Below are 71662 nucleotides of genomic sequence, written 5' to 3'. Positions count from 1 at the left end.
ATATTCGTCACATTTATCTGCTTAATTCAAACAACTAATGCACTTTGACTAATCTCATCACTTGAGAATAATTAAGCAGAACACGATAGGACCAAACACCCACATTTGCCAATGCAAAAAACGAGTGTGGCAAAATTTGTCCTAAGCTAGCAACCATAAATATTACATCATTAACTTCAAAAACATCATATATTTTCCTTATTTTTTTGCTCCACAATGGATTTTGAACATTGTGTGTATCCTGGTTACCGACTTGCCATCACATTTCGAGAAGATGCTTTAGGGCTTCTCCAACCCAACACCAAATTGGTGTAAAACGCCAATTTGGTGTTGGGTTCCTTCCTCCAACCCAGCGCTATACTTAGTGCTATGTTGGAGGATTGCTAATTTGGTGCAACACTGTAGCAATAGCGTAAGATTTTTTTTTTAATTTTTTTTCCTTTTCTATAGGTTTGATTTTTTTTTTTAATCTTTTTTTCTTTTAAATTTTCATTTCTTTAAATTTAATATATTTGTTGTAATGGTTTATTTTAAGATATTTTGATTTAAAATTTCAATAATCAGATTAAATTTTTAATAAATGTACAATTTTTTTATAGATAATTACATCACTTAATTATTCTTTTATAATATTATATTAATTAATAAAATAATAATAAATTTATAAATTATAAATATTTTATGAAATAAATTTGTTAAAAACTTTATTTATGTAATAAATAACTAAATTTAGGTTTTTAATTATAAAAAAAATAATATTGTAATATAAATATTAATTAAAATCTTACATAAAAATGTTATGATACATTTTAAATAAACATAAATTTGTTTAAAAAGACTGAAATTATAAAGGCGTCCTACTACGTTTAGTAGGACGACATATTAAAACAAATAAAATTAAAATTTTTAAAATAATTCTTAAAATATATTTAGTTAAATTTTTTAATTCATTAATATTTCTAATGAATATTTATTTATAAATTATTATTTTAAATATTAATGATATTTAATTATTGTGTTTAAAAATATTTAGTGGAATAAATTAATTTATGTGAATAAAATAATAGAGAATATTCCAAGAATATTATTTTTAGTGTAGTGTTTAGAGTGAATGAGTTGGAGATGAATTTTGTATTTGGTGTAGGAATTACACTATTTTGAAATTAGTGTACACCAAGATAGCGTAATGAGTTGGAGATGACCTTAGAGACTCATATCTTTTGACAAGAGTATAGTAGCTCAATCCTACAACACACAGTCCCAACAAATTAGGAAAACCGGTCAAGAAAGACACTAATAAAACATACCACACGTTGTAGCACTTTGAAGATATGCGGTTCGCTGTGACGTTAACACAAGTCGCTTGGAATCCAAGGTAGATGCATGTTGGCAACAGTTAAAGGCAAGCCTTTCGAATTTGTGTACCCGATCAACTAAATCCCTCCTAATATCGTGAATTTCGTTGATGTATTGCATAGAAAATGATTCTTCATCATCTCGAGAAATGTTCGGAACTTCTTCAATAACATCACTCATGATCTTGGAGAAAATCTCAACCACAAAAAAAAAATATGGATCGGATATGAAAAAATAAGAGAGAAAAGGTTGATATATAGGAGAGGATCGCTTCCCATGGGAAAATATCGTACATGCATGAACGGTACAAATGGAGTTGGTGAGTGCAGGAGGTGAAAAAAGAAAGACAATTGTTTGTTAGTTGCAGGGGAGGAGACGAGCAGAGGGTTATGGAGGATTGAAAGTCTCCTCACTGGCAGTTTCTTCGCTATCATAGACCACTAGATTCCGTTTCTTTTTTAGATGTTTCTTGACTTTGAGCTTGGATTTCTTAGGAGTAGCGAGATCAGTGGACTCCTTTGAGTGAAAATTTGACAGATACTCCGAGTTCATTACTCTTAACTTATGTAGGGAAGAGGTTTTTTGAAGAGTAACTCCCAAGCCTTCAAGTAATCTGCTGATTTGAGAAAAAAAAACCTGGTGATTGCTTTGTTACAATCATCATTTGAATGAATATTTTGAATAGAATGATGCTCCAATTTATTTGGATACCCTTGACAATTGCTGTCATCACCCTAAACTTTTCAATTGCCAGTTTCGCAAAAGATTCTCCTTTCGCCAAAAGGCTTTTCGCAACTATATCAGCGAGGATTTGGAACTCCAGCTTCAAATCTCGTTTTAATGCTGAGAGTGAGATAGCCTTGTCAGAATTTGAGAAATTAGTTTGCATTTCGGTGAGATCAATGGCAGGAATGGTGTTGAAATCAATAATTCAAGTGGTTGGTAATCGAAATGATTCTACAAAGAATGCTTTATCTAATGCTACTAGGTGTCCTCCTGCTGAGAGTAGTACGTAGTTTTCCGTCATCGGCGAGAGTACATTTGTGATATAATGAGACAAGATCCTTCTGATAGTAATTCAGAGTTGTAGATTCAAGAAACGAACGAAGACCAGAGTGCTCGAGGGATTGACAAACTGCAGTGATTCCTTCATTTTTCATTCGATAGAGTGAATCAAAATCAACGAGAATAGCATTGGGAATGTATACTGCTGATGAGGTTGCCATTTGCTGTCAATTATCTAAAGAAAGTAGAGCTGTTAGATCAAGAGAATAACAGTTTAGGGTTTGGAGAGGTAAACTGATGATATAAATTATGAGGATATAAGTGACTTAAGTTAGGGCGATAAGATTTGTGACGTTGCATCAAAAATTTAAAAATAAATAGTACACGGGGCACGGGAAAAAGTACATAAATTTCCCTTTTATTTGTGAATATCATCAGAAAGAAACACATATTACACTCCGCAAAATTTTTAGAGACTAGAAATTAAGGTGTAAGATAGAGAGCAATGTTCCTTCTTTTGGTTTTGGACAGAATCCATTGAAATTTTGTGAAGCTTGCAAGGATAAGTATTTTTCCATTGAGAAGAAGATTGAAGATATGGTTTGGGAAAAAATGATGTCACTGTGGTTGAAGATTGAAGAGCTCATCACTCGATGTTTCCACCGCGAAAGGTGAAAAAGGCTGAAGAGTTAGCTGAGAGAGAGGAAAAGTATATGATCCGGGTTGATGCTGTGGATCCTAAGTTCATTTTCACCAATCAGAATGTACTCTACTTGATGCTCAGTAAGGAGTTGAGGACTCTTATGGGCATTGAGACTTCCGATGAGCTTATGGATTCTGTTGCAGCTCCTCTTAAAAAATGGATAATGGACTGGAGTGCGGAGGTGTTTGTTAGGCTGGAGAAGCACAAATAATTGTAATCTCATATCTTATTTTCCTATAAATGAAATATTATGATTTAGAGGTGCTGTTGGATTGCCTATCACCAGATTTGGTGGATGTTTCTTTGATTATTTGAGATTGGATCCAAGTTGACTTTCCAGATCCAATGTTTCTCTTTGATCTTGATCATTTATGTTTTCCTGATCATTCATTGTGTTTTCAATGTAGGAATGATCTCTTAAATTTTCTTGCTGATATCCTTCATTTTCTTTTGGTTGATTATGCTGATCTTCAACTGTTTGTTCAGTTTGGTTACTCGCAACTGCTGGATCTATGTAGCGACCCTACCCGGATCCACTACCTAATCAGAGTTTAATATAAAGCGCATGCAATAATACTAAAAGCATAAGGTGCGGATAAATTAAGGTACAAAAAATCCAATCGGCAGAATACAACCGATGATAGCGAAATTGTATAAATACTAATAATACAACCAAATCGAAAGTTCAGGGTAAACAAATCCCTACCCTCTACAATCCCTCACCCTTGGATCCTTAATCCTGCTGAGAGCCTCTTGGACCATCCAACCTCAAACCTGCCCCGCCACAAGGTACACCACAATACCCAAACACAGGGGACGTGAGCAACAACACTCAATACGAAAGCAATGATATATGCACAAATATGCTCACACAGATGATTTAAAATCTCAGGTAAAACACTTGCTCAAGGCACCAGGAATATACAGTACCGGCTAGAGAGCGACTTCGCGGGGTACTCGTATATTCTATATCAGGGCTGAGCCAACCCCATCCTGACCCGAATCCAAAACATGATACAAGTCCCATATGAAAACTGTCGTACCTGACTCGAGTCCAACATGAGATCACTGTTCCCTATGGAGACTGTCAATGACTCGCATATCTCCGGATGCAGTCACACGTAAAATCGTGCATGTGCTAATGCGATAAAACATGCTAAAACATGATAAAACATATAGCACATAATCATGCAACATACATGCAAAGATATCATGCCGGCTATCTCGATCAGTACTTACGTACCTCTAACAATTGCTGGTCAAACCTAGCTCCGCTGACCTAGACTCCAAGCCTACTAGTCCAGCTACTGCTACTACAATGCAATTACCCATGCATCAATAATAAAGCTCTAAATATTTTTAGGAAGCCAAAATTATACATGCGTCCGTCGATAGCCCTTTGCTGTCGATAGCCTCAAAACTAGGCCACAGCTCCGCTACGACGTCTAGACCGCTGCGCCACTTTCGGAATACCGATAGGACACCTAGATCTCCCTAAATCTGAGTTAGAAGGCTTAGGAATCAGAGAGAATAGAGGGAAGGGTGCACTCCAAATGAACCCTCGGCCCCTATATTTATAGACATGGAACGTTGCTTCCGTTCGGGTTCGTTGCGTCCGTTCTGCTTGACGAACGTTGCTTCCATTCCCGGACGTTGCTTCCGTTCAGCCTGATGTCACATCAAGTGCGTAAGCAGTGACACATTTCTGATCGCACAAACGTTGTGTCCGTTCTCCGGACGTTGCTTCCGTTCTGTGTCATCCTCCAGACTATTTCCGATCATTCTGAATCCATTTCTGAAGTCCGTTAATTCAACAGAAACTTCCTTAATCATGTTTTACTTAGAGGGTGTTTGGCAGAGCTTAAAAGCTCTTTCAAACAGCTTATAAGCTGTTTTAGAGCTTTTAAGCTCTGAAAATTTGTTTGGTAAAATTTTTTAAAAACAGCTTATAAGCTAAATAAGCTGTTTGACAGCTTATAAGCTGTTTTTAAAAAATTAAGGGGGGAGGTACTTTTTTTAAAAAGATTTTATTTTAATATTCCATCTCTCTAAAATATCCTTGAATATTTTAATAAATCTTCATCTTATCCTCCACTCATTAAATATTAAAAATTATTTATAAAAAAAATTACAAATCAAATAATTTTTCTAAGAGTAAAATATTAAAAAAAATTATTTTTTAATATAGGTTTATTCTAAAACTATTTTGGTATATGTATAACTCGAAACATTATTTTCATAGAATTTATACCCTTCTTGGTAATTTTGACAATAAAAGATATTATAATACCAAACATATCAACATCTTTAAGTTGTTTAAAATAAGTTTACCGAAACACTTTAACAACTTATTTTTAAAATAATTTTTAACAGCTTATAAGCTCGTAAAACAACTTTTAAGCTCTAAGAGCTTATAAGCTATTTTTAATAAGTTTAGCCAAACACTCTCTTAATCTAAACATGATCCTATGATTAATATACTCATTAATCATCAATTACGGATACGGGTCACTACATTCTCCCCCACTTAAGAAATTTCGTCCTCGAAATTAAAGTCAAAGGAAAAGTATGAAACTTAGCACGAATGTTCTTTATTACAACTAAACAAGTACAAACTCAATAAAAGAAAGTACAGAATCTCAAAACAACTCGGGGTGCTCGACTAGCATTCGGCTTTCTAACTTCCAAGTAGCTTCCTCTGTACCTCTGCGCTGCCACTGTACCATTACCAATGATATACGCTTGTTACGAAGTACCTTGTCCTTTCTGTCCAAAATCCGTAAGGGTTTCTCCACATACGACAAATCCTGATCTAACTGTACCTTAGTCGGATGCAAGATGTGTGACTGATCCGCCACATACTGTCTCAGCAAGGACACGTGAAACACATTATGGATCCTAGAAAGATCTGGTGGCAAATCTAGACGATAAGCCACGTCCCCAATTTTCTCAAGAATCTCAAAAGGACCAATAAATCTTGGTGACAACTTACCCTTGCGTCCAAACCTCATCACCTTCCGGAAAGGTGACACACGCAAGAATACATGCTCTCCCACTTCGAAGTGTAACGACCTCCGATGAGTGTTAGCGTAACTAGACTGTCGATCCTGGTCTATCTTAATCCTATTACGGATCATATCCACTGCATCGATCATCTGCTGAATCATCTGAGGACCCTCAACCTGACGCTCGTCAACCTCGTCCCAAAACAAAGGTGTACGACAATGACGTCCATAAAGAGCCTCAAATGGTGTCATGCCAATGCTGCTGTGGTAACTGTTATTATAATCAAACTACACTAATGCCAAGTGGTCATGCCACGCTGGAAAAAAATCCATCACTATCGCTCGAAGCATATCCTCGAGAGTACGAATAGTCCTCTCACTCTGCCCGTCGGTCTCCGTGTGGTAAGCTGTACTCAAACTCAGAGTAGTGCCAAGAGCCTGCTGGAAGCTACCCCAAAACCTAGAGGTAAACCTCGAATCTCTGTCGCTGACAATACTCACTGGAATCCCATGCAAACGAACAACCTCTTGCACATAGAGACGTGCCATCCGATCGAAAGTAAAGTCCCGATTGTAAGGCAAGAAATGCGCGGACTTCGACAATCGATCCACAAAAACCCAAATAGCATCGCAGTTCCTGGTTGACATCGGAAACTGGGTCACAAAATCCATCGTCACATGCTCCCACTTCCAAGCCTACTAGTCCAGCTACTGCTACTACAATGCAATTACCCATGCATCAATAATAAAGCTCTAAAAGCCTTAACTAAGCTATTGCATACTCCTAAATATTTTTAGGAAGCCAAAGCTATACCTGCGTCCGAGGATATCCCTTTGTTGTCGATAGCCTCAAAACTAGGCCACAGCTCCGCTACGACGTCTAGACCGCTGCGCCACTTCCGGAATACCGATAGGACACCTATATCTCCCTAGATCTGATTTAGAAGGCTTAGGAATCAGAGAGAAGAGAGGGAAGGGTGCACTCCAAATGAACCCTCGGCCCCTATATTTATAGACACGGAACATTGCTTTTGTTCGGGTTCGTTGCGTCCGTTCTGCCTGAATAACGTTGCTTCCATTCCCGGACGTTGCTTCCGTTCTGCCTGATGTCACATCAAGTGCGTAAGCAGTGACACATTTCTGATCGCACGAACGTTGCGTCCGTTCTTCGGACGTTGCTTCCGTTCTGTGTCATCCTCCGGACTATTTCCGATCATTTTGAATCCATTTCTGAAGTCCGTTAATTCAAAAAAAACTTCCTTAATCATGTTTTACTTAATCTAAACATGATCCTATGATTAATATACTCATTAATCATCAATTACGGATACGGTTCACTACATTCTCCCTCACTTAAGAAATTTCGTCATCGAAATTAAAGTCAAAGGAAAAGTATGAAACTTAGCACGAATGTTCTTTATTACAACTGAACAAGTACAAACTCAATAAAAAAAAGTACAGAATCTCAAAACAACTCGGGGTGATCGACTAGAATTTGGCTTTCTAACTCCCAAGTAGCTTCCTCTGTACCTCTTCGCTGCCACTGTACCATCACCAATGGTATACGCTTGTTACGAAGTACCTTGTCCTATCTGTACAAAATCCGTAAGGGTTTCTCCACATACGACAAATCCTGATCTAACTGTACCTTAGTCGGATGCAAGATATGCGACTGATCCGCCACATACTGTCTCAGCAAGGACACGTGAAACACATTATGGATCCTAGAAAGATCTGGTGGCAAAGTTAGACGATAAGCCACGTCCTCAACTTTTTCAAAAATCTCAAAAGGACCAATAAATCTTGGTGACAACTTTCCCTTGCGTCCAAACCTCATCACCTTCCGGAAATGTGACACACGCAAGAATACATGCTCTCCCACTTCGAAGTGTAACGGCCTCCGATGAGTGTTAGCATAACTAGACTGTCGATCCTGGGCTATCTTAATCCTATTACGGATCATATCCACTGCATCGATCATCAGCTGAATCATCTGAGGACCCTCAACCTGACGCTCGCCAACCTCGTCCCAAAACAAAGGTGTACGACAACGACGTCCATAAAGAGCCTTAAATGGTGTCATGCCAATGCTGCTGTGATAACTGTTATTATAAGCAAACTCCACTAATACCAAGTGGTCATGCCACGCTGGACCAAAATCCATCATTGTCGCTCGAAGAATATCCTCGAGAGTACGGATAGTCCTCTCCCTTTGCCCGTCGGTCTCCGGGTGGTAAGCTGTACTCAAACTCAGAGTAGTGCCAAGAGCCTGCTGGAAGCTACCCCAAAACCTAGAGGTAAACCTCGGATCTCTGTCGCTGACAATACTCACTGGAATCCCATGCAAACGAACAACCTCTTGCACATAGAGACGTGTCATCCGATCGAAAGTAAAGTCCCGATTGTAAGGAAAGAAATGCGCGGACTTTGACAATCTATCCACAACAACCCAAATAGCATCGCAGTTCCTGGTTGACATCGGTAAGTGGGTGACAAAATCCATCGTCACATGCTCCCACTTTCATTTCGGAATCTCTAAGCTGCGAAGTAAACCACCGGGTCGTCGAAATTCTGCCTTGAACTGCTGACATACAAGGAATCGTGATACAAACTGGTAAACGATGCGCTTCATTCCTTTCCACCAGAACCTCGTACGTAGATCCTTGTACATTTTCATGCTACCAGGATGTACAGAAAATCTACTACGGTGAGCTTGAGATAGAATCTCCTCTCGTAATGTGGAATCGTCAGGAACTACCACACGTCCAGAGAGACACAACAGACCATCATTCTGAAAATGAAAACCAGAAGTATCCCCATCCTGAGTAAAACGGGTTAACCTATGTAATGCCCCAAAAAATACCCAATTAAATAATTTATGAAGAATTGGAATTTAATTCTATTTTTCATAAATTAGAGGACTGAAATTGAAGTTTACAATGAAAAAGGACTGAATTGCAAATTTTGGGAAAGTTTAGGGGGCTAACTGCAATATCTGAAAACTTTAATAATTGATCAATTATTGATCAGATTTGTCACCTTCCACTACACCCATTTTCAGAAGAAGAACCGTGAGGGAGAGAGAAAGCCATAACCAAGGCTTTTCAAGCTTCTCAAGCCCCGATCCGAGAAAATCCAAACGGTAGAATTTTAATTCGAGCACGGTTTTGCGATCCTCGCAACAAGAGCTACGTTTCTACGTAAGTATAATTAAATTCTACCAAGTTATAATTTTGAAATGTTGTTGTATTTGAATTTTACTTGGATAAATATGTTCTCTAAATAATAGAGATGGTATATCTAAGACGGTTTGAGAAAATACCATCGTTTGAACATGTTTTTGATTTTCGAAGAATTTTCAGAATTTCTGGAATTTTTAGATGATGATTTTCAAAAATTAGAGATGATTTTGATGATGATATTGTGATGGATTTGTAGTAATATTGGTGTTGAGAATTTTAGAAATACCCGATTTTAGACGTTATGCCGTAGGGTTGAATATTGAAGAAATTGTTAAATGGTTATTTAACAAGAATGACAAGAAATTGATATGAATTTCATATTGATGTAGCTTTCAAGACTTGAGCATTCCGGACTTGGAATTGAGGTATGGATAGACAATGAAGAGCTTGGGATTGAATCCTCGAGAAGAATTGAGATTCTCGAGCCCAATGAATCACACACTTATTTGTTATATTATTTGAATTATATGAATTGATTGAATATCATGAAATTATGAATTTAATTTTATTCGATGATTATTGATATATGATTTATGCTAATGATTTGATATACGAGATGAGATGCTCAAATTGAGCAGAGATTTTGATATATTGAATTGCATCATCTCATTCATATTGAGCCAGACTTTGTTCAGATTTGATGGCAGACTTGCCTAGATTGCAACAAACGTTTGGTTCTATATTTGAGTGGCATGGAATGTAGAGCAACTTCCATGACAAGAATACTCTATATAGGAGTGCCGAAGTCCGGGGTTGAAAAGCTCAACGCCCACCCCGATTGGGAGAGTAGGTGGTGACGTTGTGTTTTCTTTTCCCTTGGGATCCCTAAGATCAAGATTCAGACTGAATCAGAGGATAGATAACCCCAGATTCTCGAGCATGCATTTATTCCATGCATTATCCATTTGAGATTACTTATGAATTTATATTGATATCATTGAAATTTTTAAATGCTCATTTGTTTCTGTCATTCATACTGGGTTTTTATACTCACCGGTTTTCCGGCTGTTGCTTTGTCTTGTGTGTGTGCATTGCAACAGGTGGTTCGGGGTCAAGCTTTAGAGGACCTTGAGGATTAAGATTTGAGAGTAGAAGTGGAGCTCGGGTCTAGCAGACAAATAATTTTTAAATAAATGTTGAAAACATGTTGAATATTTTAGCTTTCAACTTTGTTGCATGTTATGCGTGTTTGAATGATTTTCAGACATCTTTTTATTGTATGTTGTGATCTAGACTTTGAGAGGTCACCATTTTGGGGTTTTAGAGCAATAAAAGAAGAGAAAAAATAGAATAATTCGAAGCCCCAGTGCGCCCGCGCGTCCTGTGCGCATTTTTGCGCAACGGAGGCGCACCCGCGCCTCCCTAAAAAAAATTAAAAAAAAAATTAAAAAAAAATATTTCCGCGACGCGTTTTTACGTCGCCTAATGTAAGGCATGCGTCGCCAAATGTCATATTGAATATTTTTTTTATATTTGCTCCCGAGGTCTCCACATTAGGTGGTATCAGAGCATAAAGATGCCTTGAGTTGACATTAGAAGATTGAGAACGGGGTAGATCGAGTCCTCTTGATTTAATTTTCGCATGAGATTGATTCCATTACATTACTACATGAATTTCATGAGAGCATGCTTTACAACTTTAAGATTATGTGACTACTTGATACTTTGAATAAATTGTAAAGCATGTCATGATTGAACAGCGAATCAGAACGATTCCCTTTATGAGAATTTCAAGAATGAATCAGAATGATTCTAGATAAGAATTGAGTATGATTGAATTGAAAGAGCAGAAAATGAGAGATATTGAAATGATATTTTGATATCTTAATTGTTTATACATTGATATTCTATTAACAAAGAATGACTCCTCGAAGTAGGGGTGGGCAATCGGATCGGGTATTTTGGGTCCCGACCCGACCCGAACCCAATCAGATACGAAAATCGGGTTGTTCGGGTTTTTAATCGGGTTCGGGTAGTAACCGAACCCGACTAATATTAAGTCGGTTCGGTTTCGGGTAGCAAACTGCTACCCGAATTATCCGATCGGGTACCCGACTACCCGATTTTTATTACTTTATTTAAAAATATAAAAATTAAATGGGCTATTGGTTTGGACTTTTATTATGAGGCCCATTATTTTAGTACAAAATATGCATGATTTGGTGAATGAGGGAAGGACAGTGTCCTTATTCTTCCATGAGAAAAAGTTTGTATCCATTTTGATTATTTTTATTTTTTAAAAATTAATTTTTTTGTTTTTTTTAAAAAAACAGGTTACCCGAACCCGACCCGAACCGAACCCGACTTAATCGGTTACCCGAAGAGTCGGGTACCCGTTGTTATCGGTTCAGTTTCGGGTAGTATAAAATACTACCCGACTAATCGGGTACCCGACCCGAACTACCCGAAACCCGAACTACCCGACCCGTGCCCACCCCTACCTCGAAGGACAAGAAATAATCCTATTACAGAGGAAGCAACTCGGACTGAGGAAGTCCCACGAACAGTAGGAATACCTCAAACTGAACAGGACAGTGCTGCAGCCGACCCTATGGATACTACTCCAACGCCGATGAAGGTATTATTGAAAAGGTTCCAATCCTTTAAGCCACCAACCCTGAAAGGAACAGAAAATCCCATAGAATGTGAAAGTTGGCTTGAAGACATCGAACAACTGTTTGAGTCGTTGGACTATTCTGACGAACGAAGGGTCCTACTGATTTTTCATCAATTACTTGATGTAGCCAAGAGTTGGTGGGTGACAACTAAGAAAGCTTTGGAATCGAGATACCTTAATCACTTGGAGTGTGTTTAAAACTGAATTTTACCAGAGGTTCTTTCCTATTTCTTACAGAAAAGACAAAGGGGCAGAATTTTCCAGTCTGAGACAGGATGAACTGAACATCGAGGACTATGTTGCTAAGTTCTCGAGCTTGCTGAGATTTTCTCCTCATATTGCGGAGAATGAAGATGCTAAGGCCGATCAATTCATAAATGGCCTTAATCCTGATATCTTTACCTTGGTCAATGCTGAGCGACCGAGTAATTTTGCTGATGCCCTTAATAAAGCCAAGGGAGAGAAGCGGGTATCATGAAACAGAGAGGGACTTCATTCATGCTTCAGTCCTTGAGACAGACATAGCCACCCCCTCAACCACAATTCTAGCAACAGAACATATATGAAGGAGGTGGTAGCAGTGGTGTTCGAAAGGAACGATTCAAGCCCAGAGGAAAACAGTTCAAGAGACAGGGAAATAACTCATCGAGTTTTAGTGGACCGAGATAGTATAGTTCGGTTCAGAGTTTAGGCAACTCAGGTGGGTACTGTAGCAAGTGTGGTGGAAGACATCCTAGTGATCAGTGCAGAGGAGTTTCAGGTGGCTGTAATATATGCCATCAGGTAGGACACTTTGCTAAGGTGTGTCCTAAACGTCGTTCTGAGATGTCGCAAGGTATAGGTTCTTCAAGACCTACCTCAAACTTCCAACCTCAGAACAGGCCAGATCAAAACAATCAAGGAGGAAGCCATAATGTGAATCAGCTTCCTAGACAACAAGCGAGGGTTTATGCACTCACTGAGGATCAAGCTCAGATTGCACCAGATGATGTGATAGCAGGTAAATGTTTTATTTCTGGTTATCTTGCTTATGTATTGATAGATACATGTGCATCTCATACATTCATAGCCGAGAGATTTATTGAGTTGCATTCTTTACCCTCTGAGCCTTTACCTTATGAAGTTGTTATTTCTTCACCGTTGGGTAAAGGAAATTTATCTTTGAAATTTACTAGAGGTTTTAAACTACAATTTGAAGGGAACATGATAGAATTTGATGGCATAGTGCTTGATCTGTCTGATTTTGACTGTATTATTGGCATTGATGTATTGAACAAGTACAGGGCTATAGTGGATTATTTCCACAAAGTTGTCAGATTTAGACCAGAGATGACGGACGACTGGAAATTCTTTGGTAAAGGTTCTAGAGCTAAGATCCATTTGATTTCAGTATTAACTATGACACGTTTACTGCAGAGAGGTGCCGAAGGATTCTTGGTCTATGCAGTAAATGTACTGAAATCTAGCCCAGAATTAGCAAACATTCCAATCGTGAAAGAATTTGCAGATGTGTTTCCAGATGAAATTTCGGGTTTTCCTCCAACCCGTGAGATTGAATTTGGTATTGAATTGGTGCCTGTTACTTTACCTATTTCGAAGGCTCCTTACAGAATGGCACCACTTGAACTTAAAGAACTCAAAGAGCAACTCGAAGATCTATTGGCCAAGGGATACATTAGACCGAGTGTGTCACCTTGGGGTGCTCCAGTGCTATTTGTAAGAAAGAAAGATGGGTCGACGAGATTATGTATCGACTATCGACAATTGAATAAAGCCACAGTAAAGAATAAGTACCCTTTGCCCCGAATAGATGATTTAATTGATCAATTACAGGGTTTTTCCATCTATTCGAAGATTGACTTACGATCTGGATATCATCAATTGAGGGTCAGAGAGGCAGATGTGCCCAAGACCGCATTTAGAACCAGGTATGGGCATTTTGAATTCCTGGTTATGCCTTTTGGAGTGACGAATGCTCCTGCTTTATTCATGGATTTAATGAACATAATTTTTCAGAAGTATGTTGACGAGTTCGTAGTGATATTTATTGATGATATTCTGATCTATTATAAGAATGATATTGAACATACAGAGAACTTGAGAATTATCTTGCAGATTTTGAGACAAGAACAGTTATATGCTAAGCTGTCCAAGTGCGAGTTTTGGTTGGACCGAGTTGTATTTCTTGGTCATGTGGTTTCGGGAGAAGGGATTGCAGTCGATCCCAGTAAAGTCGAGGCAGTAATTAACTGGCCTAGACCTATTTCTGTTCCTGAAATACGCAGTTTTATGGGTTTAGCAGGGTATTATCGCAGATTTATTGAGGGATTTTCCAGCATTGCGAAGCCAATTACCCAATTAACCCAAAAAAATGCTCCGTATGTTTGGACAGATGCCTGTGAGAAAAGCTTTGTTGAGTTGAAGAGGAGACTGACTAGTGCTCCTGTATTGACTATTCCATCAGGTACGGGTGGTTTTGTTGTTTATTGTGATGCGTCTCACAGAGGTTTGGGTTGTGTGCTTATGTAGAGAGGCCACGTGATAGCCTATGCATCAAGATAGCTGAAGCCACACGAGACCCGATATCCCGTACATGATCTTGAACTGGCAGCCATCGTTTTTGCCTTGAAAATTTGGCGCCATTATTTGTACGGTGAGACCTTTGAAATATTTTCTGATCATAAGAGTTTGAAATATTTATTCTCTCAGGCAAAACTGAACATGAGACAGAGGCGTTGGTTAGACTTGCTAAAAGATTTTGACTGTGAGATTATGTATTATCCAGGAAAGTCTAACGCAGTTGCCGAAGCCCTGAGTAGAAATATATGCAATTTGTCTCTGTTTACGATGGGTGTGTCTAGATTGATTAAGAATTTTTGTATTTTTGGTTTGGATTTTGAAACAGATATGCAATCGATCAGAATTTTTGCAATCCAAGCAGAACCAGAATTAATGATGAGAATTAAAGAAGCACAGAAATCCGATAAGAACATCCAGAGTTCAGTTGAGAAAGTCAAATCTGGACATCAGTCAGAATATCAGGTCAGTGATGATGGAATCTTGTTTGTAAATAACCGTATTGTTGTGCCAGACATTTCAGGATTAAGACAACAAATTCTACAAGAGGCGCATTGCAGTAAATTTAGTGTACACCCAGGTGGTAGAAAAATGTATAATGACTTGAAAAGTCAATACTGGTGGAAAAATATGAAAGCAGATGTGACAGAATTTGTATCCCGATGCTTAAACTGTCAGCAAGTGAAAGCAGAAAGAAAGAGACCGGGTGGTTTATTGCACAGTTTAGCAATTCCAGAGTGGAAATGGGATCAGATCAATATGGATTTTGTCACGAGACTACCAAAATCCTCGAGAGGATGCGATGCAATCTGGGTAGTTATTGATAGACTGACTAAGTCGGCATGCTTTATTCCTTATCAGATGACACACCGACATGATCAGATGGCCAACATTTACGTCAGAGATGTAGTGATATTACACGGTGTGCCAAAATCTATCATTTCAGATCGATACCCTAGATTCACTTCGCACTTTTGGCACAGTTTGCAAGAAGCTCTGGGTACTTGTTTACACTTAAGTTCAACTTATCATCCCCAGACAGACGGACAGTCAGAGCGAACTATCTAGACTTTAGAAGATATGCTGAGAGCTGTGGTACTAGATTTTGGTACCAGCTGGCAAGATTCGTTGCCACTTGTTGAATTTTCATATAATAACAGCTATCATGCAAGCATTGAGATGGATCCTTTTGAGGCGTTATATGGTAAGAAATGTAGATCTCCATTGTTTTTGGATGATCTTTCAGAAGTACCAATGACTGGACCAGATATGATCAGGGAGATGTCAAATAAGATAAAGTTGATTCAGTCAAGAATGAGAGCAGCACAAGACAGACAATCCAAGTATGCTAATGTCAGATGCAGGCCATTGAGCTTTGAACAAGGTGACCGTGTATTTTTGAAGATATCTCCTTTTCGAGGTACAGTCAGTTTTGGAAAAAGAGGTAAATTATCACCAAGGTACATTGGGCCATATGAGATTCTAGACAGAGTTGGTGACCTAGCATACAGATTAGCTCTCCCTCCAGCTCTATCGGGTATTCATGATGTATTCCACGTGTCTATGTTAAAGAAGTATCAACCAGATCCTTCCCACGTACTTCGACCAGATGAGGCAGAACTGGATGAGACTTTGAGCTACTTTGAACGACCGATAAAGATTATGGACAGGAAAGATAAGCAGCTCAGAAATAAGTTGATTCCTTTGGTTAAAGTACAGTGGAGCAGACACGGCGTGGATGAAGCAACTTGGGAATTAGAGCAGGATATGAGACAGAAATATCCTGAGCTTTTTGTTTGAATTTATTGCAGTGTAATTTCAGTTCAATGTAATTTATTGGGATATACTTGAGATTTCGAGGACGAAATCTTATTATTATTTTTTATTTTTGCACCTGAGGTCTCCACAACCTCTGTGTCTTCAGATCAACGGCCTGCGACTCACGTATATGAGTATACAAGGCTGGTTCAGCAAGTACTGATGAAACGCAAACTCCCTGCTGTCCCTTTTTATGTCGAAAAGTAAAACCTAAGGAACAACACTCCCCTACCACTCGCGCAACTGAGCTAGTACGAAGCAAACTAACATACACTTTACGGCTAAGAGCGTCCGCAACTGGATTAGAAGTGCCTGGATGGTACTTGATCTCGTAATCATAGTCCTTCAGCAAATCCATCCAACGTCGCTGCCTCATGTTCAACTCAGCCTGAGTGAACAAGTACTTCAAACTCTTATGGTCGGTGAAGATCTCGAACTTCTCACCGTACAAATAATGACGCCATATCTTAAGAGCAAAGACAATGGCTGCAAGCTCCAAATCGTGTACAGGATAGTTCTCCTCATGAACCTTCAATCGCCTAAAGGCATAGGCAATCACATGACCTCTCTGCGATAACACACATCCCAAACCATGGAGTGAAGCATCAGCGTGAACTATAAAACCACCTGATCCAGATGGTAAAGCCAACACAGGAGCGGTAGTCAAACGGCGTCACAACTCGTGAAAACTCTCTTTGCACTCCGAATTCCAAACGAAAGGTACATCCTTTCTCGTTAGCTGGGTCAAAGGCTTAGCAATCTGAGAAAAGTTCTCCACGAATCTCCTGTAGTAACCTGCCATCCAAAGAAAACTACGAATCTCTGAAACTGTCATCGGGCGCGACCAGTTCAAAATGGCTTCCATCTTACTAGGATCAACGGAAACACCGCCTCGTGAAATCACATGACCAAGAAAGACAACTCGATCAATCCAAAATTCACATTTGCTCAACTTAGCATACAACTGCCTCTCTCTCAGTATCTGCAGTACTGTACTGAGATGGAACACGTGCTCTTCAATGCTGCGAGAATACACAAGGATATCATCGATGAACACTACCACGAACTTATCCAGAAAGTCACAAAATACTCTGTTCATCAAATCCATGAAAACTGCTAGAGCATTCGTCAATCCGAATGGCATCACTAAGAACTCATAGTGACCATACCGCGTATGAAATGCTGTCTTAGAGATATCCTCATCTCTAACCCTCAACTGGTGATATCCTGATCGAAGATCAATCTTCAAATAGACAGAAGTACCCTGGAACTGATCGAACAGATCATCTATCCGCGGAAGAGGATACTTATTCTTCACCGTCGCTTGGTTAAGCTGTCGATAGTTTATACAAAGACACATCGACCCATATTTCTTCTTAACAAAAAGGACTGGGGCTCCCCATGGCGAAACACTTGGCCGAATGTAACCCTTATCAAGAAGATCCTGAAGTTGACTCTGCAACTCTCTCATTTCAGAATGTGCTAATCGATATGGAGCTCTGGAAATCGGTGCTGTCCCTGGAACTAACTCAATGCCAAACTCGATCTCCCTTACTGTTGGTAAGCCTGGAATCTCCTCCGGAAACACATCGGGAAAATCACAAACCACTGGTATCTCCTGGATGTCCGGTCCTTCCAAGGATGCGTCAATGGCGTATATAAGGTATCCTTCCCCGCCAGACTCTAAAGCACGCCGGGCTTTCAGAGCAAAAACCACTGGCATCGGGGGTCGAGCTCCCTCACCATAGAAATACCAAGACTCGTCATCCTCAGGACGAAACTGAACAAATCGCTGATATCAATCTACCATCGCTCTGTAGGTAGTCAAGAGATCTATCCCAATGATACAATCAAAATCTTACATAGCTAAAACCATCAGGTTAGCACTAAGCTGATGTCCTTCGAAGTCTAAAACAAAACCCATCACTAGACGCTTGGCTAAAACTTCGCTACCCATAGGAGTAGAGACCACTAGCAACACGTCTAAAGGAATATACGACAATCTATACTTCTTAACAAAACGTGCTGAGATGAATGCGTGTGATGCGCCAGGATCAATCAAAACATATGCAGTAAAACCACATAAACTACAGGTACCTGCAATCATACGATCACTGTTTGCCTCCGTCTGCTCCTGGTTCAGTGCAAAGACTTGCCCCTGAACATGCGGCCGTAAGGAAGAATGACCTCGGGAAGGAGTCTGAGTAGGTTGTCGATGAGACTGTTGTGGCTGCTGGGAATACTGCTGCTGATAAGGTGGCTGCTGAAACTGAGGCGGTTGAACAGATGCCTGAGAACCTCCTAAACCACTAGCTCCCCCAATCAGCATCGGACAATCCCTCTTCATGTGACCCTCCTGTCCACACTGAAAACATGCAGTAGACGATCGACCACACTGCCCTGGAGGATGCCTGCGTCTACACTGACTACATCGGTTCGGTCTCTGACCACCAAAACGATGCACCCCACCAGATCCAGATGATGAAGAAGAAGTGCCTCCCGACTTCTTGAAAGAATGGCCCCTCGGGCCCAAAGGAATAGAACTCGCTGGCCTGGAAGAAGAGAAGAGTACTCTGTTCCTCTGAATACTGTACTCCTCTTGGTGACAACGTTCCACCAAGCCTTCATAGGTTATATCGCTGCCCACCGAAACCATCCGATGAATCTCAGGGTTCAGACCCTGAAGGAAATGATCGTACTTCGCCACAGAGCTCTCAGAAATGTGAGGACAATAAGATAGAAGATCAAAGAACTTCTGCTGGTTTTTTTCCTCAATCAACATCATCCCCTGTCGAAGACTCAGTAACTCATTGGCTTTCGTCTGTCGCAGAGCTGGAGGAAAATACAGTCGCTGAAAAGCAGTACGGAACTCAACCCACGTGGCTGCTCCCCTCGCTGCTATGAATGGTGCGAAAGTAGATCTCCACCACTTCCTCGCTCTCCCCTCAAGAATGAAGGCAAAAATCTCCATTCTATCCTGGTCTGTGCAACGGAACTCCTGAAAACACTGCTCCATCCTCTCGAGCCAATCCTCAGCCTGCTCAGGCGTCTCACCTCCTGCCAAAGGCTTCGGGCTAACCTCCTTGAATCTACGCATGCTCACTTTCTTGTGCTCCTCAGGCTGTCCTCGATGACGTCTACGATCGTTCGGATCACCCTAACGACCACCGCCTCCGCTATCATGGCTCTCATCATAATCTGCCATCTGTTACATAATAACAAATAATAACTTAATCCGCTTTACGTAATTCCCAGTTCAATGTGCTCTGATACCAATAAATGTAGCGACCCTACCCGGATCCACTACCTAATCAGAGTTTAATATAAAGCGCATGCAATAATACTAAAAGCGTAAGGTGCGGATAAATTAAGGTACAACAAATCCAATCGGCAGAATACAACCAATGATAACGAAAGTGCATAAATACTAATAATACAACCAAATCGAAGGTTCAGGGTAAACAAATCCCTACCCTCTACAATCCCTCACCCTCGGATCATTAATCCTGCTGAGAGCCTCCTGGGAGCCTCAAACCTGCCCCGCCACAAGGTACACCACAATACCCAAACACAGGGGGCATGAGCGACAACGCTCAATACGAAAGCAATGATATATGTACAAATATGCGCACACAGATGATTTAAAATCTCAGGTAAAACACTTGCTCAAGGCGCCAGGAATATATAATATTGGCTAGAGAGCGACTCCGCGGGGTACTCATATATTCTATATCAGGACTGATCCAACCCCATCCTGACCCGAATCCAAAACAGGATACAAGTCTCATATGAAAACTGTCGTACCTGACTCGAGTCCAACATGAGATCACTGTTCCCTATGGAGACTGTGAATGACTCGCATCTCTTCGGATGCAGTCACACATAAAATTGTGCATGTGCTAAGGCGGTAAAACATTCTAAAACATGATAAAACATATAGCACATACTCATGCAACATACATGCAAATATATCATGCCGGCTATCTCGGTCAGTACTTACGTACCTCTAACAATTTCTGGTCAAACCTAGCTCCGCTGACCTAGACTCCAAGCCTACTAGTCCAGCTACTGCTACTACAATGCAATTACTCATTCATCAATAATAAAGCTCTAAAAGCGTTAACTAAGCTATTGCATACTCCTAAATATTTTTAGGAAACCAAAGCTATACCTGCGTCCGTCGATAGCCCTTTGCTGTCGATAGCCTCAAAACTAGGCCACAGCTCCGCTACGACGTCTACACCACTGCGTCACTTCCGGAATACCGATAGGACACCTAGATCTCCCTAGATGTGAGTTAGAAGGCTTAGGAATCAGAGAGAAAATAGGGAAGGGTGCACTCCAAATGAACCCTCGGCCTCTATATTTATAAACACGGAACGTTGCTTCCGTTTGGGTTCGTTGCGTTCGTTCTGCCTGATGAACGCTGCTTCCATTTCCGGACGTTTCTTCCGTTCTGCCTGATGTCACATCAAGTGCGTAAGCAGTGACGCATTTCTGATCGCACGAACGTTGCGTCCGTTCTTCGGACGTTGCTTCCGTTCTGTGTCATCCTCCGAACTATTTCCGATCATTCTGAATCCATTTCTGAAGTCCGTTTATTCAACATAAACTTACTTAATCATGTTTTACTTAATCTAAACATGATCCTATGATTAATATACTCATTAATCATCAATTACGGATACGGGTCACTACAATCTATCAGTTCAGGTTCTGGAGTTTGAAGAGATCTTATTACCATAGACGAGTCATCTTCACTGTCATCTTCCAGTTGTATTTCTTGACATAGATCTGCGATTTTATGGACATTAGTTGATGTTTTTATGGACATATATTCATAAAACATGATATGTACATATTCTTCGACATTCAATGTTTTTTTTAAAGACTCTATAAGCTTTACTAACAGAGGAGTATCCAAGAAATATACCATCATCTGATTTTGAAACAAATGCAGTCAGATGATTTTTACCATTGTTGTGAATGTAACATTTACAGCCGAATATTTTGAAGAATGACACATTAGGCTGTTTAACATTCCAGATCTCATATGGTGTTTTCAAAAATTTCTTACATATCAACGATCTGTTCTGAGTATAGCAAGTAGTATTTACAGTTTCTGCCCAAAATCTTTGAGACACCTTAGAATCAACTAACATGGTTCTCACAGCTTCTTTTAGAGTATGATTTCTCCTTTCTGCAACACCATTTTACTGTGGTGTTCTTGCTACTGAAAACTCATGTTTGATTCCATAATTCTCTAAAAATGAAGACAAAGTTTGATTGACAAATTCAGTTTCCCTGTCACTTTTGTTTCTGTCAATCTTATTTGATTTCTCATTAAAAAGTCTTTTGAAAATCTTGATCAGTTGAGGAGCAATTTGGTCTTTAGATTTTAAAAACATGACCCAGATGAATCGAGAGTAGTCATCAATAATGACAAGAGTATATCTCATTTCCCCTAAACTTGTCACTGGTATATGACCAATCAATTCCATATGTAACAATTCCAAGCATCGATTGGACAATTTATAACCCTTGTTTTTAAAAGATTACCTAACTTGCTTTCCAAACTGACAAGATGAACACACTTTTGTCCTTTGAAAATTCAATTTTAGGCAGTCCTGATACTAGCTCAAGTTTACTCAGACTGACAATAGCCTTGAAGTTAAGGTGATTCAATCTCTTGTGCCATATCCAGTTGTGCTTAGAATTTGAAGCTATGAGGCAAACTGGTTTGCTAGACTAATCATTTCAACATACTTTATATGTATTTCCACACCTGTTTCTTGTTAGAATAATATCACCAGAAATATCTTTAACAAGACATGAATGTTTCTGAAATGCAACCATATGCTTATAATCACAAAGTTGACTGATACTTGTCAAATTATATTTTAAGTTCTCAACTAGTAAGACATCCTTGATGATTATGTTACCATGGATAATCTTATCCTTACCCACAGTTCTACCCTGTGAGTTGTCATCAAAGGTGATTGTGGGTCCATTTCTTTTAATGAGTTCAGACAACATTTTAGCATTTCCAGTCATATGTCTTGAGAACCCGCTGTCTAGATACCATGATTCATCCATACTTTCTTCAACACTTGTTACTTGCAGTCACAGAGTTGAATGATTTTGGTACCCATATCTATTTGGGTCCACGAGAGATTAATCCTTTTGGAATCCAAATCTGGATTACTTTGACCAGTTTACCAGTTTCAATGTTCCTATATGTGTGTGCTGAATTTTGTGCCGTAGGATGTGAACAATTATGTGCTTGTGATACAAAATGTTGTTTTCCCTGTCCCAAATTGTTGAGTTGCCGATATCGCTTCTGAACCGGACGTTGATTGTGATATTGATTCCGTTTTCCTCTCATAGGATTTGGTTGATATGTATTAGTCCCATCAGGACTTTTAACAATTTCAACCTTGATTTCCTCAGGAATGAAACCAATAGAAAATCTATTCATGTTCATTTGCTCAGTTGACTTACAATTGTTCGGGACGGGTTTATCATATATTTCAATATGTTTATTTTTCCCACATGCTTGTACAAAGTGTATATACTTCCCTTACATATTCGGTTTAGGTAAAGTACTAGATTCACCAATGTTTTCAGTTTTACCAAACCCTAGACTACTTTTGTCATTTGTGGGGTTTTGTAAACTTATCATCTCCGTCAGCATGCTTGAGGATATATTCCATGAGCTTACCAAATCATTTAATCTGTGATTTCATGAAATCGATCTTAAGTATCTCATTCTCGGTCTCAAGCTTACCAATCTCTGTTTTAAACTGATTTTCTCAACTGATTGTTCCCAGTTGGGTTCAATTGAGATGTCTTGCAGATCCTTTTTCTTTGCTTTGACTTCATCAAATGTTATGGACAATTTGTGATACTCATTTTTCATTTCATGAAGTGCTGTGATAAGTTCTTCTCTAGTGAATTTTTTAGAGTTGAAGTCGAATACCTGTTCACTTGTAGATGCTTGTTCATGATCATTGGCCATTAGGCACGTTACTTCTTCCCCATCATCATTGGAGCTAGAAGAATAGTCTGATTCATTCAATTCACTGTCAGTTTCTGCCCATTTGGATTTACTCTCCTCTGCAACCAGTGCTTCATGCTTCTTTCTAGATGCGTATTTAGCATCTTTTGAACTCTTCCTTCTTTCAAATTTCTTCTTACCTTTCTCTATTGATCTTTTATCATCTTTCTTTGGTTTGGGACAGTCTTCTATGAAGTGTCCTATTTTGCCACAGTTGAATCAGACTCTAGATTCTTCATTTGCATCTTTCTTTTGAATGCTTATTCTGTAGGATCATTCTTGATTTCTTCTGATGAACTTTCCAAAATTTTTCACAAATAGTGACATAACATCACTACTAAGTTGTTCTTCAGTTCTTTAAGTTTGAGCTGGTGTCTCTATTTTGACTGCTGCTAAAGCTTTGGTCAGTTGAGAGATAGATTGATCCTCTTCTCGAGTCTTTAATTCAAACTCATAAGCTTTTAGATCAGCAAATAGATCATAAAGTTCTAGTTTATTCAGGTCCTTTGATTCCCTCATTGTCATTGTTTTCACATCCCAATCTTTGGGAAGACCTCGAATAACTTTCAGAATAATTTCTCGGTTGGGATATGTCTTTCCCAGATCATTGAGTTCAATTACAATGTTACTGACTCGTCCATCAAACTCTGTCATGGATTCTCTTGGCTTCATTTTTATATTATTAATTTTTTGAGTAGCCACTGATAATTTGTTTTCTTTCGTATGTTCATTTCCTTCACAAAGCTGGATCAGTTTTTCCCAAATTTCTTTCATAGTTTTACACATCTTGATCTTGGTGAATATATTTTTGTCAAGAGTCTTGTACAAAATTTCCTTAGCAACATTATCAAGATTTGCTTCCTTCTTGTCTTCATTAGTCCATTCCATTCTTGGTTTCTCGATATATTGTGGTCTACCACTTGAGATAGATATAGCAGTGTTTACTTTGGTGATGATAATAGGTCCATCAGTGACAACAAACCACATGTCATCATATAGAGCTGATAAGTGTGCTTGCATACAAATCTCCCATCATCAAAGTCCTCTTCGGAAAACATAGGAATTTTGCTGAATGAAGAAATCTTTGAGATAGTGTTCAAAGACAAGATAAAGACCCCGCTCTGATACCACTTGTTAGGATCGATTTAGAGTGTAGAAGGGGGGGAGGGTGAATACACTCTAAAATTTTCTTTCAGGGCTGACTATGAATTCAATCGGTTTAGTGATTGAATTCTCAGTTTTATCTTGATGTCTAATGTAATTTTACAAACAGTGAGTATGCAGAAATATGTCAAATTACAGATTCTGAACACTAGTAAAAATATGTGTATGAAAGGTTGGTTTAAGTAAGTAAACTGATGAAAAACACAATGAGATGTTTATTGATGTTCGGAGATTTCAATTACTCCTACGTCACCCCTTCTTTTTTCTCGGAAGAATATCACTAGAAGACTTTGAATTTTACAAGTAGTTTGTAAAACCCCGATCCAGTTTTAGGACTTATCCACTGCCTAAACAAGAACTCCTAGTTAACAACTTCAGTTTCAGTCCTAGACTGATGAAAAACACTTGTTACAACTCGTTTACAACTTTGCACAAAATTGATCTTAAAATAATCAGAATAATCATCTAAGTGTTGTGCTTCGAGTCCGTTTTGCAAGTTTTTAAGCTTCGGAAGCTCATATAATATCACAGCAAGAGTTATTGGCAAAATTTATTGCTTGATAGATTGAGTTTCTTATTTATAGTCTTCGGATGTTAACGGTCATAATTTCAAATCGGATCTCTTGAAGTAGATTTGAAATATACCCGTTGCATTTGTCACTATATCACTTGACAATTTCTGGAGCCGACATTCTCTCGGATCGTGACACTACCTTCTGCAGAATGTGTCAGAGTACGGAAAACTTTATCCGTTTAATTCATACTGGTAGACTTTTTGAAGGTAAACTGATGCTTTCATTGTGAGGGTCGACTGATGCTTTTCATCGCGGGTCAACTGATGCTTTCATCGAGGGTCAACTGATTTTATCATTGTATCAATTTACTAACTCAGTTTAGCATCTTCGGAGATATATCAGTTGATGCTTTTATCGAATTAGTTTCTTCAAATCTTTAGCGTCTGAATCTTTTCAGTTTAGCGCTCGAATCTTTTCAGTTTAGCATCTGGATCTTTTCTGTTTATCTCGTCAGTTTTGTCTCATCAATTTAGTATTTAATATATAAACTCCAAAACTTAATTTGAATCGATTTTCCAATAATCGCTTTCCCAACAAGATGAACTATATTTTTTCAGTTTTTGTTTTATTTTTTATTGATAATACTATTTAAAGTGATTTGTTTTAAGCGGAAAAATATTACTTGTTTTTAGTATATTTTTCTGTTTATAATATATATATATATATATATATATATATATATATATATATTTGTTTGTGGATGACAATAAAATTAAATAGTTGTAATGATGATCTTTGACTCATCTATTTTTTGAAATATTTAAATTATATTTTAGTTTTATTTTTTTATTTACATAGATGCATAACCTATTTGAAGTAAGTATTTTGAGCAAGAAAATTTGAAGTTTATTTTTTTAAAGACTTGCTTGGTTTTTATAGATATCGAAGAGTTGTGTAATTACATAGATACCTATTATATTTAGACACCGTTTGGTTTGGGACATGATATAAATAATATATAGATAAGTAATATCATGTAATAAAAAATAAATAAATAAATATAGTTAAAATAATATTGTATTTGATTGATAGATTATACTCCCTCCGTCCCAATTATAATGTCCACGTTTCTTTTTTTGTTTGTCCCAAATATATAGTCATATACCACATTTAGTAATATTTTTTTACACTTCTTTATTAATATACCCCTATTAACTACACCTTGAAATTGTGCAATCATTTTTTAATACATTAAATAGGGATAAAATAGAAAGTTTATATACAACTTGCTTTTCCAATACATTTTTCTTAATATGTGTGAAAATCCAAAGAGGAAAACATATATGGGACGAAGGGAGTAGTTTATTTGATTTGATTGATTAAATTTTATATAAAAATGTTAAATGACTATTTTGTCCTTTTAACAATAAATAAAATAAAAATTATATTATTTATAGGGAGATTTGGTGATAAATCCCTGTTTACAAATAGGGCTTTACAATCAGTCCCCATCCCCTAGAATTTAATTCTGCGCTCCCTGAATCTACTACATGAATAGTTTTAGGTTCCTAGTCAACAAATAATTTTATTTTATTTTTCTCTCTCTTCCTTTATTGTTTTTTTTCATCTTCTATTATTCTCATATCAAATCCCTAACCTTCTCGACATTGAAGGAGATTGAGAGCAAATAAAAAAAAATGAGATTGAGAAAAAGCTAAATATGGGGTAAAAATTATATGGTAAATCATCTTCCCCTCCTTCTCATTCTTCTCTTCCCTTCACGATTTTCTCCTATCTTCTATTTCGTGATTTTTACAGTAACTCACTAGGCTCCAAGGATGAAGGCGACTGGAAGCTTGGATCCACTGCCACGATAAATCATTTCTTCCCTCCATCTCGTTTTCTTCCTCTGAGTGCGAAGGCGGCTGGAAGCTTGGAGCCACTTCCACGGTATGTCATTTATTTCCCTAATTCATCTCGTTTTTTTGCTTCTCGTAGTACAATCTTCCCTTCACGCTTCTCCAGTAAATCCCTAGGCCATCAGACGAAAAAGGAAATTGGAAGAGCATTAAGGCAGTCGAACTCGCACACGACTTGTGAACGTAGAGGATCAGAAATCCTTGAATTAATATTTGTATTGACATTGAGTATGCCACGGTTTATGTAGTTCTCGTAGATTTGATTTTTCAAGTTTATGCCTCGTGATCGCGTATTGTGAAAGAAGAGAATCGGAAATCTGTATTTCCAGTAAGTATGCCATGTTTCTCTAGTTCTCCTGGATTTGATTTTTTTACATTTAAGCCTCGTGATTTTGATTCAAATTCTTGACGTGCGTTTATAGATAGATTGATGTAATTGATTTTGTTGTTTTGAATTATTTTGATTGCCCGAATCAAAGCAGCAGGAACATCAAAAGTACTAGAAATTCTTTTTGGTTGTATTTTTTTGAATTGAATTAGAGATTACGTTCTTAATATAATCTAAGTTTGTGGTTATATTTTTTTGGATTGGAAATTAATGAAGCTAATCGATGCTTTATAAAAATAAAAAAAGAGAAAAAGAGAAAGAAAAAAATTGAAATGTCATTGATTCAATTGTTTCAAGTTTCAAGATTATATATTATTGAATTTCTCAAGTTCAACTTGATTTTTAATGTCGGTTTCCTGGTATGTGAACTTATTGTTTATAATTGGATGATAACTAATATTTGTTATTATATTATGAACTGATTCCTAAATATTTATTTTGAACAAGTGCTTATTTTAACTTATCAAGACTTTATTCTATTGAAAAAATTTGAAAATAAAAAAAAATCTCTAACCCTAGAACATATCTGGATTCTATTTAGTTTGTGTTGGTTTAAGGATAAAACTCATTATGTTTGATTGATTCATGCATGTTATTTGTTGGCTTGTAATTGTACTTCGAATTCTTTATTTTTTTCAAATTTTTGTTGGTTGTTTTGTATTTTGCTTAAATTTATGTGTGATTTTTTTTTGTTGGTTATTATTATAATAGATAGTTAATCTGAAACTTTTTTTTAGTTGTATATATTATATTTTTTGTTGTAATAGTATTCTTGTAGTTTATAAAAACTTTTATTAGATTTGGTCAATATTTAATGAAATTTTCCAATTTGTGAATGAAGAATTTTTTTTAATTCTAGTTTCTTCGTGAATAATTTTTTAAAATTATTTATTTTTTATTTCCACAGAAAATTTAAACAACTCAGTTGGCGCAGGTATTCGCTTGATTTATTGACACAATGGAATCTGGATCATCAAATTTTTCATTCATAGGTAGCTGCGAGTATAAAAATGATCTCTATATGATTTCCGTTTTCAGTGGATTTAGTTTAATGGAGTTGTTTTTTAATCTTGAGAGAAAATGTGAGGATATTTCTCAACAAACCGTGAATCTGCAATATTTAGCGCCTCATCAGAAGAAGTATGTGACATTGAGTGAAGATGACGATGTCAATATCATGACTCATCTTCACACATCCATGAGATTGACAATAATTAATATAAGGGCAGTGAGAAAAGACGAAATGGTATGCCGCAACCCAGAGAGGTAAAAACTTATTTATTAATATATATTTTTCACATGGATTGGGTATTTGATGATTTTTTTTAGCTTGGTAAGTCATATACATAGTACAACTTCTTATGATATATTTTTAACTTCTTGTTTTATATCTCATGTTTTATGGAGAAATATGTTTTGAGTCTGCTTGTTATGAATCTTGATGATATATAAGGTATAGTTTGTTATCTCGAGCTCCAGTATTATTTCATGTTTCTTATATTTAAAAATTTGTAGAAGCCTAACAAAAATTTTCATTACTTAAAATAGGGTTGAATGTGTAGATGAGTTGGTGAGTAGTAATGATGATCATCTTGAAGTTGGTTTTTTAAGAAACTCCATTGACGTTTGGAGTTGCTGCATCCGTGGAGAGGGTCAGATATTTAGAGATGCAGCTGAATTCAGAGTTTATGCTAAAAATTATGCAGTTAGTACGAGACGTTCTTTTTTGTACAGAAAGAATGATAACGAGAAGATTATTCTTGTTTGTGCTTCTGACAATTGTTCTTGGAGAATTTATGCCTCGCGACACAAATCTGACAATCTGTTTGGCATTAGAAAATGTAATTTGATACATTCTTGTGGAGATGATAATCTTCGTACTAGAGGACATCCCAAAACTGATTTTGCTTGGGTTGCCAATGTTGTGATGGAAAGGCTGAGGGAAGAGCCCTCATATCGACCATGTATGATGTTGAAAGATATACAAAGAGATTTTGGGGTCGAGCTCAGTTACCACAAGGTTTGGAAAGGGAAAGAATTGGCTATGCATGACATTCACGGTGCAGATGATGAGTCTTATGATAAATTGAGATGGTATTGTAGTGCGATCAAAGAAACTAATCCTGGAAGTATTGTTGAATGTGAAATTGATCAGTGCAGTAATAAATTTAAACGGCTTTTCATATGTTTCAATGCATGTGCAACTGGTTTTGTCCGTGGATGTAGGCCATTGGTTTTCTTGGATGGCACACACATAAAAAATAAATACAAGGGAAATATTTTGGTTGATGTTGTGAAAGATGCTAATGATGATCTTTTTACATTAGCATACGTAGTCGTGGATGCTGAAAATGATGATAATTGGAGATGGTTTTGGTTCCATCTTAGAGGCGCTCTTTGTTCACATAATTGTATGGGGTTCGATGAATTTACTTTCTTCTCTGATAGACATCCCGGAATAATCAATGGAGTTGAGTTAATATTCCCAAGCAGTCATCATGCGTACTGTCTACGCCATTTGGTAGATAATTTCGTGAAACAGGTTCGTAAAAAATTGTATGTTTGTGTCAGAAACATTTTTTAAAAACATAATATTATTATTTTTTGTTTATAATCTTTTATACATATTTGTTTAAATAGGTGATGCGAAGATACCCGCTTCACAACAAGAAACATTGGTCGTCTGTCTTCAAGAAAGCTGCATATGCTCCATCAAGGTCGGAGTTTGAACATCATATTAACAATATTATAACGTCAATGCCACTTGCCAAAGACTTCATTGTAAATTCATGTCCAGAAAGATGGGCAAATGCATTGTTTCATGAAAATCGATGGGGTGTAATAAACAATAATATGGCCGAGTGTTGGAATAGTTGGGTTAAATTGGCACGATTTCTCCTTATTGTGCGCATGGTGGAACACATACGCATTCAAATCATGGACATGATGCACAGAAGACGTGAAACAACAATGAAGATGAAAAAAAGGTTGAGTCCATCAAAAGAGAATATTCTTGCAAGAACATATGCTGAATCTCGCAACTTGCAAGTACGCAAGGCAAGTGGTTGGAGTTTTGAGGTTGTGGACGGGGATAAATCGTTTGCCGTTGATTTGGCTTCTACAAGTTGTTCATGTAAATACTGGCAGCTTACAAGACTTCCATGCAAGCATGCATGTGCCGCGATAGAGTCGAAGTCATTGTCTATATATGACTTTTGTGACAAATACTTTACGATTGATTTATATCGTGAAAGTTATGCAGGAATCCTAAATCCAATTCCTACATTTGAGATGCATGAATCCAGTGTCAATTGCACATTTGTAATCAATCCTCCCAATGTTCGAAGCCAACCTGGTCGAAGAAGAACTAAAAGGATACCATCGCAAGTAGAACTCCGGGTGACGAAGTGTGGTCGTTGTCGTAAACAAGGCCACAACCGACGAATTTGCAAAGAACCCATTACCTAGCCTTTGGATTATGTTTTGTTAACATAGTTTTTAGTATTTTTGGCATACAAGTAATATTATGATCCTATACTTTAGTCTTGAAATATTATGATTATTTGAAAAACAAACTAATGTGTTTTCTAATGTCATAGGAAAAGGAGGATGGTAGATCAAAGACTTTGCAAAACCACGTCTACAAGAAGGTTTACTCGATCCGGCAAAAGCATTAGTGATGCATCATTCCCTTGTTCCTTTTGCGAGACTCGCTTTTTGATTTTGTTGTATTTTGTTGAGTCGTAAGCCATGTACTTGTGTGGTGGTAATTCATGATCTCACTTTTATATTATTGTATTTTGTTGAGGTTGGTTCCTGACTTGCCAGCTAAACGATTTATTATTAGATGTTACATTTAGTTTCCATGTTTGGCCGACACATGTTGGTGTAGTGTTTTAAATTTTTGAGAATGTAGTTTGAAATAATCAAATATAAGTTTGTCTGAGTTTTCGGGATGTTCTATTTATGGGGAGGTCATGTCGAAATTTTGTAGACCCAAAATCTTCCTTTTAAAATCAATCATTGTTAGTCTATTTTATATCGAATATTATAGTAAAATAAATTTATTCACATTAGATGCAAATAACAACAATGTTATTATTTTTACCACTAAACTACTTCTAGGAGACTAGATAATTTGAACATGGAGCACATTTTTCTTCAAAATATATATGCTTGAATACCCGTGTTAAATAGGTCCGGATTATGCCAAAATTTACCTAATATATGCTAACATTTAGGATTTCTATACCAAAAAATATGTTACAATAAATTTATTCACATTAGATGTAAATAACAACAATGTTATTATTTTCACCACTACATTACTTCTAGGAGACTAGATAATTTGAACATGGAGCACATTTTTCTTCAAAATATATGTGCTTGAATACCCTTGTTATATGCTGAAATAGGTCCGGATTATGCCAAAATTTACCTAATATATGCTAAATTTTAGGAATTTCTATACCAAAAAATATGTTAAAATAAATTTATTCACATTAGATGCAAATAACAACAATGTTATTATTTTCACCACTAAACTACTTGTAGGAGACTAGATACTTTGAACATGGAGCACATTTTTCTTCAAAATATTTGTGCTTGAATACCCTTGTTATATGCTGAAATAGGTCCGGATTATGCCAAAATTTACTTAATATATGCTAACTTTTAGGATTTTCTATACCAAATAATTTGTGAAAATAAATTAATTCACATTAGATGCAAATAACAATTTTCACCACTAAACTACTTCTAGGAGACTAGATACTTTGAACATGGAGCACATTTTTCTTCAAAATATATGTGCTTGAATACCCATGTTATATGCTGAAATAGGTCCGGATTATGCCAAAATTTACCTAATATATGCTAACTTTTAGGAATTTCTATACCAAAAAATATGTGAAAATAAATTTATTCACATTAGATGCAAATAACAACAATGTTAGTATTTTCACCACTAAACTACTTGTAGGAGACTAGATAATTTGAACATGGAACACATTTTTCTTCAAAATATTTGTACTTGAATACCCTTGTTATATGCTGAAATAGGTCCGGATTATGCCAAAATTTACCTAATATATGCTAACTTTTAGGATTTTCTATACCAAAAAATATGTGAAAATAAATTTATTCACATTAGATGCAAATAACAACAATGTTATTATTTTCACCACTAAACTACTTCTAAGAGACTAGATACTTTGAACATGGAGCATATTTTTCTTCAAAATATATGTGCTTGAATACCCTTGTTATATGTTGAAATAGGTCCGGATTATGCCAAAATTTACCTAATATATACTAACTTTTAGGAATTTCTATACCAAAAAATATGTTAAAATAAATTTATTCACATTAGATGCAAATAACAACAATGTTATTATTTTCACCACTAAACTACTTGTAGGAGACTAGATACTTTGAACATGGAGCACATTTTTCTTCAAAATATTTGTGCTTGAATACTCTTGTTATATGCTGAAATAGGTCCGGATTATGCCAAAATTTACTTAATATATGCTAACTTTTAGGATTTTCTATACCAAAAAATTTGTGAAAATAAATTTATTCACATTAGATGCAAATAACAACAATGTTATTATTTTCACCACTAAACTACTTCTAGGAGACTAGATACTTTGAACATGGAGCACATTTTTCTTCAAAATATATGTGCTTGAATACCCTTGTTATATGCTGAAATAGGTCCGGATTATGCCAAAATTTACCTAATATATGCTAACTTTTAGGATTTTCTATACCAAAAAATATGTGAAAATAAATTTATTCACATTAGATGCAAATAACAACAATGTTATTATTTTCACCAATAAACTACTTCTAGGAGACTAGATACTTTGAACATGGAGCACATTTTTTTTCAAAATATATGTGCTTGAATACCCTTGTTATATGCTGAAATAGGTTCGGATTATGCCAAAATTTACCTAATATATGCTAACTTTTAGGAATTTCTATACCAAAAAATATGTGAAAATAAATTTATTCACATTAGATGCAAATAACAACAATGTTATTATTTTCACCACTAAACTACTTGTAGGAGACTAGATAATTTGAACATGGAACACATTTTTCTTCAAAATATTTGTGCTTGAATACCCTTGTTATATGCTGAAATAGGTCCGGATTATGCCAAAATTTACCTAATATATGCTAACTTTTAGGATTTTCTATACCAAAAAATATGTGAAAATAAATTTATTCACATTAGATGCAAATAACAACAATGTTATTATTTTCACCACTAAACTACTTGTAGGAGACTAGATACTTTGAACATGGAGCACATTTTTCTTCAAAATATTTGTGCTTGAATACCCTTGTTATATGCTGAAATAGGTCCGGATTATGCCAAAATTTACCTAATATATGCTAACTTTTAGGATTTTCTATACCAAAAAATATGTGAAAATAAATTTATTCACATTAGATGCAAATAACAACAATGTTATTATTTTCACCACTAAACTACTTGTAGGAGACTAGATACTTTGAACATGGAGCACATTTTTCTTCAAAATATTTGTGCTTGAATACCCTTGTTATATGATGAAATAGGTCCGGATTATGCCAAAATTTACTTAATATATGCTAACTTTTAGGATTTTCTATACCAAAAAATTTGTGAAAATAAATTTATTCACATTAGATGCAAATAACAACAATGTTATTATTTTCACCACTAAACTACTTCTAGGAGACTAGATACTTTGAACATGGAGCACATTTTTCTTCAAAATATATGTGCTTCAATACCCTTGTTATATGCTGAAATAGGTCCGGATTATGCCAAAATTTACCTAATATATGCTAACTTTTAGGATTTTCTATACCAAAAAATATGTGAAAATAAATTTATTCACATTAGATGCAAATAACAACAATGTTATTATTTTTACCACTAAACTACTTGTAGGAGACTAGATACTTTGAACATGGAGCACATTTTTCTTCAAAATATTTGTGCTTGAATACCCTTGTTATATGCTGAAATAGGTCCGGATTATGCCAAAATTTACCTAATATATGCTAACTTTTAGGATTTTCTATACCAAAAAATATGTGAAAATAAATTTATTCACATTAGATGCAAATAACAACAATGTTATTATTTTCACCACTAAACTACTTCTAGGAGACTAGATACTTTGAACATGGAGCACATTTTTCTTCAAAATATATGTGCTTGAATACCCTTGTTATATGCTGAAATAGGTCCGGATTATGCCAAAATTTACCTAATATATGCTAACTTTTAGGAATTTCTATACCAAAAAATATGTAAAAATAAATTTATTCACATTAGATGCAAATAACAACAATGTTATTATTTTCAACACTAAACTACTTGTAGGAGACTAGATAATTTGAACATGGAACACATTTTTCATCAAAATATATGTGCTTGAATACCCTTGTTATATGCTGAAATAGGTCCGGATTATGCCAAAATTTACCTAATATATGCTAACTTTTAGGATTTTCTATACCAAAAAATATGTGAAAATAAATTTATTCACATTAGATGCAAATAACAACAATGTTATTATTTTCACCACTAAACTACTTCTAGGAGACTAGATACTTTGAACATGGAGCACATTTTTCTTCAAAATATATGTGCTTGAATACCCTTGTTATATGCTGAAATAGGTCCGGATTATGCCAAAATTTACCTAATATATGCTAACTTTTAGGATTTCTATACCAAAAAATATGTGAAAATAAATTTATTCACATTAGATGCAAATAACAACAATGTTATTATTTTCAACACTAAACTACTTGTAGGAGACTAGATAATTTGAACATGGAGCACATTTTTCTTCAAAATATATATGCTTGAATACCCTTGTTATATGCTGAAATAGGTCCGGATTATGCCAAAATTTACCTAATATATGCTAACTTTTAGGATTTTCTATACCAAAAAATATGTGAAAATAAATTTATTCACATTAGATGCAAATAACAACAATGTTATTATTTTCACCACTAAACTACTTCTAGGAGACTAGATACTTTGAACATGGAGCACATTTTTTTCAAAATATATGTGCTTGAATACCCTTGTTATATGCTGAAATAGGTCCGGATTATGCCAAAATTTACCTAATATATGCTAACTTTTAGGATTTCTATACCAAAAAATATTTTAAAACAATTTATTCACATTAGATGCAAATAACAACAATGTTATTATTTTCACCACTAAACTACTTCTAGGAGACTAGACAATGTTATTAAAAAGAAGTATTTTGGCCTTAAAATTTTTTTGGCATGACATCTCTATAAATAGGACATCCCGAAATCTCAGACAACAATTTATATTAAATTAATTCAAAGTATGACTTCAAAAATCTAAAATACTACACCAACAAGTGCCGTTTGGGCATGAAAACTAAATAAAATTAAAGTGAGTACATGGGTTAGCTTCACACAAGTAACATAGCTTACGACTCAACAAAATACAATAAATTCAAAAAGTGAGTCTCGCAAAAAGATCAATGAAATGATGCATCTACTAAGTTAACATATGTCCCTTTGCAAACATATCTAATATAATAAATTATATATTTCATGAAACTTTTCCGAACAACCCATTTTTGTCAGACAATATGGTTGCGGCAATCCGTGCTCTGACACTATTCATTGTGCAATCTTTTTCGTATATCCATTTTTCATCATCGTCTCGAGCGTAGCACTCCAACCACAAACATGTGTAAATTTCTTAATGGGTTATACGAGAGTTATGTTCGGTTACGACATGGATAAACATATTAAGCGAGTTGATTGTCGACAACAAGGTGCAGATTTGGATTCCACAATCCAAATCTGGAATCCAAATCTGCACTCCAACCACAAACATGTGTAAATTCCATAATCCAAATCTGCACCTTGTTGTCGACAATCAACTCGCTTAATATGTTTATCCATGTCGTAACCGAACATAACTCTCGTATAACCCATTAAGAAATTTACCTGGGGAAATGTATTGACCATTAAATAACAAAAACAACATTTGAAAGTGGTAGAAATGTAGTTAAATATAAAACTTACATAAGATCTTGCAGTTCCAAGTGCTTGAGGAGTGTGTATTGAGTTCCTTAATTCAAACTCCCTTGTCTCTGTTTTGTATATCAACAAAAACCAATGGTCATTTCTATTCATTGGGAACAATAAAAATCTGCAACGATCCATTGAGTTTTTATTTACTTCCTCCAGTTGTTTCCTCGAATCCTTTGTCCGTTGTGACAAAAAATGAAGATAATCATTATCTTTCAACATTCGCTTTTTGTTTGACCTTTCTAACGCACTCAACACCTCATCTTGAATATCATAAGTTACTAATTATTAACCATATATGAAAAATATCATTCAAAGTCTACAAAAATGTATACCTGTAATGTTGTATCCATGCAGAGTATGTCAAAACCATTTTTCCGACTATATCCACTTACAATTTGCATATAACAATTGATGATATCACCTCTGACTTTTTTCCCAAATAACAAATGACACAATTGATCTCCAAAAATTGGAAATCTTTCTCCTTCCCACACTGTCCCACTAGATAAACAAGAACATGATTATAAAAAAAATTTAAATCAATTAAAGATATCATACGAGTCATACCATATTTTTTCGTGTGTTAGATAATCCATAATAATTTTGCGATCATCACTCGAGACTTCTATGCTACCACAGAAATCTTCTCGGCCTTTGTATATATCAAGGGCCGACTCATCTTCATAACCAGATTCATTTGTGCCTTTGCTTTCCTTCGAGAAAAAAAAATCAAAAAATAAAATACTAGAATATTTTTAAAAAACATTATGATACCTCGTCACTGATTATGGTAAAGTCTTTGTCTCTCATTATAGACTTTGTTTTATGTCTTGGAGTAGAACTCGGAGGAGTCACAAACATATCTGGTTTTCTCTTTTTCACACGATCAGTTCTTGTCATTACATTCTTGACAATCGAAGATATAAGATTACTGACGTTTTCTTCTACGGAGCCCGCGATATCACTTTCACTGTTGCGCTCATCCACAACCTCTCTCAAATGAACATCCTCAATAATCTTATTTTCAACATTCAACTCAGAGAAAGAAGCACCATCGCCTTTGAAATCAGCAACAACATTAATATTCCAGCTTTCATCATATCCACCTTCGTATTTGTCAAAATCTTTCAATTCATCTACAATAGGAACATTCTTGTCATCATTTTTCTTCTCAACAGCCTCACCATCATCCAAACTAGCCCCAATTTCTTTGCTAATGATTCTACTTGTTTGGCATAATTCTTTAAGCCTTTGAATCTCACGGAGTTGATCCTCCAAAGTTTTCTCCAACCTCTGTATTCTCCACGCCGTTTCTTCCTCTTTCATTTTAGATGAAACCTAAAAAATTAACACATTTAAATCAATATAAATTCTTAATTGCAATCATATAATATATTTTCTGACATTAAATAATTTACCCGTTCATTTCTATGCCCCTCACCAAAAATCTCTAATTCCTCACCAAATGGAGTTATGTTCAACACCTATTCACAAATAAAAATGAAATGTCGCATCTGAAAAACTACAAATTAAGATTAAAACAAAATACCTTAGTACGCGTAATCTTTTTTAGTAGAGCATCTGCAGCTTCAGCATTCAATGGTATCTTGCTCTCACTCCACTTAAACAATCGGGGAAATGTACGTAAAGAACCAGATAACACTCCTAAGGAAGGAACTTTTTCATAAAACCAAGCCTAGATGAAAAAGAATATAAATCATATGATACAAAAAAATATAAAATCTTATTTAGAACACATAATACAAACTGACCATCATTCCAACAACGCAACCATCCAAATATGTTGTTCCTGCAACCGTTCCATCAGGCTCAACAATATGTGCTGCTATTTTATCACACAAAAATCTATATGCAGCGTCTCCCCATGAGTACTCGAAAAAGTTCGAGAGATCATCAATATAACAGAACACGAACCGAGGTGTCATATATGTACTCAATGGAAATACTATGCAATTGAATGAAAACAAGATAAACATTCTGATAAAATCATCCAGCTGCAAGTCATCATTTAATTCAGCTAATAACAAGAGATTCTCAGAAATTTTCTTCCTCGTGGCATTGCAAAGTTTCCCTGAAAAATATCGTGATAAAAATTTTGATTGTGTTCTGAGATCTAGGTCAACCTGTGGGCCTGCATATGGCAGACCAAGGACGAGGGAGAACTCAAATGATGTGAAAGGGACAATAATATCCTTCCCAAAAATGAAAGATGAGGAGTAACTGTCAAATCTCTTCAATACAACGTCTACTCTATTGCGATATATTGAGAGTTTGGGCATCTTCAACCATTTGCAAAAAGGCGTACTTTTGATCCTGTCCAATTGCTTCTCACTAAGTTTCAGTTCTAGCTTTTTCATCACTTTTCTAAAATAGGTTGAAGAACAACGTGACATTACATCCTTTCCAATCGACCCATTTCGCTCGTTTTCTTCAATACAATTTTCATCTTCAACCATCTCTGTAAAAAAAAATAAAACAATATCACTAAAAAAAACTAATTCCAGTAGAAATCATAAACTTCTTAACTTCGCCCAAACAACACATAATATCGAACGCAATGTTTGAAACCACAACCTAATTGAAGACAAAAACTAACACAAACTTCAAACTACAGTGAAGTTGAATCCTTTCCAAAAAACTATTTCATATTACCAAATGTATTGCTATCCAACCAGTTCAAATACTCTATTTCATTCATTTTATCAAAATATAATGCTTCAAAACCAGCATAATTTGAACCAAAATCAGTTGGTCACAGCAAAATCAGAAACAACAAAATTTCAAGAAAACCAACACGATTAAAAAAGGATGACAACGAAAAAAATAGCGTTAAACAAATTAAAGCGACACAAAAAAAAAATATCATCATAAAATTTGCACAAAAATATGCCGAAAATAACACAATAAGTACAAACCAGCTTTTTCCTTGGTCGGAGGCATTTGTAGGTTGGGGGTCTTCCTCGGTCGGTCAGCTTCAAGGGACAGTAGGTTTCGAGATTGTTTTCTTCCCCGTGGAGCCATTATCGTAGTTCTCGTGTTATACGAAAATCTTGATAATAACATGAATGTAGAGTACAAGATGAGTAAATCTTCTAGTTGCTAACATTTTATCGGAAATTGTAGAAAAAATACTTGCAATTTTTACTAGCTAAAATAGGTAATTATCCAAGGAATTAAGTATTAACTGTCTTTACCTACTAGGAACTTCTAGTCTTCTTGGAAGTGTACATCATACCATAAATTAAATTGATAACCAACAAAAAAAACCGCATAAACTTAGTCTTGATAAGTAAGAAATAAGTACTTGTTCAAAATAAATATTTAGGAATCAATTCATAAATATAATAATACATATTAGTTATCATCCAATCATAAACAATAAGTTCACATACCAGAAAACCGACATTAAAAATCAAGTTGAACTTGAGAAATTCAACAATATATAATCTTGAAACTTGAAACAATTGAATCAATGACATTTCAATTTTTTATTTTTCTTCTTTTTCTATTTTTTTATTTTTATAAAGCATCGATTAGCTTACATTAATTTCTAATCCAAAAAAATATAACCACAAACTTAGATTATATTAACGTAATCTCTAATTCAATTCAAAAAAATACAACCAAGAATTTCTAATAGTTTCGATGCTACTGCTTCTTTGATTATGACAATCAAAATCATTCATCAATCTATCTATACGCACGTCAAGAAAATTGAATCAAAATCACGAGGCTTAAATGTAAAAAATCAAATCCAGGAGAACTAGAGAAACATCGGCATACTTAGTGGGCATACATATATTAATTCAAGGATTTTTGATTCTCTTCTTTCACAATTAGAAGATCATCAGGCATAAACTTGAAAAAATTAAATCTTGGAGAACTACAGAAACTGCGGCATACTTACGAAATAGATGAGATGAGAAAATCGTGAAGGGAAGACCGCAAGAAAATTGATGAATGAGGGGAAGAGATGATAAACCGTGGCAGTGGCTCTAACCTTCCAGTCGCCTTCGCCCTCGGTGGAAGAAAACGAGATGGATGGGAAGAAATAATTTTCCGTGATAGTAGCTCCAAGCGCTTCCGGTCGCCTTCCTTGGCCTTCGCCCTCGGTGGAAGAAAATGAGATGGAGGGGAAGAACCGATTTTCCGTGATAGTGGCTCCAAGCGCTTCCAGCCGCCTTCGTTGGAGTCTAGTGATTTACTGTAAAAAGCATGAAATAGAAGATAAGAGAAAATCGTGAAGGGAAAATAAGAATCAGAAGGAGGGGAAGATGATTTACCATATAATTTTTACCCCATATTTAGCTTTCTCTCAATCTCCTTCAATGTCGATGAGGTTAGGGATTTCCATTTGCAAAAGAGGGGATGAGAACAGAGAAAGATAAAAAAAAAAAACGTTCAAGAAAGAGAGAGAAAAATAAATAAAATTATTTGTTGACCAGGGACCTAAATTTATTCATATAAGAGGATCAGGGAGTGCAGAATTAAATTTTAAGGGGTGGGTACTGATTGTGAAGCCCTGTTTGTGAAGAGGGATTTATGACCAAATTTCCGTTATTTATAAGAGATAATATAGTAATTTAAAATTCAATGATTTGATTGATGTAAAATAAATAGTTAATATATGGATAAATAATATAATGAGAAGAACGTGTGATGAGATGTGATGAGTTATACATATATTAGTAATATGGTAAACAAAACGGTGCTTTATAATATTGATTTTGGGAGGGAAAACATGAACTTTCTTTTTTGGTATAATTGCTTGATACTATATATATATTTTAAATTTAGGTAAAATAACCTTAAATGGGCACTTTGGAAATTATACAAGTAAAAACATTTATAGGTATATTATATGTTGCCTTGGGCATGCATGTAGTCACTTTTTTGTTATCATAAATTTCACTCAAAATTTAAAATCTTTGGAAAAAACTATGCTTAACCTTGGAATGAAATTTGATAACAGTGGCCTGGACTCCTGGTTGCATTTCATGAAATTAACCTTAAAATATCATCTATTTTTTCGATATAAATCATCCTCTTGATTTTTTAGTTTATTATTGTTATTTTATTGAAGGTGATGTGTTTTTCCTTTTTTTCATGTATAATTTATTTTAATACAAACTCAAAATTAGGAATTTATATAATATTTGTTTGTTTGTTTGTTTTAAATGAAAAATAAACAAAGCTTGGCCAAAAAAATAAAAACCGAAAATCATTGTGAAAACTGGAATTAAAGACCAGAACAACCCATGACAATTATACTACGTAAGATGTTTTGAACACATAAAATTTGTTTATACGGAATTTCAAATTTTGCTAGACACTCTTAAAAAAATGAACTATTTTGAAGACGACAGTTCTTGTACTATTTGCAAAAAAAAAACTCGTAACTTTTATAATAATCACAACATTTAAAAGAAAACATTATAAATTATAAAATGAATCAGATAATTAAAATTTGGATTGTATTCTCATAATTTTCCAATATCTAAGTAAGTGTTAAAAATTTTCATACTAGCATATTATAATAATACATTATAAAATATTAACCATAATTAATTTATGGATTGTATCCTAATAATATGCCTACATTATTAAACCAACTAAATTTGAATAATAATAAAAATAAAAAAAGACTGAAATTATTATAGGGCTGCGTTTACTTTAAATGATGAGATTGAGCAAGGATAGAGTAATTCATGATTATTAAGATAATTTGATAGGATATAAAATGGTTATGGATAAATAATAATATATTTAATTGAATAAATTTAAATTTTTTGAGTAACACTTTTATGAACCTGTATTACGATGAGACGGGCTCACCCATCATCAAACAAATAACCGTACAATGTCAATTGGATCTTAACAATTTAAGCAAATTGAAAAACTCATTCCACGTGCTCTCTGCTCCTCCGCCGCTTTCAACCCTTCACATCCCAGCTAAATCTTTGCGCATATTGTTTTTGAATTTTTTTCTTTGATTTCTACTAGTTTTACGAGTTATCTAGTTGGATTTAGGGTTAATGTTTTTTTTTGTTACAATTCTTCTTTCTGATTTTTTTTCGTCGATTTCTGTATTTTTTCCCCCAATTTTTCCTCATTCTCTCGTGATTCTTACAAAGTGTGTGTCGGTCAAGCTTTCTTGATGGAAGTACGTGGATCCACAGCAATTTCATGGTCGAACTCCATTGTTGTCGCCCTCGACTTCCCTCGAACATTTTCCGTATGTTAATTAATTTCTAATATCTATGAAAAAGTTTGGTGTTTGTGTGAATCATTCAGTTTTAAGTACTTGATTGTCACTTGGTATTCTTGTTTCTTTAGTGAAGGTTTAAGAAGATGAGAATTTTATGTGCGCCAGTAGAGGGAATGATTCTGGGAAGTCTCAAAAGGTAATTTCGTTGGAATTCAATTACCCATTTTCTTTTTGCACGTTTAGACAATTCATTTGCTAAATTTAGTTTAGTACAAAGTTAAAAGAGTAGCATATTGCAATGCTTATGGAGTATGGACATGGATGGGTCTGAAATTCTTCTCTATAATGATTGGATGGTACCTTCAATGTTATTTTTAAGCTCAAGCAAAAATGCTTGGGTTAGTGTGTTCTGGGATATGTTTGGGGGATAAGAACATACCATGGGATTGAATTAGAGTTCTAATTTCGTGAATTGGTAGGATTTGTTTAGAATGGAAGGGTAATTACACTGTGTTTCCTGCCGTTGTAGAAGACATGGAAGATTATGTATATGTATTCATTGAACTTTGCAGGTGGTTCCAACCATATATACCACTGTTAGATGCCATAAAATTCAGTCAAATCAATTAGGTACTCGAACCCTTAAAATATGGAACTCATTCAAATTTTATAGCTGTATTTCCAGATTGGCAGATTGTAACACAATGCTTGTATTTCTACAGTTCTCAGTTACTGAGTATTCCAAAAGTTCTGAAGTTGACCTCAGATCTCTTTCTGGAGTTTTCTCCTACTATGATCTTTCTCCCATTAAGGTAAGCTTGGTTTGAAGGAATCTCTTGTTAAGCCGTTACGATATATTAAGCTTTTTCCTCTGGAACGACAGATGAAAATGCAGCAATCATCGAGTTCAAAATCAATCAAATAAAAGAACTCATTCCTGATTATGGAATGGGTTTCTCAGTAGCTTGTCTAGAAGTGTACAACCAGGATGTAGAAGAGGTGATTCAGAGGATCCTCGAAGGAACTCTTAATGAAGAACTAGAGTCTCTTGATACTAAACTGGAAATGATTCCGTCTCCTAAGGCTGCACCATCTGTCAATAGATCATGTATTTTGTAGTTATGTCTATGCACCATGGTTGATCTACTCCAGCTCTAAGTTTAGTATAATACTGGTTTCCGTCTACTCAAATGTGGTGGTTTCATTCTGCATTTGTATTATTTACAAAGATATTGCCAACATAGAATTCATGTATTACTTGTGAGCAACTAATATTTTAAAATCTCAAGGGTCCGATCGAGCAAAATCACTTGCTCCCTCTTGGTATGCCGAGCAATACTTGTGAGCAACTAATATGAGAAGTATTATTTTTGGCAAAAGTAATAGTTTTTATTCTAAAAGTGTTAGTTTTTATATCAAAGTTATTATTTTTAGCATATCTTAATTTGAAGTAAATAATATAATTTTTTTGTCGTCCAAAGTATTAATATTTATGTTAAAGGTATTAGTTTTTATATCAGAAGTATTATTTTGTAATATATGATTATTTGAAATAAAAAATATTTTTTTTTTGGTAAAATGTATTACATAGTAGTTTTTATGTCAAAAATATTATTTTTTATATTAAAAGTATTAAGGTTTATGTAAAATGTATTAATTTGTAATATATGCTCATTTGACATTTACATTTTTTGTAAACGATATAAAATATTATTTTTGGTCAAAAGTATTTGTTTTTATTTTAAACGTATTAGTGTCTATGTCAAAAATATTATTTCTAACGTATGTTTGTTTGATATAAAAATATTATTTTTTTGCTAAAAAATATTAGTATTTATGTTAAAAATATTAATTTTTCAGTCTGAAGTATTAATTTTAAGCTTATTTGAATAAACATTACACACGTTATAAGTAATATTTTTAACATAAAAATTAATAATTTTGACCAAATAGATAATATTTTTAACAGAAAAATTAATATTTTTATGTCAAATTTTCGAAATAATATTATTCATATAAAAACTAATATTTTTATTATACAAACTAATACTTTTCATGCAAAAATAATATTTTATGTGTCAAATTAGCACGCGTTAAAAAGTAATATTTTTCACATAAAACTAATACTTTTTGACAAAAAAATAATACGTTTTACAGAAAAAGTAATACTGTTTATGTTAAATTATCACACGTATAGGACGTCATGAATCATATAAGACTTGATTAATCTATACTTATACATATATATATATTCAAAAGATGATATATATTACAACCATAAACTAAAACTAATTAATACTTTTATAATAAAAACTAATACTTTGACATATTTGATCAAAAAATTAATATTTGATAAAATAAAAAACTATTATTTTTTATCTAAAAAATAATAATTTCATTCAAATAAGCATATATTCCAAAAATAATATTTTTCACCCAGAATTTGCTGAAACAAACATTGCCAAAGCTTCTCAGGAGGTAATCATCAGAGTTGTTTATTAATGTGTTGGAGTCGGAAGAAAATGTCAGGTCTTGACGAGGAATCAAGCATTGATCCGTAGCTCTTTGCCACAATTCTCTGATGCCGCTTTAATATTTGCTTTAGGCGACCAATTGTCAACCTACGAGGAAGCAGTGGTCCAGTATGAGATTTGGCAGGCGGTTTAAAACGCAGGAGACAATTTTTCAAAATATATGTGTGGCAATATCATCTTACCAATAAGATTAATAACAACATTAGCCTTTGCCATCACTGCCTTAATGGATTTTTCATCTCTGGGATTGTATTTCATAGGAACAATCTGCAAATTAAGGATGTGAAGAACACCAAGTCATATGTTTTGCAAGCGAAAACGACCAAAACTAAATGAACAGGGTAAAGTCAATACATGAATTCACCTGACCCAAATCAACCATCAATTTAAGGTGGTGGTGGGAATCCTCGGAACCTCGAAATGATACTAATACTTGAGACCCATCTTTTGCTAAAGGATAGAAGTAGGTGAAACATGGATGAAACATCATAAAACTTGAGCTTGGTTATTTAGTATCAAACTTTTGCACAAATTTACAGAAATTCAGCTGAAAAACCACTATGCAGAATAGCAAGCAACTCACCAAGCTGTTCACCACATATCGTCCAAGAAACCCGGTCGCTCCAAATATGGTCGCAACTATACCACTGCCAGGCAACAAAATTCACAACTTCAACTGGCAATAATATGACTGAAAAACACAATTACCATTGTATAAATTACATTCAGTAGTTAGCTAGCCTGTAGAAATTGACAAAACATAAGAAAAATAAAACAATAAAAAAATAAAATAATCCAAAACACAATCCGTCGTAATGATAAGAAGTCTGTAATGATAAGAGACACGAAGCATGGATTCAGAGAACAATAACCCAAGAAAAAATTCAAATATTGTTAGAACATGCACAAACTCAACACACTCAAATCTCTTTCGCCTTCCATTACCACTGGATTCATCAATCCTTGGAAGCTAATTTTTTGCAGTGGGCATATCAAACTTCAATCAAAGCTCATACTTTAATGGCACAATTCTATGACCAAAAAATCGCATCGAAACAAGAAGATAAGACAACTCATTCAACCTTATATAATTGTCATATATTCCTACTTCTGTTCCGAGTAACAAGAAACCAGCTCAAGTAACATGATTTTTTTTCATAGACAAACTTAATAATGCACATATTTCATTTAGCTATTTTTTCAATTACCATACAAAACACAGTTTTTTCCATCCAACGAACGAGTTTTCACATTATTACTCGAGAATTTGAGGCAACTAAGAACAATCCCGCAAGCAGAAACATCTCATAAGTTGGCTCGACACACACCAAAAACAAGAAAAACAAAAGACCCACGAATTTCACAAAGATGATGGCTAAATTCCAAATATCACAACAATAATAATACAACCGAAATCCTTAAAAAGGGCAAAATGAGAAATGTGAGATTCTCACATCCATCTTTGAGATTTTCTTTTCTGAACTGTTTAGATATGTGGTTGTAGGATTTTTGCACCACCGGAGACCTGAACCCTCATCTCCTCGAGGCGGCGCTTCTTATTGGCTTAGCAGAGACTACGAGCTTCAAATTACGCAGAAAGCAGCAGCATAGTTGCTACACAGATCTCGATTTTCGATGTTTGTGGATGAAATAGGCGACGACAGTAAAGAAGATGAAGAAGCCCTGAGGTTCTCAGTTCGAACCTGATTCGAGATGGAGCGGTGAGTGAGAATCGGTTTCCTTGTTGATTTCTGCGATGGAGAGTCGAGAGAGATTGCGAAGTAGGTAGGGCATGATTTTAGACGAAAAATTGGGGATTAGAAGATGGGTGAGAGAATGAGAGAAGCGGGATTGGAAGATGGTCCAGATGTGAACTAACGGGTTAAAATTTTTTTAATGGGTCGTCGCATATGAAACGATCTCTTATAAATGTTTGGTAAATTTTTTTTTACTCTCTCACCTTATTTATAATCCAATAAAAAATTTAGGACTAAAAATTATTTATGAATCTTATTATTAACAGGCCGAAAGATTTATATTCATTTTCAATTTTTCAATTAAACATAAATTAGTCGATATTAATTTTTAACTGTTTACGGTTACAAAGCAATAATTTTTCCGCGTCTATCGTAAAATGTGGCGTGAATTAAACTAATCACGCCTATTGGCAGGGCGCGATTGCAAAAAAATTTGTCCACCTCGATTACCGAATTAGTCAAAAGCTGACAAATTGTTCACGAGCCTAATATTCTCACCCCCTCCACGGCAACAAGCGTGCTAGTACTTGATTAATTTAATTTTTCCGGTGCTCTCCTTCCTATATATTGCATGCAAGAGAAGCATTTCTATGGAACTAAAATCCACACTTGCCCATCAAATTTTACAAAGTTTTTCTCAAAATTTTTTGTTCAAATTGTGTTATTGCAGGCTAAATTTGTTCTCAATATTCAAAATAGAGGTAAACTTATTATTATATATAGCAAACATTATGTTTTGTAAATATTTAAATAATAATATTATTATTCATAATTGTTAATTTTCAATTATTTTATTATTATGTCTGACAATTTTTCTTGTCATGCCTTTGGAGGAGGCGTGAATTATGAGATAATTGCATCAATACTCTCGTCAAATTCTCGATAAGCCCATACATCCATCTGTTCCTGTTTTATTTTTTATTTTTTGGAAATTTTTTTAGGTTGGTTATTTTACGATTTGTTTAGGTCTTATTATTATGAATTTCAAAATAGAGTATATGATCTTATATGCTCTTATATAAATCACGTAATCTAATACATTTTGATGATTTAATTAATTAATACAAATTTCATCCGAATATATGTTTTTTTAAAAATAGACTTGCGAATATTTTTATTTTCTCCATTTGGAATCCCTTTTCAAGTTTTTAGAGATTTCAAATCTCATCAAATCCTATTTGAATTTAAAATTAATCTAATATTATTATCATACACTAAGGTATCGTTTGAAGTTAAAAATGAGATAAATAATGTAAAGATAAGTAATATATTGTAATAAAAAGTAAATAAGAAATGATAGTTAATATAGTATTTGATTTGATTGATAGATTATAGTATGTTTGATTTGATTGATTAAATTTTATATAAAAATAGTAAATTCCATTTTGACCTTTTAATAATTAATAAAATATGGATATTATTATTTATAAAGGATAATGTAGTAATTTAAATTTAACGATTTGATTGATGTAGGATAAATAATTAATGATTTGATTGATGTAAGATATATAATTAATGGATGAATAAATAATATGACAAAAAAATGTGAGATAAGATAAGATAAGTTATACATAGATTAATAATATGACAAAACAAATGATACCTAAAGATGATCCCATCTAGTCCTCACATCAACAAACACTAACAAACTTTGAACTCGTTATCTTTATCTTTACATCACCAAACATTAAAAACTTCGAACTGCTATAGATTGAATTTACTTAATCAAAGATTGATTCATTCACCAAATCATTCGAATATTTAACATGGCTTTAGGAGCAAAATCGACGGCCATCGGCGGTGCGGGCGATAAAGCCGAAATCCCCCACATCCTCCACAGACTTGACGACGCCTCCACCAGCTGCGCTTCAACCCAATTCCATGACTTGTGCAGCGACGATCAACTATGGAGGAATATCTGCAACTCCACCTGGCCCTCCACCACCCACCCCCGTGTCGTAAGCGCCATCTCCACCCATCGCTCCTTCTACCTCGACGCCTTCCCCTCCATGCACCACCACAAGGGAATGTTACGGTAAAAATAAAATATTTTTACAGAGACGTTAATCACGGATATATATTTATTAAATGTACGATATACTGTTAAAAAACAAATCTAAATTAATACATTTTCAATACATGACTCGAGCCAATAAATATATTATGTAGAGGACGTCATCCCATAAATATATTATATTAATTAATATTTATTAGAAAAAAGTCCAATCATATGCTCAACTCCGTACTTCCTCCCCTCCGGCCGATGCTCACAAATTTTAAACTATATATCAATTAACTGCCATTAAATTTTAGGCTATATATTTCATTTATTTATATACAAGAGAAAGAGATATAACTTCCAATCAACTATCTGATTTCTGCTGATACTGGCCTATATTTCAATTTATTTTCTTTTCTTTTCGATAATTCCTTCAAGTTCCAAACAAATACTCAAGAAGATCATGTACTTACAGGTATGGAAACTGCTATTAACAACTTCGATCAACTAATTCTACTTCAACTAACTCTGATATTAACTACTTCAACTAATTTTAGTTTGAACTCTAATACTATATATCAATCTTTTCGCTCATTTTTTCCCTTACCAATTTCTTTTCTTTTCTAGAACTCCTCCAATTGCCATATCAATTCCTTTTCTTTTTGATAACTCCTCCAATATTGGTTGATATTGCTCAAGAATTAAGTTGATCGAGCTATTGCTGACGTTCAAGTTTTATACATGGCTCAAGAACGTCACGAACAACTTTATGTGGAATTCACCATCAACCAAATTCATGATGCAAAGAGAGAACTGGTGAAGCGCATTCACTCATTAGAAAACCTGGATTTTACGGTCGCCAACATATATCTTGGTTTCCAAGGAACCTGCGTAGCTTTCATAGTCACCCGGACGTCCGGCAGTAGCTGCTTCAACATGTGGTACGTTCTTTTGATATCTCTTCTTGCCGGTGTTCCAAGTTTGTTGGGACTGTTTGTCGTTGGCTTGAACTATTACTCGCTTGTTGAGAGACACGAGTCCATACAGAGTCATCTCCGAATGTGTACTCGGCGTGTCAGTATCGAAAATATGGTCACTAGAGAAATCAGGACAATACACGATGCAGCTGATAGCCCACTTCTTTCTAAATATGAGTTGATCATTTTCGCGTCATTTTATCTCTTGCTGAGCGGTGTTATGTCTATCTCTCCTCTCTTTATCTGCTTGCAACACCACCCCCCCTCCTGATCGAGCTAGGAAGATGCTGCATGCTGACAGTCCATTGAAATTTCCAAGTATGGGTTACGTTTTTTCGAGAAATGATTGTGCGTGTTACATATGAAACTAGATAGTATAGTATATGTAGACTATATTGAGATATTGAGCATACGGTGGTGGCGTTATACATGGCATGGATATACTGTAGTTTTTCAAGAAATGATTGCATGTCATGGACTTAGCCCTTCTAAGATCACGTGCGGCCTTTGCTTCTTGACTACGCCCCTCGCGAGTACTAGCAAAGCAGCCTTTGTTGCGCAAGTGTGTGTAAGTGTTTGAGTAAGAACACAAGAGAGCTTGGAGAATGCTTTGTATTGATTTCCAACTTGGTGGTTTACAAATGAGGGTTTGCACCCTTTTATAGTTGAGCATCCTAATCTACACGATTCTAGATTCTTCCATCTAGAATCTTCTTTCTACAAGTTTCTATACAAGTCATTTATATACAAGTGTATTCTAGAGAATTCTACATAAGCCTATATCTTAAATATTGTAGACATTTCTAGAATATGCAAAACCTCTTCCTTGCACCATGCTCTAGAATCTTTCGGAATGCGCAAGAAGGTGCCGGTTGTGACATTCTCCCCCACATATTTGGCTGACGCCCTCGTCGCCTCAAATTGATGGAGTAGTTCTTTGAACTGCCACAATTCATCTTTTATTTCCCATGTTGCATCGGACTCTGTCAATCCTTTCCATTTGATCAGATATTGAGTGCTAGGTCACTCCACGTCGTCTCTCGATTTGCTTGGCAAGCACCTCTTCAACATCTTTGTCAAAAGAAGTTGTTACCACAGGAGGTGCTCGGTGAGAATCGCCTCGGCTTGTGTCTTCCTCATCGGGATAATATGGCTTTAGCATGCTTACGTGGAAGACCGGATGAATCTTCAAGGTGTTGGAGAGGTCAAGACGATAAGATACCTTCCCAACCCTTGAAATGATGGTAAACGGTCTTTCATACTTCCGGATTAGACCCTTGTGTACTCCACAGAAGGCTTTACATTGATGTGGCAAAAGCTTAATGAGCACTTCATCTCCGATGGAGTACTCTTGTTGCCTTTTCTTTGCATCGGCCCATTTCTTCATGTGCCGTTGTGCCTTCTCTAAGTGCACTCGAGCCAAGTCCATGTGCTCGCTCCAAGACTTAACCATCTTTGTCGCAGTGGAGCTTTGTCCTTTGCTAAAAGGTATTTGCAAAGTATGCAGAGTTGTCGGTTTTTTCCCCATGACTAGCTCGAACGGGCTCTTCCCAGTGGCTTCACATTGTTGCAAGTTGTAGGAGAATTGCGCCACATCCATGAGCTTTGCCCAATCTCGTTGGTTGGAACTCACAAAGTGCCTCAAGTAGCATTCTAACAATGCATTTACCCACTCCGTTTGGCCATCAATTTGCGGGTGAAAGCTTGTAGAGAAATATAGCTCCGACCCAAGGAGCTTGAAGAGTTCCGTCCATAGTCGGCCTGTGAATCGGGGGTCCCTATCGCTTATGATGTGTCTTGGTAACCCCCAACACTTGACTACGTTCTTGAAAAACAGCCTTGAAGCTTCCTCCGCAGTGCAATACTTTGGGTATGGAATGAATGTTCCATACTAGTGAATCGATCAATCACCACCATGATCGAACCAAACCCATCGGACTTAGGCTAGGCACTAATGAAGTCCATAGTAATAGAATCCCATGGATGCTCCGCAATAGGTAGTGGCTCAAGCAGTCCTGCTGGTTGTTTTGTCATGACCTTGTCTTGTTGACAGACCAAGCATGTCTTGACATATAGTTCGACTTGGTCTCTCATTTGCGGCCAATAGTATGATGCTTACAACAAGGCCCTGGTGCGTTTTTGCCCAGGATGGCCAGCACACTTCGTGTCATGAAACTCGCGGATTAGATCCTTTCTCAGATCCCCCCACTTCGGCACATAGAGTCGACGTCCCTCCGTATAAAGGATCCCATCTTCAAGCCAGAATTGTCGAGTCTTCCCTTGCTCGACAAGTTTAGACAACTCCTTTGCCATGGGATCGTGCCCTAATCCTTCCTTGATGCGTGCTGGTAGGTCTCCCAAGGCAGCACTGATAGATGCCAATTCTGATTTTCTGCTTAGCGCATCGGCAACCACATTGGCTTTGCCTGGCCGGTACTCAAGCACAAAGTCGAACTCGGATAAGAAGTCTTGCCACCTAGCTTGCTTGGGACTAAGTTTCTTCTGACTATGAAAGTAGCTAGTGGCAACATTATCGGTCTTGACAGAGAACTGAGATCCTAGCAAATAATGTTGCCACACCCATAGAAAATGGATAATGGAAGTCATCTCCTTCTCTTGCACTGTTTATCGCCTCTCGGTCTCATTGAGCTTCTGGCTTTCATAAGCTATAGGGTGCCCTTCTTGCATTAGGACCCCTCCAATAGCGAAGTCAGAAGCATCCGTGTGCACTTTGAACTCTTTGCCAAAGTCTGGCAAAGCTAAGTCAAGTTCCTTGCTCACCGCTACCTTTAAATCAGTAAAGGCTTTGGCACATGTGTCCGACCATTCCCATGGTCGGTTCTTCTTAAGAAGATTTGTCAGCGGTGCCGCTATAGCGAAATACCCTTTTATGAACATGCGGTAGTAATTAACTAGCCCAAGGAAAGAACGGAGTTTGGTTACCTTGGTTGGCGGCTCCCAGTCCATGATGGCATGAACCTTGATTTCGTCCATCTTGAGCTTCCCATGCTCAATCGTGTGCCCCAAGAATTGAACAGTCTCTTGTGCAAAGGAACACTTTTCCTTCTTCACGTAAAGATCGTTCTTCCGTAAAACTTGGAACAATGTTTGGAGGTATTGGGCATGCTCCTCCAATGTGTGGCTATATATAACTATGTCGTCCAAGTACACCACCATGAACTTGTCAAGATAAGGATGGAACATCTTGTTCATGAGAGTACAAAATGTTGCCGGTGCGTTGGTGAGACCAAATGGCATGACGAGCCACTCAAAAGATCCATATCTAGTAATACATGTCGTCTTGGGCTCGTTCCCTTCGGCAATACGGACTTGATAGTACCCTTTTTGTAAATCCATCTTGGTGTAGTACTTGGCTTGACCAAGACGATCAAACAAGTCAGCTATCAAGGGAATGAGGTACTTGTTCTTTATAGTTACCTTGTTAAGCGCCCGATAGTCCACACACATCCTCAATGAGCCATCATGCTTTCTTTGGAACATCACATGAGCGCTATATGGTGCTTTAGATGGTCGAATACGTCCCGTATCCAGTAGATCAGTGAGTTGTTTCCGAAGCTTCTCTAGCTCGGGCGGTGCCATGCGATAGGGTACCATGGCTGGCGGCTTGGCACCGGGTTCCAACTCGATCTTGTGGTCCACCTCTCTCCTTTGTGGCAACTCTTAGGTAATTTTGTCGACATCACATCTTGGTTCTCTTCCAGAACCTTCTTGATGCTAGTAGGAACTTCCTCTAGCAAAGGAGTGTCAAGGCCATCACCCGACTGTAACATAGCCAAGAACATGGGTTCGCCTTTCTTCACTCCTTTGGCTAATTGCATAGCCAACAATTGCTTCATTGAACTTGCCCCAGGTGGAGCACTTGTCGCTTGTATCATGCATGAATACCCTTTTTCCATTATGCACATAGAGTCTAAGTAAGGCATTGGAATATCACATACCTTTCTCAAGAAGTCCATGCCTAGCACGAAGTTGAAGTCATCGAGAGGCGCCACTGATAGATCCACTCGACCATGCCAAGTTCCCAAGGACAGCTCAACATCCTTAGCAACTCCGTTGAGACGTCGGGGGGATGCTGTAGCACCAAGAACTTCTAAAATTCTAAAATCATGCCTAAAATTATTTTCAGTATTTATATTTTTAAATTTCTTGAATTTAATTGTTTAAATTTAAGTTAAAGTTAGCCTTGCTTGACTTACTTGAATTAAATGTCTTGAACTGTTTAGTTAGTAATTTTTATCCAGGCAGGCGACGACGGTGGGCTTCGGTGGTTTATTTTCAAGATTTTTAATTTTAAGATTTTAAGTTAGAGGTAAAAGAGGGGTTTTGGCCAACAATGCAAATTTTGAATTTTTAGGGGTCAAAAAGCAATTTTATTATTTTCTTGGGTTATTTCCTAAATTTTCCATAAAATAGGATTTTATTAAATCCGGGTTAGTGGAATTTCAATTAAAATGTTGAGAGTTGAAATTTTAAATTTAGAAGTTTGGAAATAGCAAAAAGTTTGAGGTAAAAAGTTTTAATAGTACAAGTAGTACTTTTGCTAGTACAAGTGAAATTTTAAAACACTACACACAATACACTACACTTTTAACTTACACTATCATTTTTAAAACATTACAATAAAAAGAAAATCAAGACTCAACCAAAACCTCTCCCCAAAATCCTAACCTAGCCGCCTCCTCCCCTCTCCCTTGTAGAAGACCGCTCGCCGCCTCCAGCCACCCGTCCGCCGCCGCCTGCCGCCGTTCCCACCCGCCGGAGAAGCCCCTAGGTGCTTAGCTTGGTGTGTTGGTTGAAATCCCACCTTCTTCTCCTCTCCTTGATTTCGAGTTCTAGGTATTTTTGGTAAAGGCAAGTGTAGCTACTCCTTTGGGCTCACATTCAAGCAATATCTACCCCCACCCTTATGATTTCTTGCAATATTTTCGAGAATGCATGTTGTTAGAAGGTTAGGGTTTCGAATTTTTCATGTTTAGGGGCTGATTTTTTCTAAATATGTTAGGGAGTTGAGTTTATGTGGATTAATGTTGAGTATATGTGCATTGACATGGAATTAATTGAGTGTCCTTGCCAAAATTCGAAATTTCAGATTGTATATGGACCTAATTTTCGAAATGTTGTATGTGTAGGGGCTGAAATTTAATTGATGTTGAAGTATTTAATGTTCTTGCATTGGTCTTGATTGATTGTTCAACATTTTGGAGTTTTGATGGTTAATTCTTGATGTTCTTGATATGTGTTGTGCAAGTGTGGATTGAGTGTAGCCCAAGTGTTTGGAAAAAGTCCTAAGAGAGGTTATTTGAGGTGTTTGGTTGTTTGGTATGGAGAAAAGTTGAGGAAGGAGAGTTATGGAGTTGAATTCTTGAGTTAGAGGTAAGTTGAATGTCATGAGTGTGCAGGGCAGCACTGTTCACGGGGCAGGGCAGTGTCGTGGCTGAGGTCTGTGCAGGTTTAGGCTATTCCATGGTAAATTTCATGATGTTGTGGTCGCGTCGATATAAAATGGGCTCGAATCGGATAAGTATTGAGTAAGTTATGAGTCTTTTAAGTTTGTGGTGTAAGTGCAGAATTTTTAGAGTATAAGGGGCTGTCCGGGAATGTTTTTGGTTTGTGATGTTCGGGTGATCCTTGGAGGTTACTTTCTGGTCCTAGGGGTAATTTGGAGTGTTTATGAGGTGTCGGTTCAAGCGGGTCGGGTTTTGGTTAAGATATGACAAAGTTAAGGGCTTTTCGGTTTACTTGCTCGAGTTAAGTCAAGTTTGAGGATTTTGTTGGGTAAGTTGTCTTCTTTGGACTTAGGGGCAGCCACTCATCCACCTTAAACCCACATTTTCGAGTCGAGTCTCATGTCTTAAAGATTGCTTATTCGTGTTCATTTGATGGGTTCTTGAGTTTAATAAAGAAAAAGGAAGTTTACTTGTTTGCATGCCATTTAATGTATGAGTTGAGTCTTTGTAAATGAAAAGGGAAAAGAAAGCAAATATTTTTGAATGAAGTGATCTGTTTGTGACAAGAGGGGTGTTGCAAGGCCGGGGGATGCCTCGGTCTACTCACCAAGAGGTTATAGAGGTTAGACAAGGAGCAAGAGACATCTTGTTTACCCTTGTCACAGAGGGGCAATGTGGGATCGGGAGGCATCTCGGTCTCCTTGCCATAGAGGGGTTAAGTTCGTCGGGAGAAATCTCGTCGTCTTGCCGGCATAGTGCACTGCAGCCATGATCATGATCGAAACAGAGGGTCACAAATCAGGGATCGGATTTCTAAGAGGAAAAAGTAAAGAAAAGTTTAAAAGTTAAAGTTTCACAATTTTAGTTGACTCATTTTGCATTGATGTCAGTCTTTCAGTTATGCATGAGTCTAAGTTGAATGTTATGAAAGTTAAAGTTTATCATAGTGTGAGTTCATTAATGCATGATTTCTATATCATTCTAGTTTCATGCATATTTAAGTTGAGTTTTTGCATCACGTATTTTAAACCCTTGTTATTATCCTAGTTATTCTTGTTGAGTCTTTAGACTCACTATGCTTGAATGTTTGCAGGTGAGGATTTTGTGGAGGAGACGGAGGGTCGTGATCTACTGGGATGAGGCCATCGGTAGTGCGAGGCCCAGTGACCGTTGCTTCCTTTTAGTTTATGTTTTTCCGCACAGTTATCAAATTTGTAATAATGAAGTATTATTTGAGATCTTGTAGTATTTATAGTCAGGATGTGCTTTCCCTGGGCTACAGCTTATGTTTTGAAGTACGTTTTCCGTTTTTGCAAGTTTATGATTATCGTTGGAATTAATTTTAAATGCGTTAGTTTACTTTATGCTGTAACCGGGAGGTGGTTACTAGGATTGCATGTTTATGTTTAACGCACTTAAGTTTTGAAGTCAATTTTTCTTTCCTTATTTAAATTGCTATTTGAGTCTTGATGGCTTATTTGTTTTACAAATAGGTCATGGCAAAATTTTAAAAAAAAAAATCCGTAATTTTCCTTTATTTTAATTATAGTCTAATAGCCTAGTAGTGAGGGTCGTTTCAGTTGGTATCAGAGCACGGTCTTGGTTTGGGTTGAGCCTACTGCCGGTTGCTGAAACTCAGGGGATCTCTCCTCAAAGTCTGTAAGATTTAAGTTTAATGTCTCTATCTGTTTAAGTTTTGATGTATTAGTTTTTTTGAGTTATTGAGAAGTTTAAATTTGAAGTAAAAATATTTTCTAAGGCATGAAATTTGAATGTTGGATTTTCTCAATGCGTTTAGATGGCTCGTCGTCATGACCCGCGTGCAGTTACGCCCCCACCACCGCCGCAGGAGGATGTAGGAGGGCAGGTGCTAGCGGGATTGGCCCGCATTCTCGAGCGTCACGCGGATGCTCCTAGAGCTGGAGTGGGAGCTGTTTATGAGCAGTTCCGAAAGATGAATCCGAAGGACTTCGCTGGCACCACTGATCCGTTGGTAGCGGAGGGTTGGATCCGCTCCCTTGAGGTGATCTTTCGCTACATGCAGCTGGGAGATCCAGATAGAGTGAGGTGTGCTGTGTTTCTCCTCCAGGATGATGCCGCCCTCTGGTGGGAGGGAATGGAGAAGATTGTGGACCCAGCTACTCTACCTTGGACTGAGTTCAAGAAGCTGTTCTTTGAGAAGTATTTTACTGCTGATGTGAGAGGCCGTTTGAAGACGGAGTTTATGAGCTTGAGACAGGGAGACTTGTTGGTGGCACAGTTTGTGGTGAAGTTTGAGAGAGGCTGCCATTTCGTGCCGTTGATTGGAGATGATGAGAAAGAGAAGCTGGAGCACTTTCTTGTAGGGCTTCGACCTACCATCCGTAGGGATGTGCTGATGGCTGAGCCACCTGATTATGCTTCAGCACTGAGGCGTGCCTTGAGGTCCGAGCAGACGCTGAGAGATATTAGCGCGGAGGCGCATGGCAAGAGGCCCTTCCCTCATCAGGGCCACTCTCAGCAGCAGCAGCACGGCAAGAAGCCGTATCATGGACCCCCGAGACAGCAGGGACAGCAGGCACCACAGGGGCGTCAGGCCCAGAGACAGGTTCCTCCCAAGACTGGGGAGAAGCCTATTTGTCAGTTTTGCCATCGTCCGCATTTTGGGAAGTGTTTGAAGGATGCTGGAGTTTGCTTCAAGTGCAAGAAGCCAGGACATATGTCTACCCATTGTCCAGAGCTGAGGAGGCCCGTGCAGGGCAGAGTGTTCGTGATGGAGGCCGAGCAGGCCGACCCAGACACTACTCTTCTCACAGGTAATATCTTAACTTTTGGGTTAGAGCAATTAAAGGTTCGTTGATGCATGCGACTCTAAGTCTTTGCTTGTTTGAGATTTTACTCTAGTAGCTTGTTGCATGTCTTAGGACCTTTGACTGTTTAGCATGAATAGCATCTTGTTTGGGAATTGTTGAATTAGAATGAGCCTAAGTAGAACTCGTGGTTTTAACTTCAATCTTTTGTCGTTGTAACTACTGCTATGCAGGTAGGATTGTTGTGGCAGGCGTAGCCACAAGGGCCTTATTAGACTCAGGGGCTACCCATTCCTTTATATCGGAGTCTTTTGCCCTTGAGAGGGGCATTCAGAGCGAGGAGTTGGAGGTTGGATTCTCAGTTGCTATCCCCTCAGGAGAAGAGCTATCCACCAGGAGCTTGGTGAGAGACCTTGTACTGCTTTTGCAGGGTCAGTCAGTGGTAGCGGACCTCATAGTGCTACCTTTGCCAGAGTTTGACCTGATTCTTGGGATGGATTGGATGACGAAGAATGCGGTGATGATAGATTTTCAGCAGAGGTCAGTACTAGTCAGGCCTGAGGGCGAGGAACCGTTTTGGTTTGAGGCTGCTAAGAGCTTGAGGAAGACTCGAGTCATTTCTACTTTGCAAGCTCAGAGGCTTGTACTTAGTGGGTGTGAGTCATTTCTAGCCAGTTTATCTTTGACAGAGCTGCCAGAGCGACCAGTTATTTCTGATGTGGCTATCGTCAGGGAGTTTGAGGATGTGTTCCCTAGCGATGTTGGGGGAATTCCGCCCGATAGAGAAGTGGAGTTCTCTATAGATTTGATTCCCGGTACTGTGCCTATCTCCAAGGCACCGTACAGATTGGCTCCTACCGAAATGAAGGAGTTAAAAGAGCAGATTCAAGAGTTGCTTGACAAGGGATTCATTCGCCCTAGTTTCTCCCCATGGGGCGCACCAGTTCTCTTTGTTAAGAAGAAGGACGGTAGTCTAAGATTGTGCATAGACTACCGAGGTTTGAACGGAGTGACTGTGAAGAACAAGTACCCATTACCTAGGATCGAGGACCTCTTCGATCAATTGCAAGGTGCATCCGTCTTTTCGAAGATTGATCTTCGTTCAGGTTATCACCAGTTGAAGGTGAAGGAGTCAGATGTGGCGAAGACAGCTTTTAGGACTCGTTACGGTCATTACGAGTTCCTTGTGATGCCGTTTGGGATGACGAACGCGCCCGCGGTTTTCATGGATCTTATGAACCGCGTGTTTCAGCCTTACTTGGACCGCTTTGTCATTGTTTTCATCGATGACATCCTTATTTATTCGAAGGATAGAGTGGAGCATGAACATCATTTGAGGACCGTTCTTGAAGTGCTTCGAGAGCACAAGTTGTTGGCCAAGTTTGATAAGTGTGAATTCTGGTTGGAGAAAGTTGCTTTCTTGGGTCATATTATTTCTAAGAGCGGTGTGGAAGTAGACCCTTCAAAGGTTCAAGCAGTGAAGGAGTGGTCTATACCGAGGAGCGCGTCTGAGATTCGCAGTTTTCTTGGATTAGCCGGTTATTACCGAAAATTTATCAAGGGTTTTTCCTCCATTGCTGTGCCTATGACAGCGTTGACTAAGAAGAACGCCAAGTTTGTTTGGAGTGCCGAGTGTCAAAGGAGCTTTGATACTTTGAAGGAAGCTCTTACGACAGCGCCAGTGTTGACCATGCCATCCGGGCAAGGTGATTTTGTGGTGTATACTGATGCTTCCAAGTTGGGATTGGGAGCAGTTTTGATGCAGCGAGACAGAGTTATTGCCTATGCTTCTAGGCAATTGAAGGAGCACGAGAAGAACTACCCTACTCATGACTTAGAGTTGGCAGCGGTAGTGTTTGCTCTTAAGATTTGGAGACACTATCTTTACGGAGAGAAGAGTCAGATCTTCACAGACCACAAAAGCCTCAAGTACTTCTTCACCCAGAAGGAGTTGAATATGAGGCAGCGTAGGTGGTTAGAGTTGGTGAAGGACTATGACTGCAATATTAGCTACCACCCTGGTAAAGCTAATGTGGTTGCAGATGCTTTGAGCAGGAAGACCGCAGTGCTTACCTCCTTGTCAGTGTCTAGACCGTTGCAGGTTGAGATTCAGAGGTACGGTCTTGAGTTTTATGCGAGTGGTAGAGCTCCCCGTTTATCTTCCCTAAGTGTGCAGACTACACTTTTTGATCGTATCCGTGCAGCGCAGTCAGTTGATGAGCAGATCAGGAAGTGGAGACAGAGGGACGAAGAGAAAGGCAACGGCTTGTATGCTGTGGTAGATGGAATTGTGAGGTACAGAGGTAGATTTTGGGTTCCCGCAGGTGATTCTCTGCGAGTTACTATCATGGCAGAGGCACATACGTCGCCGTACTCAATCCACCCTGGTAGTACGAAGATGTATCGGGATCTTCAGCAGCTTTATTGGTGGCCAGGCATGAAAAGTGACATTGCCCGATTCGTGTCAGAATGCCTGACATGCCAGCAGGTTAAGGCGGAGCATCAGAGACCGGCCGGATTGCTTAAGCCTCTTCCTATTCCTGAGTGGAAATGGGAGAATATCACCATGGACTTTGTTGTGGGATTGCCGAAGACAGTGAGAGGTTCAAATGATATTTGGGTTATTGTAGACCGTCTCACTAAGTCGGCTCACTTTTTACCGGTGAAGATGACTTTCACGATGACTCAGTTCGCGGAGTTGTATATCCGGGAGATAGTCAGACTACATGGTATTCCAGTCTCCATAGTGTCTGATAGAGATCCACGGTTTACTTCATCTTTTTGGAAGAGTCTTCATTCCGCTATGGGTACGAAGCTACTTTTTAGCACCGCCTTCCACCCGCAGACTGATGGCCAGTCAGAGCGGGTGATTCAGATTTTGGAGGATCTTTTGAGGGCATGTGCTATTGATTTTCAAGGTAGTTGGGAGTCGAGACTACCACTAGTGGAATTCGCGTATAATAACAGCTTTCAGTCCACTATTGGCATGGCTCCCTACGAGGCACTTTATGGGAGGAAGTGTAGATCCCCAGTGTTGTGGGATGAGGTAGGTGAGAGATCAGACTTTGGTCCGGAGATTGTTCAGTTGACCACCGAGGTAGTGGCTAAGATCCGTGATAGGATGAAGACTGCCCAGAGTAGGCAGAAGAGTTATGCTGATCACCGGAGAAGAGACTTGGAGTTCTCGGTGGGTGATCATGTTTTTATCCGTATTGCACCCATGAAGGGTATGATGAGGTTTGGAAAGAAAGGGAAGTTGGCACCGAGGTTCATAGGGCCCTTCGAGATTTTGGATAGGGTAGGGGTACTGGCTTATAGAGTGGCCTTGCCGCCTAACCTTGATAAGATCCATAATGTCTTCCATGTGTCGATGTTGAGGAAGTACATCTCGAACCCATCCCATGTGCTTAGTTCGGAACCGCTTCAGCTATCTCCTCACTTGACCTATGAGGAGAAGCCCATCCGGATTTTGGATAGACAGGAGAGAAAACTCCGTAACAAGTCAATTCCAATGATCAAGGTGAGATGGCAGAACCATTCGGATGAAGAGGCCACTTGGGAAGTAGAAGCAGATATCAGAGTTCGATATCCGAGGCTTTTTGGTAAGTTTCAATTTCGAGGACGAAATTTCTTCTTAGGGAGGGAGGAATTGTAGCACCAAGAACTTCTAAAATTCTAAAATCATGCCTAAAATTATTTTCAGTATTTATATTTTTAAATTTCTTGAATTTAATTGTTTAAATTTAAGTTAAAGTTAGCCTTGCTTGACTTACTTGAATTAAATGTCTTGAACTGTTTAGTTAGTAATTTTTATCCAGGCAGGCGACGACGGTGGGCTTCGGTGGTTTATTTTCAAGATTTTTAATTTTAAGATTTTAAGTTAGAGGTAAAAGAGGGGTTTTGGCCAACAATGCAAATTTTGAATTTTTAGGGGTCAAAAAGCAATTTTATTATTTTCTTGGGTTATTTCCTAAATTTTCCATAAAATAGGATTTTATTAAATCCGGGTTAGTGGAATTTCAATTAAAATGTTGAGAGTTGAAATTTTAAATTTAGAAGTTTGGAAATAGCAAAAAGTTTGAGGTAAAAAGTTTTAATAGTACAAGTAGTACTTTTGCTAGTACAAGTGAAATTTTAAAACACTACACACAATACACTACACTTTTAACTTACACTATCATTTTTAAAACATTACAATAAAAAGAAAATCAAGACTCAACCAAAACCTCTCCCCAAAATCCTAACCTAGCCGCCTCCTCCCCTCTCCCTTGTAGAAGACCGCTCGCCGCCTCCAGCCACCCGTCCGCCGCCGCCTGCCGCCGTTCCCACCCGCCGGAGAAGCCCCTAGGTGCTTAGCTTGGTGTGTTGGTTGAAATCCCACCTTCTTCTCCTCTCTTTGATTTCGAGTTCTAGGTATTTTTGGTAAAGGCAAGTGTAGCTACTCCTTTGGGCTCACATTCAAGCAATATCTACCCCCACCCTTATGATTTCTTGCAATATTTTCGAGAATGCATGTTGTTAGAAGGTTAGGGTTTCGAATTTTTCATGTTTAGGGGCTGATTTTTTCTAAATATGTTAGGGAGTTGAGTTTATGTGGATTAATGTTGAGTATATGTGCATTGACATGGAATTAATTGAGTGTCCTTGCCAAAATTCGAAATTTCAGATTGTATATGGACCTAATTTTCGAAATGTTGCATGTGTAGGGGCTGAAATTTAATTGATGTTGAAGTATTTAATGTTCTTGCATTGGTCTTGATTGATTGTTCAACATTTTGGAGTTTTGATGGTTAATTCTTGATGTTCTTGATATGTGTTGTGCAAGTGTGGATTGAGTGTAGCCCAAGTGTTTGAAAAAAGTCCTAAGAGAGGTTATTTGAGGTGTTTGGTTGTTTGGTATGGAGAAAAGTTGAGGAAGGAGAGTTATGGAGTTGAATTCTTGAGTTAGAGGTAAGTTGAATGTCATGAGTGTGCAGGGCAGCACTGTTCACGGGGCAGGGCAGTGTCGTGGCTGAGGTCTGTGCAGGTTTAGGCTATTCCATGGTAAATTTCATGATGTTGTGGTCGCGTCGATATAAAATGGGCTCGAATCGGATAAGTATTGAGTAAGTTATGAGTCTTTTAAGTTTGTGGTGTAAGTGCAGAATTTTTAGAGTATAAGGGGCTGTCCGGGAATGTTTTTGGTTTGTGATGTTCGGGTGATCCTTGGAGGTTACTTTCTGGTCCTAGGGGTAATTTGGAGTGTTTATGAGGTGTCGGTTCAAGCGGGTCGGGTTTTGGTTAAGATATGACAAAGTTAAGGGCTTTTCGGTTTACTTGCTCGAGTTAAGTCAAGTTTGAGGATTTTGTTGGGTAAGTTGTCTTCTTTGGACTTAGGGGCAGCCACTCATCCACCTTAAACCCACATTTTTGAGTCGAGTCTCATGTCTTAAAGATTGCTTATTCGTGTGCATTTGATGGGTTCTTGAGTTTAATAAAGAAAAAGGAAGTTTACTTGTTTGCATGCCATTTAATGTATGAGTTGAGTCTTTGTAAATGAAAAGGGAAAAGAAAGCAAATATTTTTGAATGAAGTGATCTGTTTGTGACAAGAGGGGTGTTGCTAGGCCGGGGGATGCCTCGGTCTACTCACCAAGAGGTTATAGAGGTTAGACAAGGAGCAAGAGACATCTTGTTTACCCTTGTCACAGAGGGGCAATGTGGGATCGGGAGGCATCTCGGTCTCCTTGCCATAGAGGGGTTAAGTTCGTCGGGAGAAATCTCGTCGTCTTGCCGACATAGTGCACTGCAGCCATGATCATGATCGAAACAGAGGGTCACAAATCAGGGATCGGATTTCTAAGAGGAAAAAGTAAAAAAAAGTTTAAAAGTTAAAGTTTCACAATTTTAGTTGACTCATTTTGCATTGATGTCAGTCTTTCAGTTATGCATGAGTCTAAGTTGAATGTTATGAAAGTTAAAGTTTATCATAGTGTGAGTTCATTAATGCATGATTTCTATATCATTCTAGTTTCATGCATATTTAAGTTTTTTGCATCACGTATTTTAAACCCTTGTTATTATCCTAGTTATTCTTGTTGAGTCTTTAGACTCACTATGCTTGAATGTTTGCAGGTGAGGATTTTGTGGAGGAGACGGAGGGTCGTGATCTACTGGGATGAGGCCATCGGTAGTGCGAGGCCCAGTGACCGTTGCTTCCTTTTAGTTTATGTTTTTCCGCACAGTTATCAAATTTGTAATAATGAAGTATTATTTGAGATCTTGTAGTATTTATAGTCAGGATGTGCTTTCCCTAGGCTACAGCTTATGTTTTGAAGTACGTTTTCCGTTTTTGCAAGTTTATGATTATCGTTGGAATTAATTTTAAATGCGTTAGTTTACTTTATGCTGTAACCGGGAGGTGGTTACTAGGATTGCATGTTTATGTTTAACGCACTTAAGTTTTGAAGTCAATTTTTCTTTCCTTATTTAAATTGCTATTTGAGTCTTGATGGCTTATTTGTTTTACAAATAGGTCATGGCAAAATTTTAAAAAAAAAAATCCGTAATTTTCCTTTATTTTAATTATAGTCTAATAGCCTAGTAGTGAGGGTCGTTTCAGATGCATTCATGGTCTTGATCCATCCTGCACCTTGAGTGACATGCAATCCCAAGCGCTTTGCCTCGCTCTCGGTAATAAAGTTGTGAGTGGCTCCGGTGTCAACCATTGCCTTAGTAAGTTTGCCCTTGATCTTTGCCTCCACGTACATGAGTCCCTTGCTTGATGTAGTGGACAATGGCTTGGCTTTCAAAGCATTAAGAATTTGAACGGATCCCATGTGTTCGGCTTCCGCATCATTGGATTCACCCCCTTCTGGTATAGCTGACAACGAACCAAGCTTTGGGCAGCTACTCATTGCATGTGGTCCTTTGCATATGAAACAACCACCTTTAGGGACAAAAGACTTTTTCTTATCTTCATAGTCGTTGCGTTTGTCCCCGTGCCTCTTGTCGCTGGTCTTAGCTTGGAAGTAGTTCTTCTTGAAATCCTTCTTTTCTCCCCCACCTTTGCCCGAGTTAGTTGCATCTTTCTTTTGCTTGGTGCCATCAGTGCTACGTTGGTACTCGGACAAAGATTCAGCGGCATCAATAGTATCATCAAAGGTTTTGACATCTCGTCGTTGTAGCTCTTGCTTGGCCCAATGTTGTAAACCGTCGATGAAGTGGAAGATGAGATATTCCTCATCCATCTTTGGAATTTGAAGAACAAGAGTAGTGAATTCTTTGACATAGTCAGGGATGGTTGTACGGTGTTTCAGTTCCCTTAACTTCTTACGAGCCTCGTACACCATATTCTCTGGGTAGAAGTGGCATTTGAGTTCCTTTGAGAATTCTTCCCAAGTATCGACTCGGCACAACCCCTTTTTTATGTCCGCATGCTTGCGACGCCACCACAACATCGCAGTATCAGTAAGATACAAAGTTACGGTACGTACCTTGGTTGTCTCATCCTGCAATTTGAGACCTTCAAATTAGATCTCCATTTGCCATAAAAAGTTCTCGACTTCTTTAGCGTCCCTCTTTCCACCAAAGTTCATTGGCTTAGGCATCTCGATCTTAGGAGCTTTAGCGGATTGACTTCCTCCATCGGTGGCAGCAATTCGTTTGCATAGTATCACATCCTCGCGCATCACCTCGATGCAAGCTTGGAGGGATTCCACCATCTCTTCAAGTCGAGCGATGCAATCGTCCCGTGCTACGATTTCTTCATGGAGCCCATGAATATTCTCCTTCACCGAGCCAAGTTCTGACAAGACATGACCCTCCAATGTCTCCAAAGTGCGTTCGGACTTCACAACCCGTTTGGATACTTCCGCCATAACTTGCTCCCAAGTTCCTTCCCCTCGAGTCTTGCTAGCATCCCGACGCTTCTTGCCTTGGTTAGGCGCGATATCCCTTTCGTGTTCTTCCATCGTACCGGATGAACCAACATCTTGCCCTGCCATGATCACTTGCGATGAATTGAACTTAACCTGTCTCTGATACCACTTGTCACGGACTTAGCCTTTCTAAGATTGTAAGGAAATAATGGTTGCACATAAACAGTTTGAGGTGTTGTCACAAGGTCTCGACAACAACTACTATAACACCTTGAGTAATTTGCAGTGGAATATAATTTAAGCGTGAATAAAATAAATAAGCAACCAAAATAATAGACTCAAATGAATTAAGCAAGAGTATAAATACTCTTGCAGCGCCTTAGGGCAAAACTTCACTAGAACACTCTTAAAGAGTTTGACAAAACCTAAAACTAATGATTATTGTAAAAATCAATTTCTCAAGACAAGTGAGAAATAAAGAGTAAAAATTCTCCTAAAAACATTTTATATGAAATAGAATAACGAAAAACATATTAAGGAGAAAAACTCTTGAAGCCAAAAACTCGTGAGTAGCACACTTCTTCGATCAACAATCTTCGAATTGTTCTTCACGGCTTCAAGCACTATTTTCAACCGTCAAGCTCCAGCCGTTCTGTGAACGTATTTCCTTGCTTTTTAAAACTCACGATCTCACAATCATCGTGCCTTCATTGTGCGTATATCTTATCAATAAATAGACCAAGAATCCTTCTTTTGAATGTTTCCTTGTAGGCGTAGGACTCTAGATCTTGATCATGGCAAATCTACACAACAAGGAATTAAATCAATAGATATTAGATAACATAATATTCTGATAACTTTAATTAAATCAAGTTATTCAAGGAATTAAATAACTTCATGTCCAAGAAATGCAAAAGATAATAAATAAAATCTTTTTTTTAAAATAGGATGATTTTAAAGAATAAAATATTCCTTTCAATCTCTCCCTTTTTGCCTTTCTGGACAAAACATAACGAAACCCCTCCTTAATCAAAACTCCCCATGAATAGATTCTCTTCCTAAGTATAAGCGGAGGTGTTGTCATAAGATATTGGCAACACCTAGCTATGACACCTCAAATCAGAAAACATAAGTGCAAGGAGAATTAATCAATACGAAACACTCAGTGAACAATAAACCAGTTTGATTAGGGGCAGAGCAACACAGAGCAATTTATACCAACAAAAACTTAACTTAATAAAAACAACAAATAAATAAGAAAAACCAAAAACACAAAACAAAAAAATATTAGAATTTATTGCTCTGGGAGTTAGCCTCATCACTTTCTTCTCCCCTTTTTTGTTCAGAAGGGCCAGCTCCCCTTAAAAGAGACTCATATTGAGCCTTTAACCCTTCGTAATATGCAAGGTCAGCCTTTGCTTGATCAATATTCTGCTCAGCATGCACCAATTGAGCTTGAATGAAAGCAGAATCAACATCGTGAGCAGCGGACGGGGGCACAAAAACAGCAGTATCCGAGGAGGTGTTGGCAGCACCTGCCATGACACCTGTATAATCGGCAGTCTCAGACCAAGGAAGATCTATCTTCCTATTCCCTTTGAGCAAGGCCGGTGCAATCTTTAGCAGCTCCCCTGACTCAATAAGGACTTCATCATCATCCTTCCCAATTTCTTGAGAGAGCAACATAGAGTAGATGAGTGATGGATAAGGCAGCTTCAAAGTGGGTTGTGCACCATCTGCAAACTCCATGACTGTGTCAAACACGAGTCTGCCATAATTGAAATCAATTCCAGTACCAATAGCATACAAGACAGGAGCTTGATGCTTGGTAACCACACTGGAATTCCCTGATGGAGTCCAGGTCTTCACAGCAGTTTTATGAAGAACAGAGTATAGGGACGTAAGCTTGGCTGCTGACAACTTCTTAGGATGAGCTGGGTACGCAGCGGCATGTCCCCCCAGTAATGAAAGATATAATCTCATCCATGGTGGGTAAAACAGCATCATCAAACGCAGAAGTCTGAAGGAATCCATTTATAATGGCAGGGCTGAAAGAGAAGATTTGACCATTCACATGCATACACTTTCCCATACTTCATGTATATTGGATCCTTCACAGCTTCAGTGAGATTGCAATAGAATTCTCGCACAATCTCTCTGAAATATGAACCAGCAGTAGTAACAGTAGACAGTAGGTTTTTTACCTCAAAAAATTTCACCATATTTTGAGCTCCATAGCTCTCAACATCAATGTTGTGCTCTTTCAGAAACTCTCTGTCAGCATAATTCTCCCAACGATCAGCAATTTTCTTGGAATAAAAAGCAGAGGAATAGGATGAATTTACCCGATATTCTTCTCCTAAGGTGTTATCCAGGGTGTCGGTAACACCTTCCTCTTCTTCTTCAGAGTCATCAGAATCTGACTCTTCTCCTAACTCATTCTCAGCATCTGAATCTTCACTCGAATCAGAGCTGGAAATATCAGAAGTTTGAGGACGATTATCAGCATATTCTTGAAGCATCTCTTCATCAGGTTCATCTTCAGGTTCTGGAGTAGGAGCAGGAGTTGTGGATATAGGCTTCGTGCCTTTTGACTTCTTCATTTTAGCCATAAACTGGGCTATAGAAATTTCTTCATCATCAGATAGCCCAGGAGGAGCAGTAGACGATGGTCTCTCAGAAACTGGTATGGATGCAGAAGCATCTTTCTGAGGAGCAACAGATGGAATCTCTGATTCATTGGATTCACTATCAGATGAATCACTTGATGATTTGCTCTCAGCAGCAAAAGGAACTGGAATAGCATCTCTAGATGGTTCCTGGGTACTCGATTTTCTTCTTTTTCGGCGCACCAATTTGAAATCCTCATCAGAGCTTTTATCACCATAAGAGAATTTGGTGTCCACCGGAGATGGTCTTGATGGTTGTCCTTTTCCACGAAATCGTTGAGGTAGTGTAATCTGGATTGTATCCAGCTTGTCTCTTTGATCGTCGGGTCAAGGGTTTTGTGGGAAACACCCTGTTCAGCACACTCATGTCCGGCATATTTTCCACATCGATGGCATTGTCAGGCTCTCCTGGAGCGATGGAGTCCATAGGCACTGGTTCTTCGGCAACAGGAACAATTGCTTGTTCATCCACGGGGTGTGGTGATGTAGGTGCTGTGACACCTTCTGCAACATCTTCATTGTAGCCCATTTCAGTACGAATATCTTGGGAATCAAAACCCTTTCCTGCCATGAGAATATGTGAGGGTATAATATTGAGAAAGGGAGCAGGGCAATATAACACATAGAATATTGCGAGTGAGGGAAAGCGGGATGAAAATAGGAAGAAAAAGTGTTTCCAAAATAAGATAGAGTCCCAGATAAATAATCCCTCAAAGCTTTCCTATTCTAACTTGGATTCTGAGTAGGCCCCAACGGTAACAATGATCCTAACGGTAACTAAAGAGAAAACAGTAACAAATCTAATTCAATTTGGCAATAAATCCTTTTGATTTCCTCCGATAATTTTGGTCCAAATATTTCACCAAATCTTTCCAATTCTAACTCCTCATCAGAATATAACACCACTGAAACAAAATCCACTCACATTCAAATTCAAAAAATTCAGAGGATAGGACAAAAATCAAAATTTTTGTTAGATCTGAATTTATAACCTTTTAGCCTAAAATATTCACAAAATAAAAACTTATGCATGTCCTAATTATGTCTAAAACAGAATGTGACATAAAATTAAAATGCAATTAGATGCGAAACAAATATGTTGACAAATGAGGTGTTATCCACGATTTTGGCAACATCTCCCAGCAACACTTCAGGATCAAAAAAAAAAAATTTAATTTTCTTTTTCATTATTATTGCAGAAGTGGTAGCCTGCACACTAAAGGAACGATCTTCAAATGGACCCATCTAGGTAGCTTTTTCCATTTGCTTCTGATTTTCAATCAAATTTGATGATTGACTTAATTCAAACTTAATTATTCTTTTGACATTCTGAATTTTGTAAAGTCACTTTTCATTTGGGACAAGATCATGGAATACACGAACGTCCCTCCACTACTTCATGACTTAGTCAGAACTTTTCTTCAATTAATCCATATTAAGCTGTAAAAATATTTTGCGCATAATCCTGAGTGAAAACCAGTCAACGGTTACAAAGTATCCAACACATCACAAAACAGAGTGTATGCATGAATGCAGAATGCCTAACGTCCTAAAAATGCTCATGAATGAAAAGGTGTTATCACAGAGTGTTGGAAACACTCCTGATAACATCTCGGTCCTGTCTATAATGCACACATACTGAGAGACTTCCTTAGACTGGAAAATCTCTCAAAATCCAAAGCTTTTGTGAATATATCAGCTAATTGGTTATTTGTCCCAACAAACTCAATTAAGATCATGCTTTTCTCAACCAAATCTCGAATGAAGTGATGTCTAATGTCAATGTGTTTGGTTCGAGAGTGTTGTACTGGATTTTTGGATATATCAATGGCATTAGAGTTATCACAGTACACAATAGGAGTATCACTCTTAACACCATAATCATTTAGCATTTGATTCATCCAAAGGAATTGAGAGCAACAACTACCTACATCAACATACTCAGACTCGGCAGTAGACAGAGAGACACAGTTTTGTTTTTTACTGTACCATGATACTAAGTTATTCCCCAAGGAAAAACAACCTCCCGAAGTACTCTTTCTCTCATCTAAATCCCCAGCCCAATCAGCATCACTAAATCCTACCAAATTCGAATTGGTTTCTTTAGTGTACCACAAACCCAAATTCAAAGTTCCAGCCATATATTTCAGTATACGTTTTACGGCCTTCAAGTGGGTAATTTTTGGGTTAGACTGGTATCTAGCACAAAAAAAAATACTATACATGATATCTGGTCTAGTAGCACTCAAATACAAAAGACTACCAATCATGCTTCTATAGAGGGTGTTGTCAACACCTTCGGAAACATCCTCCCTAAACAATTTTTCACTCGACCCCATAGGTGTGCGCATGTGTTTAGTGTTGTCATTCAGAAATTTCTTTACAAGGTTTTTTGCATACTTGCTTTGACACAAAAATATACCATCATGCATTTGTTTCACTTGCAAGCCCAAAAAATAAGTTAAATCACAAACCATGCTCATTTCGAATGTGGAAGACATGCACTTCACAAAGTCATCAACAAGTTTATCATTTGAAGCACAAAATATTATATCATCCACATAAATTTGGCAAATTAAGATATTACCTCGAGACTTTTGCACAAATAAAGTCTTATCCACTTCACCTCTTTTGAACCCAATATCAAGCAAGTATTCGGTGAGTCTTCCATACCATGCACGTGGTGCTTGCTTCAATCCATACAATGCCTTTTTCAACTTATACACATGATCAAGATGATTTGGATCCTCAAAACCCTTAGGTTGTTTCACATAGACTTCTTCATTTAGGATCCCATTTAAAAAGGCATTTTTTACATCCATTTGAAACAGTTTCATTCCCATATAACATGACACAGCAAGCAAAAGTCGGACAGACTCAATGCGGGCTACAGGAACAAAGGTTTCATCAA

General features: G+C 37.2%; 4 protein-coding genes and 1 long non-coding RNA gene across 34 annotated transcripts; 2 read left to right on the top strand and 3 right to left on the bottom strand.

Annotated features, from left to right (window-relative positions):
- Nucleotides 1-16996: 16996 nt before the first annotated feature.
- LOC140872053 (uncharacterized) lies at nucleotides 16997-19420 on the bottom strand. The gene is made up of 4 exons (XM_073274789.1): nucleotides 19199-19420; nucleotides 18421-19144; nucleotides 17674-17955; nucleotides 16997-17118 (listed from the first exon to the last, which is right to left on the bottom strand). The coding sequence occupies exons 1-4, from the start codon at nucleotides 19418-19420 to the stop codon at nucleotides 16997-16999; spliced, it is 1350 nt and encodes a 449-aa protein (XP_073130890.1).
- A 7234-nt stretch (nucleotides 19421-26654) lies between these two features.
- Nucleotides 26655-31243, top strand: LOC140875249 (uncharacterized). Of its 15 annotated transcripts, none has more exons than XM_073278896.1 (6): nucleotides 26655-26798; nucleotides 26878-27009; nucleotides 27227-27306; nucleotides 28301-28632; nucleotides 28915-29908; nucleotides 30007-31243. In XM_073278896.1, the coding sequence occupies exons 4-6, from the start codon at nucleotides 28325-28327 to the stop codon at nucleotides 30832-30834; spliced, it is 2130 nt and encodes a 709-aa protein (XP_073134997.1). In that variant the 5' UTR covers nucleotides 26655-26798; nucleotides 26878-27009; nucleotides 27227-27306; nucleotides 28301-28324; the 3' UTR covers nucleotides 30835-31243. The 15 variants fall into 15 exon arrangements, 14 of the variants coding, with proteins under 14 accessions (XP_073134997.1, XP_073134998.1, XP_073134993.1 ...); XR_012148378.1 differs by having other exon boundaries at nucleotides 26656-26798; nucleotides 26878-27306; nucleotides 28274-28632; nucleotides 30007-30884; nucleotides 30966-31243; XM_073278900.1 differs by lacking the exon at nucleotides 27227-27306 and having other exon boundaries at nucleotides 26656-26798; nucleotides 28274-28358; nucleotides 28444-28632.
- A 4529-nt stretch (nucleotides 31244-35772) lies between these two features.
- On the bottom strand, nucleotides 35773-41010 carry LOC140875405 (uncharacterized). 16 transcript variants are annotated; one of them, XM_073279074.1, is made up of 11 exons: nucleotides 40776-41008; nucleotides 40400-40696; nucleotides 39408-39541; nucleotides 38244-38950; nucleotides 38021-38167; nucleotides 37890-37955; nucleotides 37246-37809; nucleotides 37039-37184; nucleotides 36804-36972; nucleotides 36463-36642; nucleotides 35773-36106 (listed from the first exon to the last, which is right to left on the bottom strand). In XM_073279074.1, exons 3-11 carry the CDS (start codon nucleotides 39511-39513, stop codon nucleotides 35981-35983), a joined length of 2211 nt encoding a protein of 736 aa, XP_073135175.1. In that variant the 5' UTR covers nucleotides 39514-39541; nucleotides 40400-40696; nucleotides 40776-41008; the 3' UTR covers nucleotides 35773-35980. The 16 variants fall into 16 exon arrangements, 11 of the variants coding, with proteins under 11 accessions (XP_073135175.1, XP_073135177.1, XP_073135176.1 ...); XM_073279076.1 differs by having other exon boundaries at nucleotides 35773-36063; XM_073279075.1 differs by having other exon boundaries at nucleotides 35773-36047.
- Nucleotides 41011-42348: 1338 nt separating this feature from the next.
- On the top strand, nucleotides 42349-44084 carry LOC140875751 (uncharacterized). The gene is made up of 5 exons (XR_012148581.1): nucleotides 42349-42727; nucleotides 42829-42896; nucleotides 43273-43330; nucleotides 43423-43512; nucleotides 43584-44084. It is a non-coding gene; the product is annotated as an uncharacterized lncRNA (long non-coding RNA).
- An 899-nt stretch (nucleotides 44085-44983) lies between these two features.
- On the bottom strand, nucleotides 44984-47124 carry LOC140875830 (NADH dehydrogenase [ubiquinone] 1 alpha subcomplex subunit 9, mitochondrial-like). The gene is made up of 5 exons (XM_073279633.1): nucleotides 46689-47124; nucleotides 45818-45881; nucleotides 45599-45684; nucleotides 45417-45501; nucleotides 44984-45321 (listed from the first exon to the last, which is right to left on the bottom strand). The coding sequence occupies exons 1-5, from the start codon at nucleotides 46692-46694 to the stop codon at nucleotides 45317-45319; spliced, it is 246 nt and encodes an 81-aa protein (XP_073135734.1). The 5' UTR covers nucleotides 46695-47124; the 3' UTR covers nucleotides 44984-45316.
- Between the last annotated feature and the right edge of the window lie 24538 nt (nucleotides 47125-71662).

This window comes from Henckelia pumila, chromosome 1 (genome assembly GCF_033568475.1).
Source record: "Henckelia pumila isolate YLH828 chromosome 1, ASM3356847v2, whole genome shotgun sequence".
Lineage (NCBI taxonomy): Eukaryota > Viridiplantae > Streptophyta > Magnoliopsida > Lamiales > Gesneriaceae > Henckelia > Henckelia pumila.
Note: the sequence above shows the minus strand (reverse complement) of the source record. Positions and strands in the feature narration are given on the sequence as shown.

Excerpts from the sequence above, each read along its gene's own strand:
- LOC140872053 (XM_073274789.1), bottom strand. The coding sequence starts at position 19,420 with ATGCGTAGATTCAAGGAGGTTAGCCCGAAGCCTTTGGCAGGAGGTGAG. Across the intron at positions 17,956-18,420 it reads CAGTGATCGTATGATTGCAG|GACCGGACATCCAGGAGATA; the intron begins GTACCTGTAGTT and ends CATCCTTGGAAG. Across the intron at positions 17,119-17,673 it reads ATATGGGTCGATGTGTCTTT|GTTACTACAGGAGATTCGTG; the intron begins GTATAAACTATC and ends TTTGGATGGCAG.
- LOC140875249 (XM_073278897.1), top strand. The coding sequence starts at position 28,325 with ATGGAATCTGGATCATCAAATTTTTCATTCATAGGTAGCTGCGAGTAT. Across the intron at positions 28,633-28,914 it reads GTATGCCGCAACCCAGAGAG|GGTTGAATGTGTAGATGAGT; the intron begins GTAAAAACTTAT and ends TACTTAAAATAG. Across the intron at positions 29,909-30,006 it reads TAGATAATTTCGTGAAACAG|GTGATGCGAAGATACCCGCT; the intron begins GTTCGTAAAAAA and ends TTGTTTAAATAG.
- LOC140875405 (XM_073279071.1), bottom strand. The coding sequence starts at position 39,513 with ATGGCTCCACGGGGAAGAAAACAATCTCGAAACCTACTGTCCCTTGAA. Across the intron at positions 38,168-38,243 it reads GTTGCGTTGTTGGAATGATG|GCTTGGTTTTATGAAAAAGT; the intron begins GTCAGTTTGTAT and ends TTTTTCATCTAG. Across the intron at positions 36,643-36,803 it reads GCATGGATACAACATTACAG|GATTCGAGGAAACAACTGGA; the intron begins GTATACATTTTT and ends CAACGGACAAAG.
- LOC140875830 (XM_073279633.1), bottom strand. Across the intron at positions 45,685-45,817 it reads GATATGTGGTGAACAGCTTG|CAAAAGATGGGTCTCAAGTA; the intron begins GTGAGTTGCTTG and ends TCTATCCTTTAG. Across the intron at positions 45,502-45,598 it reads TGATGGTTGATTTGGGTCAG|ATTGTTCCTATGAAATACAA; the intron begins GTGAATTCATGT and ends CTTAATTTGCAG.